This window comes from Loxodonta africana, chromosome 7, assembly GCF_030014295.1.
Source record: "Loxodonta africana isolate mLoxAfr1 chromosome 7, mLoxAfr1.hap2, whole genome shotgun sequence".
NCBI classification, from domain to species: domain Eukaryota; kingdom Metazoa; phylum Chordata; class Mammalia; order Proboscidea; family Elephantidae; genus Loxodonta; species Loxodonta africana.
In genome coordinates this window covers 16949180-17019648 of record NC_087348.1, presented here as the reverse complement: position 1 = coordinate 17019648, position 70469 = coordinate 16949180, and the positions used below count along the sequence as shown (strand labels likewise).

The 70469-nt window shown below is 46.5% G+C and overlaps 3 protein-coding genes and 1 long non-coding RNA gene across 10 annotated transcripts in view; 2 read left to right on the top strand and 2 right to left on the bottom strand.

Moving 5' to 3' along the window:
* Positions 1-8227, top strand: part of FAM111A (FAM111 trypsin like peptidase A) — a 17561-nt gene extending 9334 nt beyond the window's left edge. For 2 of the 3 annotated variants that reach the window (XM_023541939.2, XM_003422768.4), the window contains exon 4: positions 1-6857. This exon is cut by the window's left edge and continues 4450 nt beyond it. The gene's annotated coding sequence lies outside the window, so the exon portion shown is untranslated. The other variant, XM_064288025.1, reaches the window with a different exon arrangement.
* Positions 8228-10914: 2687 nt separating this feature from the next.
* On the top strand, positions 10915-56525 carry DTX4 (deltex E3 ubiquitin ligase 4). 4 transcript variants are annotated; one of them, XM_064288023.1, is made up of 9 exons: positions 10915-11103; positions 23232-23955; positions 35508-35569; positions 35913-36074; positions 39069-39130; positions 40029-40181; positions 44734-44895; positions 48998-49087; positions 50215-56525. In XM_064288023.1, exons 2-9 carry the CDS (start codon positions 23339-23341, stop codon positions 50446-50448), a joined length of 1542 nt encoding a protein of 513 aa, XP_064144093.1. In that variant the 5' UTR covers positions 10915-11103; positions 23232-23338; the 3' UTR covers positions 50449-56525. The 4 variants fall into 4 exon arrangements, with proteins under 4 accessions (XP_064144093.1, XP_064144092.1, XP_003422817.2 ...); XM_064288022.1 differs by lacking the exon at positions 10915-11103 and adding an exon at positions 11120-11313; XM_003422769.4 differs by lacking the exon at positions 10915-11103 and adding an exon at positions 11907-12129.
* On the bottom strand, positions 51578-58169 carry MPEG1 (macrophage expressed 1). 2 transcript variants are annotated; one of them, XM_064288021.1, is made up of 2 exons: positions 55917-58169; positions 51578-52672 (listed from the first exon to the last, which is right to left on the bottom strand). In XM_064288021.1, exon 1 carries the CDS (start codon positions 58167-58169, stop codon positions 56019-56021), a length of 2151 nt encoding a protein of 716 aa, XP_064144091.1. In that variant the 3' UTR covers positions 51578-52672; positions 55917-56018. The 2 variants fall into 2 exon arrangements, with proteins under 2 accessions (XP_064144091.1, XP_010600322.2); XM_010602020.3 differs by lacking the exon at positions 51578-52672 and adding an exon at positions 55460-55574.
* Positions 58170-58436: 267 nt separating this feature from the next.
* Positions 58437-68258, bottom strand: LOC135231636 (uncharacterized). The gene is made up of 3 exons (XR_010322432.1): positions 65023-68258; positions 60594-60672; positions 58437-59760 (listed from the first exon to the last, which is right to left on the bottom strand). It is a non-coding gene; the product is annotated as an uncharacterized LOC135231636 (long non-coding RNA).
* Positions 68259-70469: the final 2211 nt, after the last annotated feature.

The following is a 70469-nucleotide window of genomic DNA, read 5'->3' as shown; positions in this document are numbered from 1 at the left end:
GGCCTAAAGCACTGGAAAAGAGAAAGAAGGTGACTGGTTGTGGGGAAGCCTGAGAAGCTGCCATGTCTTGTCACCATGATGGTGAAGTACTAACATACAGAATGGTTACAGAGTCGCTGCTGTCATACGCTACCTACTATTACAAAGTCCTGTCTGACGGCCATGACCTTCCAGAAACCAATGATTACTGCTTCATTTCCACCTTCCAGATTTCTTATGAGTCTTTTCACTGGCAAACCCTAACCCAGAGCATACAAGAATTCTGGGAAAAATAGTTCCCAGTTTTATAAAGAAGTGGTGGCATTATAAAATTGACAGCAAATAATCAGTACACACCCACACATGCAATAGATACTCATATGTATACTCATGAGTTATCCCTATCGATCAGGTTGTAATGCAGTGAGTACCATAACATGTATCTCACAACTTTAATTGATTAAGATGTCAAGTCAGCTGTACTTTGACTTTGTCCTGCAAATAAATTGTGATATAAACAAATCCTGTCACCAGGCATTTTTGTTCACCTGCAGTGTTCTGCCATGTTTAATATCTGATGTCATCATAGAGAAATATCAGGTAAAAATCAGGCTAAAATTAGACACAGGTAGGAAGAAAAAAGTTTCTGTTTCCATTGATCTTTGATATAGCTCGCCTCTTTTCTGCCTTCACTGTTTTTGGCTTGGGAATCCCCAGTGAACTCACAAAAGCTTTAAACATGGCCTTTCTCTCATTTCTACCATTGTTTCTTTCCAAAAATATTCATTTCTTTATTTTCTTCTTTTCCATCTTTCACACTGAAACACAAACTCTTGCATTCTGTCACACCCTTTCCCTGGTCCCTTTGGAGCCAACCTGAAAGAATTTGAATTTTAGATTGTGAAAACTCAAGGTCCCAGTAGTATTCCCAGTATGCCTTGGGCAAGTTAACTAAACTTGAGCCTTGATTTCTCATCTGCAGTAATTTTTAGCATGTTTTAAGCACTGTTTTAACTATATATGCCCACTGAGGCATCACACTGGCCCTATGAAGTAGGTAATTTTATTATCCCTATTTTACTGATGAGGAGACAGGCACAGAGCAGTTAAGGAACCTGACCAAGGCTGTACAGCTAGTGAAAGCCAGAGTATGAACCCCAGGCAATCAAGATAAAACAACAACAACAAAAACAAACCCAAACCCGTTGCCATCGAGTCAGTTCCGACTCAGTGACCCTATAGGACGGAGTGGAACTGCCCCATAGAGTTTCCAAGGAGCGCCTGGTGGATTCAAACTGCCGACCTTTTGGTTAGCAGCCGTAGCTCTTAACCACTACACCACCGAGGTTTCCAGTCAAGATATAAGATGGAAATAATACTTCTTAGGAGGGTTGAATAAGGTACTCTCCATCCCCTTTTCCTTTTGTCCTTTTAACTCTTCAAGTTGTGGTTTTATGAATTATCTTGATTTGAGTTTGATTAGGAGATTTAAGGTTTGAAGAAGAACAGATCTAAAATGTTCAGATTTCTGCATGGGCATGAGAGAAAGTGAAGAAGGGAAATGAGATGGGAATTCTAAAGGTGGGAGAAAGGACAATTGTTCTATGAAAAGTCTGACCTCTGATCAAACCCCTTGGTGTTTTATCAACTTTTTCTACAGCCTCTTTTCATTTCTTAATATACATACAGAAAAATACGCGCTTTGGGGAGTGTACACTCCTGTGAGTTTTAACATGTGTATAGATTCTTGTAACCACCACCTGGTCACACCATCTTGTAAAAGGATACAGACAATTCCAACATGCCAAAGAATTCCCCCCATGCTTTGCAATCTGACTCTTCCCCCGCCCCTAATCCCTGACACCACTTGTTCTCTGTACTATAAAACTAAAAGCCAAACCAGTTGCCATAGAGTCGATTCCAACTCATGGCAGCCCCATGTGTGTCAGAGTAGAACAGCACCCTATAGAGTTTTCAACTTTTAGAAGTAGATTGCCGGGCATTTCTTCTGAAGCACCTTGAGTTGCCATCTTTTTGGTTAGTAGCCAAGTGCTTAACCATTTGTACTACCCAGGAACTCCTGCTCTGTTCTATAACCTATTGTTGTTGAGTCGATTCTGACTCATAGAGACCCCATGGAATGGAGTAGGACTGCCCCATAAGGTTTCCAAGGCTGTAAATTTTTAAAGAAGCAGACTGTCACATCTTTCAGACAGCCATAGTTTCAGCTTCCCTCTTGCCACTATCTGGATCATTCCATGATTGTTCTTTCTAGTGCTGACATCTCTCAGGGGTCTAAATCTGCAAATCAAACTGCTGGACACAGGCCCCTCAAACTCGTTAAAAACCAAAGCACTGTGACTCCCCAGAACCACCACCCAGATCTTACTCTTCCCTGCCCTCTCTGTTCTGCTCACAGCCCCACCAACCACACAGCTTTCCAAACTAAAATACCTGGAGACATTTTGTTTGCTCATTTCTCCTCATCCCCCCTGTGGAATCAGTGGTTTTCCTCAAATGTGACCCCTCTTCTCCAGTTTTTCATTTCTTTTCTTTCTCTCCCATCTTTTTCTTTCAATAGTGTTATTATCATTGTTGTTAGTTGCTGAAGAGTTGACTCTGACTCATGACAACCGCATATATAACAGAACAAAATGTTGACAGTCCTATGCAGGGCTTTGAATTGAGCCCCTTGCTGAAGGTGGAAATGCACATTCTAAGCAAGGGGTTGAACGCTAATGAACTGGTTCGGAGCCCTGGTCCTATGCCATTCTCATGATCATTGGTATGTTTGAGTCCAACTATGGTTATTATGGTAGCTAACTTTATCCCCCACTTTATCACCTGGATTTTGTTATTCCAGGGACTGTTCACCTTATCCTCTGATAGAAAATAGAGTGGGATCAGATCATCTCTACCCAGGCAGAGATTAAACTGATTTGAAACCGAGCTGCAGAATTTTAAGTCTGTCTACCTCTGGTGAGCTCTTCATGTAGAGTGTAGCTCTCCAAGGGGTCCCAATTGAGGGCTTGGGGTGTTTGCTAGTGTTCCCTCCCTTATCAAATCCTGAAAACCAACGTTATCTCCTGAGCACTGTAAGCCTACAGGAAACTCAGCTCCACTTTCATTGACTTATCGGTTAGTTCTTAGCCTCTTGCATTGTGCCGTTTAAGAGGAGAAAACAGCTCTGTATAGAGCTCATTTTTCTGCACCTCCCTTCTTTTTTGTGAATTTAAGCTTTGACTTCCTTGCCAGATATGAACACCAATTTCCAGCCCTAGGAGATTGCCAAAAGTTCTGGCTTTTCTGCCTCTTAGTCGTAGCCCTCTGCCTGGGCCCTTTACTCAGATTCTGCCATGCAAAGGGCCAGAGAGTATATCACTCACATGTGCTGGTGAAAGGGACACCAACATCGCTGAGCTCAGTGGTGGCTTCCTCCCAAACTCAGGGCTGGCAGTGGTACAGGCCGTTGCAGAACTAGGCTCATTGATAGCAACGGGGATGACAGAACATAAAACAGGAGCCAGGAGAGGTGCTGAGCCTTCAGAACAGGTGGATGCAATTATTGTAATGAGTGGCCAGGTTGAGTGGTAGTCAAGGGGGTCTGACCTACACAGAGTTATGGAGATGGCTATCAGAACACAGTGCTGTTGTTGTTGTTGTTAGGTGCCATGGAGTCAGTTCCGATTCATAGCGATACAATAGAATGAAACACTGCCTGGTCCTGTGCCATCCTTACAATCATTGTCATGTTTGAGCTCATTGTTGCAGCCACTGTGTCAGTCCACCTCATGGAGGGTCTTCCTCTTTTCCGCTGACCCTGTACTCTGCCAAGCATGATGTCCTTCTCTAGGGACTGATCCCGCCGCCCCCCCCCCCAACAAGTCCAAAGTATGTAAGAAGCAGTCTTGCCATCCTTGCTTCTAAGGAGCATTCTGGTTGTATTTCTTCCAAGACAAGCTCGTTCATTCTTCTGGCGGTCCGCAGTATATTCAATATTCTTCACCAACACCACAATTCAGTGGTGTCAATTCTTCGGTCTTCCTTATTCATTGTCTAGCTTTCTCATGCATATGAGGTGATTGAAAACACTGGCTTAGGTCAAGTGCACCTTAGTCTTGAAGGTGACACCTTTGCTTTTAAAAACTTTAAAGAGATCTTTTGCAGCAGATTTGCCCAGTGCAATGCATCTTTTGATTTCTTGCCACTGGGTCTAATCACCTGTTACTCATTTTGCTCAGTTCCCAGGACATAATTGGAGTCCCTGGGTGGCACAGACCGTTAAGCCCTTGGCTGCTAACTGAAAGGTTAGCAATTGGGGTCTACCCAGTGGTCTCTCAGAAGAAAGGCCTGACTACTTCAGGAAAATCAGCCATTGAAAACGCTATTGAACACAGTTCTACTTTGACACACGTGGGATCACCATGCGTCAGAGTTGACTCCACAGCAACTGTTTTTAAAATATATAATTAGAGCCCTTGAAGCCAAAAAGAATTAATGCATTTGAATTATGGTGTTGGAGAAGAATACTGAATATACCATGGATTTCCCGAAGAATGAAACACTCTGTCTTGGGAGAAGTACAAACAGAATGCGCCTAAGAAGTGAGGATGGCAAGACTACATCTCAAGTACTTTGGACATGTTATCAGGAGGGACCAGTCCCTGGAGAAGGACATCATACTTGGTAAAGTAGAGGATCAGTGAAGAAGAGGAAGACCCTTGATGGACTGGATTGACATAGTGGCTGCAACAATGGGCTCAAACATACCAGGACCAGGCAGCGTTTTGTTCTGTTCTACACAGGGTTGCTATGAGTTGGATCGGAATCAACTCAATGGCACCTAACAACAACAATAAGCCAAGATGGTAACTCAAAAACTATTGCATCCCAAGTTGGGGGAGGGGGAGATTAGTGCCAATATAAGGATCTAAAGGACACAAGAATGGTGGCCTCTGTCATATATGCATTTAATTCACCAGTCTGGCTCCTGCAGAAACCAAGTAACTTATGGACAAAGTCAATGGAGTACCACAAAGTCAACCAAGTGATAGACCCAACTTCAGCCCCCCGGTCCAGATGCAGTATCTTTGCTAGAGCAAATTAATACAGCCTCAGGTACATGGTATATGGCCATTGATTGGATGAGTGTGTTCTTTTTCTGTCACTCCCATGGGAAGGACAGTAGATTATATTTATAGTTTTACCCCAGGACCATATTAACGCTACCTCCTTCTCTCCTGATGTAGATAGGAGAGGTCTGGACTATCTGTACATCCTGCAGGGCATCACACTGAGGCTTCAGATGAGATCACAGCCTTGGCCAAAAAAAGTTTGCAATTTTGTAAGAGACCGTGAGACAGAGGCACCCAGCTAAGCTGCACATGCATTCCTGACCCACAGAAGCTGTAAGATAGTAAATGTCATCTTTCAAAGCCACTAAGTTTGGGGTAATTTGTTATGTAGCAATAGATAGCTAACACACAGATTAGGAATTAGCCTTATATAAAGTCTAGCTTTCACAAATATAAGGAATTAACTCCAAGGACCTCTACTAAACACTATTTTGTAAGTGTAGTTACAGCTACTCTGCTTTTTTTTTTTTAAACCACTAATCACATTTCTGGAAGTATGGTTTTTAACAATTGAACAGCTTTTGAAGGGTTCAGGCAGTCTTTATTCCAATCCATCTTAATTAGTGAGGTTTTATTATGGCCACCATATTGCCTAAATTACAAACTGGGACACATTGTTTGATCAAGAGGCAGTTTGGGAGATGTAGTTCGAATACTAAAATGGAATGTCTGGGATTTTCAGAGGTTTATGGTACAGATTATTTGAAATTAAGATTGTCTTGGAAAATCTAAGAAGTTTATATCTACGTAGATAAGTAATTATTATATTAAATGTATAATTACAAGTTATTGTCTTCAAATGGGTTGTGATGAATTATAAATTATCATAGCCAAGTGCTTATCAAAATAGTTTATAACCATAACTGATTACTAATGTCAAGTCATTGATATAGTCCCTTCCTCTTACAAATAAATCAGGCCATATACAAACCCTCTCATGTGTCATCAGGCATTTTGCTTTGCTTTAATACTCTGCCATGTTTGACATGTTTAACATGGCAGATACAAGAAGACCAGATACAAAATCAGGCTGGACATAGGTAGAAGCCAGTTTCTCCCTGCTTCCCATTCATCCTCCAGATGGCCTGGCTAGCATTTGTTAAGAGCCCTTTTATCTGGGTTAAGCTTTTTCCACTTGGGAATTCCTGGCTTAGCTGGTCATCTCTCCATGACTTCCAGCATCCTACTGAATCATTACTATTGGTTTCTAGATGCATACTTAACCCAGACCACAAGAAAGTCTCCCGAGTCTTCTTACTCTTGGGCTCATGATTGGGAGTAAAAGTAGTTCACTACAATTTTAGATCACCTCTTCTTCAATTCTACCTTTGTTTTTCTTCTAGAATATTCTATCCTTGTTTTCTCCCTTCTCTTCTTTCTCATGAGTCACTTTAACATTGCCACATATCTTGCCTCTTATATAAACTCACCATCTTTGTGTCATACAATGTATAATAGAATAGGCATAGTTTTTTGGGGCCAGCCAGAGGAATTTTTGAATATTGGTTCCCCCTCTGACTAGATGTGTAATCTTGGACAGACTGCTTAAATTCTCTAAGCCTTGTAATTTGTAATAATGGCTCTAACCAAAACAAAACTAAACCCATTGCCTTCGAGTTGATTCTGACCGACAGTGACCCTACAGGAGAGTAGGACTGACCCATAGGGTTTATAAGGCTATAAATCTTTGTGAAAGCAGACTGCCACATCTTTCTCCCATAGACATGAGCAGCTGGTGAGTTCAAATCATGACCTTTCAGTTAGCAGCTGAGCCTTTTAACCACTGCACCACAACCAGGGCTCCTTATAATAGCTCTAAACAAAAAAAAAAAAACCCGTTGCAGTTGAATCAAATCTGGCTCATAGCAGACCCTATAATAGCTCTGAGGTTATTGTTGTTAGGTGCCCTCAAGTCAGTTCCAACTCATAGTGACCCTATGCACAACAGAACAAAACACCGCCTGGTACTGCGCCATCTTCACAATCGTTTCTATGCTTGAGCCCATTGTTGCAGCCGTGGTGTCAATCCATTTTGTGGAGGGTTTTCCTCTTTTTCACTAGCGCTCTACTTTACCAAGCATGATGTCCTTCTCCAGGGGCTGATCCCTCCTGATAACATGACCAAAGTATGTGAGACGTAGTCTCAACATTCTTACTTCTAAGGAGCATTCTGTTTGTACTTACTCTAAGACAGATTTGTTCCTTCTTTTGGCAGTGCATGATATATTCAATATTCTTTGCACACACCACAAATCAAAGGCATCAATTCTTCTTTGGTCTTCCTTATTCATCGTCCAGCTTTCCCACGCATATGAGGTGACTGAAAACACCATGGCTTGAGTCAGGTGCACCTTAATCCACAAGGTGACATCTTTGGTTTTCAACACTTTAAAGAGGTTTCAGTTGAGCTTCCACACCAAGACAGATTAGGAAGAAGGACCTGTCCGTCTACTTCTGAAAAGAATTAGCCAGTGAAAACCTTATAAATAACAGTGGAACACTGTTTGATATAGTGCCTGAAGATTAGCCCTTTAGGTTGGAAGTCATTCAAAATATGACTGGGGAAGAGCTGCTTCCTCAAAGTAGAGTCAACCTTAATGATGTGGATGGAGTCAAGCTTTCAAGACCTTCATTTGCTGATGTGGCATGACTCAAAATGTGAAGAAACAGCTGCAAACATCCTTTAACAACCAGAAAGTGGAATGTGTGAAGTATGAATCTAGTAAAATTGGAAAATGTCAAAAATAAAATGGAACACATAAACATCCATATCCTAGGCATTGTTGTTGTTAGGTGCCATCGAGTCAGTTTTGACTCATAGCGACCCTATGTACAACAGAACGAAACACTGCCTGGCTCTACACCATCCTCACAATCGTTGTTATACTTGAGCCCATTGTAGCAGCGACTGTGTCAATCCATCTTGTTGAAGGTCTTCCTCTTTTTCGCTGGCCCTCTACTTTGCCAAGCAGATGTCCTTCTCCAGCGACTGATCCCTCCTGACAACATGTCCAAAGTATGTGAAATTTAGTCTTGCCATCTGACTTAGTCATCTAGTGCTGCTATAACAGAAACACCACAAGAGGATGGCTTTAACAAAGAGAAATTTATTCTCTCACAGTCCAGTAGGCTATAAGTCCAAATTCGGGGTGTTAGCTCCAGGAGCAGTCTTTCTCTGTCGGCTCTGGAGGAAGGTCCTTGTCATCAGTCTTTCCGTGATATGGCAGCATCTCAGCACAACAGGTCCAAAGGATGTGCTCTGCTCCCTGTGCTAATTTCTTGGTGGTATGAGGTTCTCAACTCTCTACTTGCTTCCCTTTCCTTTTATCTCTTGAGAGAAAAAAGGTGGTGCAGGCCACACCCCAAGGAAACTCCCTTCACGCTGGATCAGGGAAGTGGTCTGAGCAAAGGGTGTTACATCCCACCTTAATCCTTTTTAACCACAGGCAGAGATTATGATTTATAACTCATAGGAAAATCACAAAATGGAGGGGAATCACACATGGCCTAACCAGGTTAATACACACATTTTTGGGGGGACATAATTCAATCCATAATACCACCCTTGCTTCTAAGGAACATCCTGGTTGTACTTCTCCCAAGACAGATTTGTTCATTCTTTTGGCAGTCCATGGTATATTCAATATTCTTCACCAACACCATAATTCAAAAACGTCAATTCTTCTTTGATCTTCCTTATTCATGGTTCAGCTTTCACATGCGTGTGAGGGGATTGAAAACACCATTGCTTGGGTCAGGTGCACCTTAGTACATCTTTGCTTTTTAACACTTTAAAGAGGTCTTTTGCAGCAGATTTGCCCAGTGCAATGCATCTTTTGATTTCTTGACTGCTGCTTCCATGGGTGCTGATAATGTATCCAAGTGAAATGAAATCATTGACTACTTCAATCTTTTCTCCGTCTATCGTGATGTTGCTTATTGGTCCAGTTGTGAGGATTTTTCTTTTCTTTATGTTGAGGTGTTATCCATACTGAAGGCTGTGGTCTTTGATCTTCATCAGTAAGTGTCTCAAGTCCTCTTCACTTTCAGCAAGCAAGGTTGTCTTATCTGGATATCACAGGTTGTTAACAAATCTTTCTCCAATCCTGATGCCCCATTCTTCTTCATATAGTCCAGCTTCTGGGATTATTTGCTCAACATGGAGATTGAACACATATGGTGAAATGATACAACCCTGACACATACCTTTCCTGACTTTAAACCATGCAGTATCCCCTTATTCTGTTTGCAGTATTTCTCAAGCTGAAAGAACTGAAGAGGAAATTCAAGCCTTGAGTTGTAATACTGAAGAATTCTACGGGAAAATATTAAATGATGCAGGAAGCATCAAGAAAAGAGGGAAGGAATACACAGAGTCACCGTACCAAAAAGAATTGGTTGATGTTCAACCATTTCAGGTGGTAGCATATGATCAGGAGCTGATGGTACTGAAGGAAGAAATCCAAGCTGCACTGAAGGCACTGGCAAAAAACAAGGGTCCAGGAACTGATGGAATACTAATTGAGATGTTTCAACAAACAGGTGCAGCACTGGAAGTGCTCACCCATCCAGGCCAAGAAATTTGGAGGATAGATACCTAGCCAACCAACTAGAAGAGATCCATATTTATGCCTATTCCCAAGGAAGATGATCCAACAGAATGTGGAAATTTTAATAGCTCTAAGCAGGATTAATTAAGGTATCCTTAACTCCTTTTCCTTTTGACCATCAAACGCTGGTATTCAATGTTTTAATGAATCTTTAATGAGATTGGCCTTAGGGAGAGGCTGACTAGAGATTCTGGAGGTAGTTCTGGGAGTTTGCTGGACCAGATGTGACCAGCAAGAACAAAGCTGAGAGATATCTTTGAACCTGGTGCTTTTGGAGGCTAGGAGAAGAGCAGATCTGATACTTTCTTTTGTTTTGTGTCTTGAACTCTGGGGTTGGAGTTGGAAGGACAAGTGTAGAGGGATGAAAAAGGGATGGAAAATACTCAGGATGGGAGAATCTAAAAACGGAACCTGAACTCACTGCTCTCAAATCAATTCCGACTCATAGTGATCCTGTAGGACAGAGTAGAACTGCCCCATAGGATTTCCAAGGAGCACCCGGTAGATTCAAACTGCCAACCTTTTGATTAGCAGCCCAACTCTTTACCACTACACCATCAGGGTTTCCAATGGGAGAATGGACATCTGTAACAGAAGGAAGGGGGAGAAAGGAAAGGAAGGAGGGAGGGAGGGAAAGAGGGAGGGAGGGAGGGAGGTAGAAAGGGAGGGAGGAAAGGAAGGAAGGATGGAAGGAAGGAAGGAGGGAGGGAGAGAGGGAAGGAGGGAAGAAAGGAGTCCGACTTTCCAAAACATGAAAAAGATCACATAATATTTTGAAAGAAAATGCTTTTCTAAAAAATACTCATAATCTCACTTTCTAACACATAATCTATTTTTATTTTTCCATATTCTATCCTGGACTTTGTATGAATTCGGTGTTGTATATGGTTGAAAACTCAGCAAAACAAAATTTGGATTTCATGGCGAGATTAACCTATAATCCTGGTTTCAACCTGTCCTTTTAGTCAGAATTCACCCGCTGTAGACTAATGTCCGCGTTAACTATTAATGACTGAAACAGCCAAGTTTAACGTGTGTCTGCCTTGTCCCATTATTTTGGTCTTAGAAACGCTGCAGAATAAATCCCTTTGGCAAGTCTTTTTGACTCTAGCAGTGTTAAATTGGCCATAAAAATCATATTTTCTCTATTCATAGACAATATAAATCCATCATTCTCCAAATTGCTGCGTCCCTTTGTACTACTGGGTGTTGGAAGAGGTTGGAGTCCAGCAACAGTAACTAGTGTGCCACCATTCGCCTGCACACGAGTCGCTTTGGGCCAGCAGAGGGCGGACGAGCTCCAGATTCCGGGCCGGAGGAACCCGGGGGCGTGGCCTCTGCATCCTTGACGGACAGCTGAGAATGCCGACGAGGATGAGGTAATAGGAGTGGTGAGCGAAGGGACGTGAGGGTGTGCGCGCGTGTGTGAGACAGTGTGCGCGCCCGCCGGGGACACTGCGTGTCTTGGAGCTCGTGCTGTGGACCTTGATATCGCTACTGCATTAAAAAAAAGAAAATCCCATTTCGGGGAGGAAGGTGTAAAATTGCAGCCCGGCGGCAGCGCGGTCCTAGGGCCCAAATCATGGCAGGTGACTCCGCAGCAGCAAGGGACAGGGGAACCCCGACTGCACGCGGATTGGCCGTAGCGCCCCTCCCGGGAGGGCCGGTTCATTCTGGAAGCTACTGAGCAGAGCCTCAGGGAGGAGGAGCTCTCGCTCAGGCGGCGACAGCCTTTGGAGCAGCGAAGGGGTGGGGAGGGAGGGGAGCAAGGGGAGGGGACGGAGCGTGCCACTCCGAGAGCGGCCGTGCTGCGGATCCCACCCCGGCGTCTGCAGAGCCCGAGGCGCAACTGGTGCGAGGGCTCGTCCCCGCCCGCCGGCACCCAGCCCGCGCCGCCGGGAGCTTTGCACGGCGGGGCCTTTTTGCCGCGAGCCGGGCATTTGCATGAAGCGCCGGGACTCCTCGGAGCAGCAGCAACAGGGGCGGCGGCGGCTGGACCCCGGTGGATGCGCGGTGGCATTAGCGACGCGGATGGGCCAGAGCTGAGGCTGCCCGGGTCGGCAGGTCACGGGGTGGGGGGCGCGGTCGAGGCCCGCAGGCGGCGGCGCCGGAGGAGGCGGAGGAGGGCGGGCGCGCTGGGTCCGGGAGGCGGGCAGCGCCGCGCCGCCGCCGTCGCCGCAGCCCGGGGCTCGCCATGCTCCTGGCCTCGGCCGTGGTGGTCTGGGAATGGCTGAACGAGCACGGCCGCTGGCGGCCCTACAGCCCGGCAGTAAGCCACCACATCGAGGCGGTGGTGCGCGCTGGCCCCCGCGCCGGGGGCAGCGTGGTGCTGGGTCAGGTGGACAGCCGTCTGGCGCCCTACATCATCGACCTGCAGTCCATGAACCAGTTCCGCCAGGACACCGGTGAGCTGTCGCCCCTGTTCCCGTGAGCCCACCTTCCTCCCTGACCCGGATTTCCAGCCTCAGCTGCCCGCCGGCCACCCAGTCGGCACCCTGTTGCAGTGGGGTTACTAAAAGGTGGCAGGGGGCCGCTTGGTTCTTCTTAAGTAACCCCCCCACCCCGTAAACGTACAACCACGTAGTATTAGTGTTCAACCCAGCTTCAATCTAGTCCCTCAACACCCCGTTCCACGCCCCCTTTGCTGCGCCTGCGGGCTGGAAGTCCGCCTGTGTAGACATTCCGGGCCACACCAGCGCACCAGCCATACCAGCTACTCTCAAAGGCACTCATCCAGCACTCCTGGGCTGACCCCACTTTGCCTCAGGCCTGTCATATATGCCCCCCGTCCCCCCCCCCCCCACTGCCTTTGCCGCTCCCTGTCGAATGTGGGGAAAGAAGTGATTCCCCAGGGGGTTCTAGCCATAGACGAGTTTGGGAAGGGCCGGGGCCTTCCCGGAAGGAGAGGCTGGCTTTCGCGGGATTCGGGGGATGGAATACCCTACCCTTGGTGTGGCTGCCCGTGCACTCTGAGTGCTGAAGCAACAGGCCAGAGATGGAGAGAGGAAGAGGAGGAGGGGGCTTGGGAATGCCAGGCGGTGAAGCAGCTCTCTTTGTCCAGGAGGAGGCAGCGGATTCCTAAGGAGAAGCTATCCCTGGGCTTCCTCCTGAAACCGTGTCCTCTGAGGGAAAGACATGCTAGCTTCCCAGAAAGCTAAACTCTCTTTTTATGAGAATCAGGTTGCTGCTGTGGCCACCGCAGCCCTGCCTATGAGCTGACCAGCCTTTCCAGGTCAGGGGGAGGAAAGGAGCGTACAGGATGCGGTCAGGGTGGCAGGGGGCCACTGGAGGGGCGAGCAGGGCAAAGCTGGATCACTTTGTTTGATTGACCCAGTATATAGAGGCTTCGATGACTACCCAGAACAACTGCTCTCTCTCTCCCTAGGCATCTCTTCAGTGAGCCAGGCAGGCAGGGTGGGGGAGGATTCTAGAATTCTGCCTGGGCTTTCTGCAGAGGCACAGTGTAACCAGGGAGCCTGGAGAGGCAGGTGTGGTGGGGAGGGAGCAGAGAGATAACTGGGAGAGTCCCAGAGGGTCAGAGAACAGCTGTTTGAGCGTCTCAGCCTCTTCAGAAAGCCCCTACATCCTGTGTGCTAATTGGGATTGTCATGGGAAAAAGGCATCCTTCCACCCTTGGTCTCCATCCTTTAGTCATAACTCTCAGCAACCCCTCTGCCAAGGACTTTGCAGACACTGTCCGCTTGAGTAAGGCTTTCTGGAGAAAGGCTTTCTGGGAAACGCTTCTCAGAAGTGTTAGCATCTGGAGGGGCTTAAGCCTTGGTGGGAAAGGAAGGGATGGGGCTGAGGGAGACTGTGGGGAGGAAGGAGGAATGTGGGGAGATTGAGAAAGAGGATTAAGTGTGGCTGAGGGAGAGGGAGTGAATGTGAATTGTGCAATTTGGATAGAGGTTGGAGGTGAAGGTGGAGGCGTCAGATGGGGGCGGAGATGTGTGTGTATGTGTATGCATGGGCACACATGTGCTTGTGCCTGTGTGTGAGCTGGGAAGCTGAGGTGAGGAGGTGGGACCAAGGAGACCAGCAGTTCAGACACCTGACAGGGAATTCCAGTCCTGCTCAAAAGAGACCAGCAGGTGTTAGCTTTTCTATTTCAGACCAAATCTCTGCAGCAAATGGAGAACCACCCTGGGGACATAAAGGCCCCAGTCCCTCGCCAATATTTGGGAAGGATGAAGGCTTAATCTGTGTTTGGGGGGAAATTAAAAGGGTCATGGAGTCCCTGGGAGGGGCAAACAGTTAGGTGCTTGGCTACTAACCTAAAGATTGGAGGTCCAAGTCCACCCAGAGGTGCCTCAGAAGAGAGGCCTGGCGATATATTTCCCGAAAAAAATCAGCCATTAAAAACCCTCTGGAGCACAGTTTTCTTTTGACACACGTGGGGGCGCCATGAGTCAGAATCAATTCGACAGTAACTGATTTTTTTCGAAGGGTGGTGATACGCAGGAAGGGTCATGGTATGAAGGACTCTTTTGGCAACAAGCGAAGTTCTAGAGAAAATCGGGCCGAAGGACAGATGCTACTTCCCCCAGGTCTGACTGCTGTTACGTGAGGAGCGGGCTGACTGACCATGGCTTGCGGTCAGCAGTTTAGTCAGAGGCTGAGGCTTCTCAGATTTTAAAACAGAGGCAGAAAACTGGCCCTGAGATCATTTTAAAGACACCCTCAGGGTGTTTTTTACATTCTTGTTTTTCTTTGAGATACACTTGATATGTGCTTATCTTTCTTTGGGTGCTTTCGTTTCATCTACTCATTCCTGTGGCCTGTCAGTCAGCACGTACTGATCACCTCCCCCACTCTGTGCCAGGTCCTGTGCTGGGCGCTTAAGGCCCTGGGCTTAGTTCCCAGGAATGCTGGTCTGTTGGGGAGCTTGTCCAGTTAGAATAGGCCTATCTTCCGGGTGCTGGGCTCTGAACCCCTCCTCTCCCTTCTCCTCCAGCATACACACAGCTCCTCTGAATATAGCTCATTGACGAGGCTGTGACAGGGTCGGAACTTTAAACCACCAGTTCCCAGACAAACTCAGCCAAGCCCTGGCAATGTTTAATTAAATTACCCACCGACTCCAAGCCACAATTTAAAGTTGGGAACCAGAAATGTCCAGGAAACAAAGCAGAGCTGAAGTCCCCTGCCCAGAGGCAATTCCTCTCCGTTTTTGTTGCCTTTGGTATGTGGAGACATTTCCTGACACGGGAGCTTTGTCTTCTTAGAAGTTGCCTCCTTGCTGCCCAGTCCTGGTCTCTCTACTCCCCTGGGCACGTGACCTCATCTAGCCCGTCTCCAGGGAGATGGCTGAGATGGCTTTAGACACTGACCTCCTGCCAGTGCCTGCCCTTGGGCCTCTCCTTCCCCTGGCCTCCTCAGAGTCTGGGTTCATTTGCATTCTATGCTTGTCTCCTCTAGGCATTTGAGGCTAGAAAATCCGGAAGAAGGGAAGGGATGGGCATGGGCTGCTTTGAAAGCCTTGGTTGGGGGTCCTTTCTACCAGCCTTCATCTTCAGCATCACTTTCCCCTGTTTCTTCCAACACACCTGATTGCTGCCATTGCCAGGGTCCCAGCAGGCTGGAAGTGGAGACGTGACCTGGCCTCTGACCCTGGACTCACTGGCTTACTAGGTGACCTTGAGCAAGTTCCTTGGTTGCTGAGGCCTCATTTTCTCTGTGGAATGAAGAATACCCTTAAGATTCCTTTCAGTCCTTTTCTCCTGTCATGCCAGTGAGCAGGTAAATGGGTTTGGCCCCAACCCCAGTGATGTTGCTAATAAGAATCAGCATGGCATGACGGCAGGGTTCTTTCCAGCTCAGAGTTTCTGTGCAAGTTTTGCTTCCTTTATGGAGTCCCTGGGTAATGCAAATAGTTGAGCACTCAACTACTAGGTGACCACTCAGAGACACCTCGGAAGACAGGCCTGGCAATCTGCTTCTGAAAAGTCACAGCCTTAAAAATCCTATGGAGCAGTTCTACTCTGCAAGCATGGGGTGGCCACGAGTCAGCATTGACTCAACGGCAACTAACAACAACAAAACAACAGCAACAACATGTCTTTTGCATAGTGAGAAGGGTCAGATGGAGAGAGAGTGGGTCTGATTAAAGAGTTTGACAGCAGCGCCCGCCCCCATACTCTGCCCCACTCTGTGTGAGCACAGGAGTGGAGGGGCAGGTATCATGATGATAACAAGACAGTTACAGGGTCGAGGGTCAGCACGTGCCTGCATTGTGCCAAGCACACTGCACACATTATCTTGTTTAATGCTCAAACAACCTTATGAAGAACCTATTGTCACTTGCATTTTATAGAAAAGGAAACAAGTTAGAAGAGATGAAGTTGTCCAAGGTTTAACGCTAGTAAATGGCAGAGCTTCATTCTATAAACAGCCACCCAACACCCGCCTGTTCGAGAGTTATAGCAGTAACAAATCATCCACATCTTTGCCCTCATGGAACATTCTAGCAGGGGGAGGGAGGTGCCCCTGAGAGCGACCTGGGGTTTCCTGACAGTGAAAGCTGTAGCAATGGTGCGTCACTTGAGCAGATGTGGGCAAAATGTCCCAGAGACCTCAGGTTGTGCCTAGAAGGTGTTGCTTCCCATTTTCCAGGAACTAGAACACCCTCGATGTTTTGGGGTGTGGGTGTCAGAGTTGCTAGGAAAAAACAACATTCTTTCTCTTTGTTCCTGTGAACATCCTGTATGCCCATCCTATTAAGAGACTTTTGGGTCACTGCGCCTTAGGACCAGATGGAATTTCCTCAGATCATTTGGTTCATGGTCCTGCTTCTAGAAGGGTCTGTGACTAGCTCATTCCAAACAGGCTGGTCTCTGAAAATAATTAGAGAATGAACGAAACCCCACCATCTCTCTTGTCTCAAAGTTCGGTTCTGAGGTCTTCTTGCTATCTCTACCTTCCTGCCTTGTGGGCCTGCTCCAGCTCCTCTCAGGCTGAACTTAACTCTAGAACATTACCTCCAAAAAAGCAGCTCTTACCCTTGACACCCCACTGTCTGTTCGCAGTTGCTTGTGGTCAAAGCCTCAGAATTCTTTGTCTCATTCTGTCATTCAGAGTCTTATTTGGGTGTCTAGCTACAGAGGAGCCCTGGTGGCACAGTGGTTAAGAGCTTGGCTGCTAAACAGAAAGTCAGCAGCTTGGCAGTTCGAATCCACCAGTCAGTCACTCCTTGGAAACCCCAAGGGGCAGTTCTCTGTCCTATATGGTTGCTGTGAGTCAGAATCGACTCAATGGCAATGGGTTTTGTTATTGTTTTTTTGGTTTACTAGCTACAGGTGCATAGACCGTGTGGGCCAGCAGCTCAAACTTTAGCATGCATGATGAAAACCCAGGACAGCTGTTCACATGCAGATTCCCCGGTCCAGGCCCTGGAGAAGCTGGCCCATAGGTGTAGAATGCATTGCTGATCTGTACCCCAGGAGATTCTAAAGCAGGTGATCCTTGAACTTCACTTTGGAAGCATCAGCTACTCATTGTTAGGCCTTACCCATTTCCTCTCAGAAGGGTCCCTCCAGTCTGTCACCTCATTTTCATGTTTACTGCCAGCACCCTCATTACTTCTCACCTGGTTGTGTCACTTCTCTGCTTAACAAACTTTGCTGGCTGCTCACTGCCTACAAATTAAACCCACCACAGCCTGGCATTTCACACTGGTGGTTTAGTGATAGAATTTTCACTTTCCATGCCAGAGACCCAGGTTCAAGTCCCAGCCAGTGCTTCTCATGTGTGCCACTACCCATCTGTCAGTGAAGGCTTACATGTTGCTATGTGCTGAACAGGCTTCATTGAAGCTTCCAGACTAAAATGGACTAGGCATCAAGGCCTGGTGATCTACTTCCAAAAATCAGCCAATGAAAACCTATGGATGATAACAGTCCAATCCTCAACCCCTCATGGGGATGGAGGAGGACTAGGCAGCGTTTCCCCCATCGTGCATGGGGTTGCCATGAGTCCTGGGCTCACTCAACAGCAGCTAACGACAACTTGCCCTTGCTCTAGCATACCTTTCTGGCTTTATTTTCCTCTACTCCTGCCAAACAGATGACCCTTTTGGCCTCATGCATTCCCTCGTAGTTCTCTGACCCCTTCCCTCACTATCCACCAGGTCCCTTCTGAAACACTGTCCTGTGTCGTTTTTGCCTATTGAAATTCTTATTCTTCAAGTCCTGTGCCGTTTGTCAACCATTTCTTGGAATGTTCTCCAAACCCTCCTTACTTCATTTATTCAGTTGATATTTATTGAACCCCTGGGGCACAGCAGGTGCTCCGGATATAGCACTGAGCAAAAACCTTGATGTCCATTCTCATGAGACTGTTAGTGAGGGAGACAGACATTGATCAAATTAGCCACGCAAATACGTGTGTAATTGCACATTAAGATAAGCGCAGTAAGGAGTAGCAAAAATTCAGAATCAGTTAAGGGTGATAGTTGAAAAACATACCAAAAAGAAAGAAAATCCCGTTGCTGTCAAGTTGATTCTGACCCTGTAGGACAGCATAGAACTGCTCCCTAGTGTTTCCAAGGAGCAACTAGTGGATTTGAACTGCCAACCTTCTGATTAGCAGCTGAGCTCTTAACCAGTGAGCCACCAGGCCTCCTGAACAACATGAAGAACGTAATTAATGTCACTGAACTATACATGTGAAGACTTGAAATGGCAGACATTTTGTTACCTATGTATTTGTTGTTGGGTGCTGTCCAGTCGATTTTCAATTCATAGCAACCCCATGGGAGAGAATAGAACTGCTCCCATGAGTTTTCTTGGCTATAATCTTTATAGAAGCAGATCACCAAGTCTCTCCCTTTCAGTTAGCAGCTGAGTGCCTAACCATCGCACCACTAGGGCTCCTTATCTATATAATTGCCACAATAATAATAAAAGAATAGGAGCTAGAATTTGACTGCTCACGGCAGCCCAAAGAGTCTTCCTTGAGAATGAGCCAATATCTGAAGGAAGGATGAGAGGGAAGAAGAAGCCAGTAGGTTTGTGGGGAGGGACCAGCTTTGTGAAAAGCCCCAGAATTGGAGAAGCTTGGTGAGGGTGAGAGACTGAAGAAGGTCCTTGTGGCAGAAACGTGGGCAGAGTGTGTTGAGATGTGAGGAGGGAGGGTGATGCAAGATAAGGGGGTTGCAGGGGTTGGTGGATGATCGGGACTTTGGCCCTTACCTAAGGGGAAGTTAGGGAAGGTATTTATAAGCAGGGAGGGGATATGGTCAGATTTCCTGCCAACATGGTGTTTTGTTGGTACTCTTTTTGGTGCATATTCTGTCTCATAAATAGTCATTTGCACTCTTGGTTTCTGGCTCCTGTTTTAGACTGCGAGCTACTTGAGGAGGGCCTGAATCTCCGCTTTCCTGCCAGCAGCTGGTGGGTGCTCAGCAATGTGTGACAAATGACGAAATGCCAAATAGCTGGAAGTCTTTAATCCATCCCAGTTTATGGAGCTCTCTAAGTCTCTAGCTGTCACAAGTAGTTTGCGCTTGACTACTAACCTAAAGGTTGGTGATTTGAACCCACCCAGTGTCACCACGGAAGAAAGGCCTAGTGACCTGCTTCCATAAAGATTGTTGTTGTTAGTTGCTGTCCAGTCAATTCTGACTCATGACGACCCCGTGTGTTACAGAGTAGAACCGTTGCATAGGGTTTTCTTGTCTATAATCTACAGTTGGCGCCTGACTGCTAACCAAAAGGTTGGCAGTTTGAACCCACCCAGCAGTATCACAGAAGAAAAGGCCTGGCGATCTGCTTCCGTTAAGATTACAGCCAAGGAAACCCTATGATTTTCCTCATGGGGTCACCATGAGTTGGAATTGACTTGATCGCAACAAGTTTTTTGGTCATTACTGCCAGGCCTGGGCTAGGCACTATAACAGAAAGAGCCACACAGTGGTACCCCTGTCATTTAGGACATTGAATGAGAAGTGCAGAAACACTGGCTCAGAGGGGCTACTTAGATCAGGAAATAGCAAGATACGCACCCTGGATTTCCTGAATTCCATCTCCTGAGGGTGGGGCCTGAATTTGGAGGCCATTTCAAGAAATGGATGACAAATGGCAGAGAAAGGGAATGATAAGGAGAATTTTAATGGGGAAAAATGGCCAAGGAGGACATTTTAATAGAAGAGTTCTAGTGAATGGTGGAGGGTGGGGTCAGAGAACTATGAGGGAATGTATGAGGGCAAAAGTGTCCTCTGTTTGGCAGAAACCCCCCCCACCCCCCACCCGCCCCGAAAAAACCCACTGCCCTTGAGTCGATTCTGGCTCATAGCGACCCTATAGGACAGAGTAGAACTGCCTTTGGCAGAAGTAGAAGAAAATATAGGGTATAGAGAAAGCTAAACCTAGAAAGGCATGCTGAAGCCCGGGCATCCCCAGGACTGACAACCTTATTGTGAAAAATGCTTTTTAATCATATTTGTGAGAATTGGTCAAGCGCATGGTCCCTGCTACCCTGAAGGGAATTTACAGTAGTGCCATTGAAGCTCCCAAACCAAATTTCCTCATCTCTAAAAGAAGTTTCATAGGGTAGCCGGGAAGATCAGATGGGATGGGCCATGTAAAGGTCCTTTCTAAGTCATGAAGATTGTGCAAAATGTGAGTTAGATGAACATACACACACACACACACCACATCCCTGAGGTAAACTTTCCCCACACGCCTCAATCCTGCCTGGACCTAGAATAAAAAATAGAATAATAATCACCAACTTTTAATGAGCGTTTGCCATGAGGCAGGTGCCATTTTAGCTCTTTGTATTCATTCTTTCCCTTTAACCCTCAAATCCACCCTGGAAATAGCTATCAGGGATCCAAATTTTGCATATGAGGAAACTGAGGCTTCATCGCATGACTGGAAGAGGGGAAACCACATGAGTGGAGCCAAAGCCTATACTCTCTGTTCCTCAGCAAGCTGGCTACTTAGAGAGGAGATGGAGGGAAGTCTTGCCTCCCCCTTCTCCCCTCCTCTGCTGCCCCCATGTACCCCTGCAGAGGTCCTGGTGCTGAATAGGGGATTGTTCTGCTTTCCCCTCCAAGTCTCTGAATGTTGATGTTTTGGGTCATTAAGGGGCTTGGAAATGGAGTGGGGAGCGGGTTACGACCCCAGCAAAGGCCTGAATAGCCATTGTTCCCTTTCTTCCCCCTTTGAATGGGATTCTGTCCCCATTCTGAGTGTCTCCCTCTGGGTTGGAGGAGGGGGTGGGTCAGAGGCCGGCAAGGGAGAGCCTTTTCCCACCACTTTGATCAATGGAGTTTAATCCAACAGTTACAGAGACACAGCATCCTCAGAGCCCTCCCCAGCTATCCCACCCTCTCTTGAGCCAGGCATCCTGAGCCTTGATGTTGATACCCATGAAGTGAGCCCTTCTTGGGGTGGGTCTGAATTTGGCTTTTGGGTGGGCTGGAGAGAAAGAGGCAACAGTTACAGGCTTATTCCCTTCTGTTCTGCTGGTTCCTTTCTGCATACCCTGGATAATCAATTATTCCTGTTTCCCATGGCCTCCTCTGTGGGGGACACCTGTGATAACCCTAACCTCTTCGCTGCCCCTTATGAGACTGTAGAAATTAAGACAATCCTATCTTTAGGAGAATTATTATTATTGTTTTTTCTACCACACCAATTGAGTCTGCTCAGTTGCCACCACCTCTGGGAAGTCTTCCAGGATGGAGGCAGAGTCTTCGCTTCTGTTCTCTAGGCTTTTCCTCCAAGGCCTTGGTTTGGGGGAGGTGCAATTTAGAGGAGGCAGGGAGAAGGGATATGGTATTTATGAGCACCTATGAGTCAGAATTGACTCCACAGCAGTGGGTTTGGTTTTGGTTGACTATGTGTCAGGAGCCCTGGTGGCACGATAGTTAAGCACGCGGATTCTAACCGAAAGGTTGGCAATTGAAACACACCAGCTGCTCTGTGGGAGAAAAGATCTGGCAGCCTGCTTCTGTAAAGATTACAGTCTTGGAAACCCTATGGGGCAGTTCTACTGTGTCATACAGGGTCACTGTGAGTTGGAATCGACTGGATGGCACACCACAACTATGTGTCCAGGGCTTTATATGCCTCAGTGCAGATAACAGGGCACACGTGAGATCCTGCACCTGGCATCTACAGACCTCTCAGTACATATTTGTTGAACGGATAAGTGACGTATTTAATCTTCACGAAAACCCGGTGAAGTAGCTACTATTCTCTTTCCCACCACGGAAAAAGAGGGTTCTATATTAGCTAGTGGAAACCCTGGTGGCATAGTGGTTAAGATCTATGGCTGCTAACCAAAAGATCGGCACTTTGAATACACCAGGCACTCTTTGGAAACCCTATGGGGCAGTTTACTGTGTCTGTAGGGTCACTATGACTCAGAATCAACTCGACAGCAATGTTTTTTTTTTTTAATATTAGCTAATGGAGTCCCTGGGTGTTGCAAATGTTTAACACACTTGGCTGCTAACTGAAAAGTTGGAGGTTTGAGCCCACTCAGAGGCACCTTGGAAGAAAGACCTGGTGATCTACTTTAGTAAGATTGTTGTTAGTTGGTGTCGAGTTGATTTTGACTCATGGCAACCCCGTGTGTGCAGAGTAGAACTGCTCCATAGGGTTTTCAAGACTGGGACCTATTGGAAGCAGATTGTCAGGCCCGTTTTCAGAGGTGCCTTTGGGTGAGTTTGAACTGCCAGCCTTTCTCAGCTAGGAGTTGAGCGCTTAGCCATTTGCACCACCCAGGACTTCTCCCATAAAGATTATAGCCAAGAATACCCTACGGAGTGCAGTTCTGCTCTGACACACATGGAGTCGCCATAAGGCAGGACTGACTTAACGGCAACAGGTTTAGTTGAGTTTTTTCTTCAGTAAGTGAGCAAACTTGGCGACAAATCAAGGTCTCTTGACTCAAAACTGGAAGATGCTGTTTCTAGTGCCTCGCACTGCCTCCCACATCCTTCATGTGTAACTGGTCGGCTCCACCCTTGTTTGACTGTAGACTCCTTGAAGACAGGAATGAGTCTCACTCAGAGCTGATAGTCCAACAGGCAGCGTTGTGCCTGACTTGCACTAAACCAAAAAACCAAACCCATTGCTGTCAAGTCCATTTCGACTCATAGCGACCCTATAGGACAGGGTGGAACTGCCCTCTAGGGTTTCCAATGAGCAGTTGGTAGATTTGAGCTGTCAATCTTTTGGTTAGCAGCCATAGTACTTAACCACTGTGCCACCAGGGCTCCACTAAAACCCCAAAACCAAACCCGTTGTCATTGAGTCAATCCCGACTCATAGCAACCCTATAGGACAGAGTAGAACTGCCCCATAGAGTTTCTAGGAAGTGCCTGGTGGATTCAAATTGCTGACCTTTTGGTTAGCAGGTGCAGCACTTAACCACACCACCACCAGGGTTTCCCCAGGGTTCCACTAGGACTTGTTTAATGTTTGCCTGTTAGTGTAACACAATCAAGTGTCATTGCATGCTATCTCTGACCCTCTACTCTGTCCCACTCTGGCAGGGACCCTCCGTCCAGTTCGCCGCAACTACTACGACCCATCCTCGGCCCCTGGGAAGGGCGTGGTGTGGGAGTGGGAGAACGACAATGGTTCTTGGACGCCCTATGACATGGAAGTGGGCATCACCATCCAGCACGCCTATGAGAAGCAGCACCCCTGGATCGACCTCACCTCCATCGGCTTTAGCTACGTCATTGACTTCAACACCATGGGCCAGATCAACCGGCAGACCCAGCGCCAGCGCCGTGTCCGGCGACGTCTGGACCTCATCTACCCCATGGTCACAGGCGCCTTGCCCAAGACCCAGTCCTGGCCGGCCAGCACTGGCTCAGCCGCTTTGCCCCCCACCCTACCTTGCTCCTGCCCACAGTGTGTCCTGGTGATGAGTGTTAAGGCAGCCATGGTCAATGGGAGCACTGGGCCCCTGCAGCCCCCAGCAGCCCGCAAGAACGTGCCCCCATCTGGAGCAGTCAAGCTGCCCCCACCGCCAGGCCCTGGGGCCAAACCACTGGATGGCTCAGGCACCATCCGGGGCCCCGTGAAAACCGTCCCATCCCAGGTGAGCCGGCGACAAGCCTCTAGCACACAAGCTGGGATGACTGCGGGCTCTCCTACCAGCCCCCCAGGAGCCAACGGCAAGACCGGAAGAGTGGCCCTGGCAACTTTGAATCGTACCAACTTGCAGCGGCTGGCCATCGCCCAGTCCCGGGTCCTAATCGCCTCTGGGTAAGTGCTGGAGGGCTGCCCCTGAGCATTGCCTCATTGTGGACTTGTTAGTTGCTGTAGAGTCTAGCCCAGGTAGTGGCGACCCGTGTGTGCACAGTAGAACTGCTCCACAGGGTTTTCAAGGCTGTGACCTTTCGGAAGCAGATCACCAGGCCTGTCTTCCAAGGTGCCTCTGAGTGGGTTTGAACTGCCAACCTTTTGATTAGTAGTTCAGTGCATAGCCATTTGTGCCACCCAGGGACTCCATCACTGCAGACATACGGCATGTCTGATCTTCTAGGTTAGAGTTTAAGGAGAGTGGAACAGGAGTTAAGCTCTTTGTCTTGTGCAGCTCTGCTCTGACACCCATGGGGTCACCATGCGTTGGAATCGACTAAATGGCAACAGGTCTTGTCCTGAACTCCTGGCCACAGGTGAGAGAAGATGGCATGGTGTGCTGGATGAGGAAGGGTTTGATCTTTGGGGTCCAACCCCAAACCAGTTGCCATGGAGTCAGTTTCGATTCACGGTGACCCCATGTGTGTCAGAGTAGAGCTGTGCTCCATAGGGTTTTCAGTGGCTGATTTTTTGGAAGTCGATCTCCAGGCCTTTCTTCAGAGACACCTCTGGGTGAACTTGAACCACAGACTTTTCAGTTAGTCACCAAGTGCTTTAACCATTTGCACTACCCAGGGAACTCCTTGGGGTCCAACAGATCTGAGTTCTAATTGAGGCTTTGCCTATTACTAGCCATGTGATTTTGGGCAAAATCTTTAACACCATAGAGTCCTAACTTCCCCATTTGTAAAAATGTTGGCAATAATATGCGCGTTAGGGTTACTATGGGAATTAAAGATTATGCATACAAAGTAATAATTAAAAAAAAAAAAGAAAAAAACCAAACCCACTGTCATTAAGTCGATTGTGACTCATAGCAACCCTAAAGGAAACTCCTATAGGGTTTCTAAGGCTGTAATCTTTATGGAAGCAGACTGCCACATCTTTCTCCCGAGGAGTTGCTGGTGGTTTGAACCATCGATCTTGCAGTTAGCAGTCGAGCACTTTAACCACTGTGCCACCAGGGCTCCTTAAGTAATAATAAAAAAAAGATGTTAATTGAGTTCCCACTGTATTCTAGTCCCTGAACTTTGCCTCTCCTTTCGACGTCTCTATGAAGTAGGCTTTGTTGTTGTTAGGAGCCGTCGAGTCGGTTCCGACTCACAGCAAACCTGTGCACAACAGAACGAAACACTGCCCGGTCCTGCGCCATCCTTACAATCGTTGTTACGCTTGAGCTCATTGTTGCAGCCATTGTGTCAATCCACCTCGTTGAGGGTCTTCCTCTTCTCCGCTGACCCTGTACTCTGCCAAGCATGATGTCCTTCTCCAGGGACTCATCCCTCCTGACAACATGTCCCAAGTATGTAAGACGCAGTCTCGCCACCCTTGCCTCTAAGGAGCATTCTGGCCCCACTTCTTCTAAGACAGATTTGTTCGTTCTTTTGGCAGTCCATGGTATATTCAGTATTCTTCGCCAACACCGCAATTCAAAGGCGTCAACTCTTCTTCGGTCTTCCTTATTCATTGTCCAGCTTTCACATACATATGATGCAATTGAAAATATCATGGCTTGAACCAGGCGCACGTTAGTCCTCAGGGTGACATCTTTGCTCTTCAACACTTTGAAGAGGTCCTTTGCAGCAGATTCGCCCAATGCAATGCGTCTTTTGATTTCTTGACTGCTGCTTCCATGGCTATTGATTGTGGATCCAAGTAAAATGAAATCCTTGACAACTTCAAACTTTTCTCCGTTTATCATGATGTTGCTCATTGGTCCAGTTGTGAGGATTTTTGTTTTCTTTATGTTTTGAGGTGTAATCCATACTGAAGGCTGTGGTCTTTGATCTTCATTAGTAAGTGCTTCAAGTCCTCTTCACTTCCAGCAAGCAAGGTTGTGTCATCTGCGTAATGCAGGTTGTTAATGAATCTTCCTCCAATCCTGATGCCCCGTTCTTCTTCATATAGTCCAGCTTCTCGTATTATTTGTTCAGCATAGAGATTAAATAGGTATGGTAAAAGAATACAACCCTGACACACACCTTTCCTGACTTTAAACCAATCATCATCCCCTTGTTCTGTTTGAACAACTGCCTCCTGATCCATGTAAAGGTTCCTCACGAGCACAATTAAGTGTTCTGGAATTCCCATTCTTCACAGTGTTATCCATAGTTTGTTATGATCCACACAGTCGAATGCCTTTGCATAGTCAATAAAACACAGGTAAACATCCTTCTGGTATTCTCTACTTTCAGCCAGGATCCATCTGACATCAGCAAAGATATCTCTGGTTCCACGTCCTCTCCTGAAGTTCTGGCAGTTCCCTGTTGATATACTGCTGCAGCCGTTTCTGAATGATCTTCAGCAAAATTTTCCTCATGTGTGATATTAATGATATTGTTCTATAATTTCAACATTCGGTTGGATCACCTTTCTTGGGAATAGGCATAAATATGGATCTCCTCCAGTCAGTTGGCCAGGTAGCTGTCTTCCATATTTCTTGGCATAGACGAGTGAGCACCTCCAGTGCTGCAACTGTTTGTTGAAACATCTCAATTGATATTCCATCAATTCCTGGAGCCTTGTTTTTCGCCAATGCCTTCAGAGCAGCTTGGACTTCTTCCTTCAGTACCATCGGTTCCTGATCATATGCCACCTCTTGAAATGGTTGAATATCGACTAATCCTTTTTGGTATAATGACTCTGTGTATTCCTTCCATCTTCTTTTGATGCTTCCTGTGTCATTTAATATTTTCCCCATGGAATCCTTCGCTATTGCAACTCGAGGCTGGAATTTTTTCTTCAGTTCTTTCAGCTTGAGAAACGACAAGCGTGTTCTTCCCTTTTGGTTTCCCATCTCCAGCTCTTTGCACATGTCATTATAATACTTTACTTTGTCTTCTTGAGAGGCCCTTTGAACTCTTCTATTCAGTTCTTTTACTTCATGAATTCTTCGTTTTGCTTTAGCTGCTCGATGCTCAAGAGCAAGTTTCAGAGTCTCCTCTGACATCCATCTTGGTCTTTTCTTTCTTTCCTGTCTTTTCAGTGACCTCTTGCTTTCTTCACGGATGATGTCCTTGATGTTGTTCCACAACTCGTCTGGCCTGTGGTCACTAGTGTCCAATGCGTCAAATCTATTCTTCAGATGGTCTCTAAATTCAGGTGGGATATACTCAAGCTCTTGTGGACTTGCTCTGATTTTCTTCAGTTTCAGCTTGAACTTGCATATGAGCAATTGATGGTCTGTTCCGCAGTCGGCCTCTGCCCTTGTTCTGACTGATGATATTGAGCTTTTCCATCGTCTCTTTCCACGGATGTAGTCAATATGATTTCTGTGTGTTCCATCTGGCGAGGTCCATGCGTATAGTCGCCGTTTATGTTGGTGAAAGAAGGTATTTGCAATGAAGAAGTGGTTGGTCTTGCAAAATTCTATCATTTGATCTCCAGCATTGTTTCTATCACCAAGGCCATATTTTCCAACTACTGATCCTTCTCCTTTGTTTCCAACTTTCGCATTCCAATCGCCAGTAATTATCAATGCATCTTGATTGCATGTTCGATCAATTTCAGACTGCAGCAGCTGATAAAAATCTTCTTTTTCTTCATCTTTGGCCCTAGCGGTTGGTGCGTAAATTTGAATAATAGTTGTATTAACTTTTTTCCTCGTCAGCAGATAGATATTATCCTATCTCTGACAGTGTTGTACTTCAGGACAGATTTTGAAACATGCTTTTTGACGATGAATGCAACACCATTCCTCTTCAAGTTGTCATTCCCAGTATAGTAGACTATATGATTGTCCGATTCAAAATGGCCAATACCAGTCCATTTCAGCTCACTAATGCCTAGGACATCGATGTTTATGCGTTCCATTTCATTTTTGACGATTTCCAATTTTCCTAGATTCATACTTCATACATTCCAGGTTCTGATTATTAATGGATGTTTGCAGCTGTTTCTTCTTGTTTCATCAGCAAATGGCGGTCCCGAAAGCTTTACTCTATCCGCATCATTAAGGTCGACTCTACTTTGAGGAGGCAGCTCTTCCCCACTCATCTTTGGAGTGCCTTCCAACCTGCGGGGCTCATCTTCCAGCACTATATCAGACAATGTTCCGCTGCTATTCATAAGGTTTTCACTGGCTGATCCTTTTCAGAAGTAGACTGCTGGGTCCTTCTTCCTGGTCTGTCTTGGCCTGGAAGCTCAGCTGAAACCTGTCCTCCATGGGTGACCCTGCTGGCATCTGAATACTGGTGGCATAGCTTCTAGCATCACAGCAACACACAAGCCCCAACAGTACGACAAAGTGACAGACATGGGGGAAGTAGGCATTATTATCCCATTTTATAGATGATGCAAATAGAGGTTTACTTACTCAAAGACATACAGTTGATCACTGGGGAGACTAGAATTCAAACATTAGGAAGTCTGACACCAGAACCCAGACTTTCTCACTCAGCCATGCTGCTTCCCCTCCAAGTACATGCCACGGTGCCCAGGATACCAAAAAATTAAAAACAAAACTGAAACAGTTGCTGTCGAGTTGATTCCAACTCGTGGCAACCTCATACGTGCAGAGTAAAACTGCTTCATGAGATTTTCAAGGCTGTGACCTTTTGGAAGCAGTTTGCTAGGCCTTTCTTCCATGGAACCACTGGGTGGGAACTGAAACAGTTGCTGTCGAGTTGATTCCAACTCGTGGCAACCTCATACGTGCAGAGTAAAACTGCTTCATGAGATTTTCAAGGCTGTGACCTTTTGGAAGCAGTTTGCTAGGCCTTTCTTCCATGGAACCACTGGGTGAGTTTGAACCACCAACTGTTAGGCTAGTAGTCGAGCTCGCAGCCATTTGCACTAGGGACTCCACTCAGCATACAGTAGATGACAAATGAGGTTTAGTCCCCTTGCTCTGGTCTCTCCTCTGGAAGCGGGAGGTGTGACTCCAGACTGGAACGAGACCCTGTATTTAGTGAGCACTTGCTTCGTGCTGGGGACTTTCCATGCATTGTCTTGGCTATGACAACCTGGTGATATAACCAGTAACCAGTTGCCATTGAGCCAGTTCCAGTGTGTGGCGACCCCATGTGTCAGAGTAGAACTGTGCTACATCGATGATGTAGGTTCTGCTATTATGGTACTTTCTGGTCTTCTTGATCATAAAAGGGAGAAGCCAGGTTCAAGCAGTGCCTGCGTATCTATCTCCCTTTGTCTGCTGGCCCCTGATTCCTTATCTGCCTCTCACAGCCGCCCAATCTTCCCTTTCTCTCGAGGGCCCTGGCCCTGCCCATGGCCCTTGAGCCTCTGGTGGTCAGGATGGTTTTAGGATTAGGCAGGTGCCTGCATCTGAAAACCCACACTGCCCAGAGGAGACACTAAGGAGACTTGGTTGGATCTCAGCACACAGAGGTTTGGAGCTGGGAGTCGAGAGGAAAGAGTGGATACTGCAGTGCAGGGGCCGAGGTGAGTGGGGAAAGCGCTGGACTGGGAGTCCGGGGGCCTGGCTTCTAGTCCTGCCTCTCCTGCTTGGGTAAGCCACAGAGTCTTTGCATTTCCAGTTTCCTCCTGTGTGACGTGGAGATCATCGTACTTGGCTTACTCACCCCATGGAGTCATTTTGAAAGCTCCATTAAGAGAAGTCATTCCTTGGCAATGAGCAGATTTGCTCCTGGCTCATCCCATCACCTGGCCCTGTGAGGTCAGTTTTACATATGAGCTCTCAAACTCAAAGTTAACTTCCCAAGGAAGGCCACATAGCTTGTGTGTGTGTGACAGTGTTGGGTGGGAACCCAAGTTTTGGTCCTGTCTGCTGTTCTTACTATGAGTTGGAATTGACTCGATGACAGTGGGGTTTGGCTGCTCTTTTGGCGAAAGCCCAAGTCCTCCTCATATGTGCAGTCAACTTACACATGGTAAATGCTACTCAGGTGCGTGGGATTTCGTGTCACCTCATCTGGGCTGGCTGAAGTATTTGGAAGAGGCGAATGGGCACCTCAACTCTGCCATTGCTCAATTTCTCACGCTGCCACACACAGCACTGGGGCACCTCCAACAGAGGCCGAGGGTGATTGTGGGCACGGATGAGAAAGGCTCAGATAGTGGATAAAAACACAGCCTCCAGAACCTGGCTGCCTGGGCTTGGGTCCAAGTTCCTGGCTGTACAGCATGGGGCAAGTTTTACCACCTTTGTTCTCAGTTTCCCCATCTACAAAATGAAGATGGTCATAGTACCCTCACTGCAGGGTTGTTGTGAGGATTAAATAAGATATTCAGTGTATAGGCTTAGGCCACTGCTTGCCTTATAATATGACCACTACCAGTTGCCGTTGAGTTGTTCTGACTTCATGGAGGCCCCATGTGTGTCAGAGTGGAACTGCACTCTGTAGGGTTTTCAATGGCTGGTATTTCAGAAGTAGATTGCCAGGCCTTATCTTTGAGACACCCATGGGTGGACTTGAACCTTCAACCTTTTGGTTAACAGCTGAGCTCATAAACCATTTGTACCACCCAGGGACTCCTTAGTCGATATTAAAAAAAAAAAAAACAAAAATGAAACCCATTGCCCTTGAGTTGATCTGGACTCATAGCGGCCCTATGGGACAGAGTAGAGCTGCCCCATAGGTTTTCCAAGGAGCAGCTGGCAATACAAACTGCTGACCTTTTGGTTAGGAGCAGAACAGGTACCTATTGCTTATGCCCAATGGAGTCATTGAGTTGAAGTCAAAGCTGAGCAGGGTCTGGCACCCCACCTCGTTTCTGGCGCCCTTGGCAAATGCCAAGTGACCTCATGCCATAATTGAGGCAGAGGCTTCCCAGATCCCTTTGAATCTCAATAAGGGAGCCGGCAGCTCTTTATCTCTCCTCTTTATTCCCTCTGCTGGCCAATACCACTGAGCTAGAGAATAAGGTGGAGGTCTGGGCAATGCAGTTTCAAAAGGGCTATAGAAACAAGTTGTTTTTTTCTCTGCCTGTTTTGCCTGACAAGGGAGGCCCCTCCCGACTCCTCTCCATCTTCCAGCCCTTTCCTTTTCACCTCTTATGCCTCCCTCACTTCCACTACCATCTTCCCCTCCAGCCTTTCTTGGCCATTTAATTAGCGTGTTTATTCCCTTTGTCTGGCACTGCCATCGACCTTCTGTTGTTGCCTGTCCCCGTGCCCCCTCCTCTCTCTGCCCATGACCTCTTCAGGCAGCTTTCCCACGGAAAAAAGGAAGACCAGAGCGGGCAGTTGAAGTGGGATGAAGAGAAAGGCTTGGGGGGGAACAAAAGAGCCTGTGAATTATTCAGAGACACGAGAAGGGGGGTTCTAAAGGGAGGGAACAGTGAGGGTATGAGTCTCCCCTCTGCCCCTCTCCTCTGGAATTGGGGCTTGTCTGTCTCCAGCTAGGCCTCAGTTACCCTAGAGACAAGACCATTGTCCTCCCTGACTGAGGATTCCTGGGTTGGCGGGAAACTCCTGGAGAAAAACACTGCTTCTCACCATGGTGTCTACAGAGATATTCTCCTCTGCCTCCCCTCGCCTGCCACCTTGCCAACTCTTCTCTTTCTTAGTTTTATATTTTAGGGGCGGAAACTAAAACTTGGCCCCTTCATAACTGGGAACAGCCTAACAGAATGGGGGTGGGGGGTTGTCTTCTGGTTAGGTCAGACGGCTTTGGCTGAGTTGAGTTGCCCAGAGGGTATGAGAAGCATGCCTATTACTTGGTTGCTGTCTCCTAGAAAGAGAGCTCAGGCACGTATATCTGGGCAGCCCAAAGACCCAGAGAAAGTCTGTGGCTGAGCTGGGACTAGAATGCAGGTTTCAGGGCTCCCTGTGCGGTTGCTCCTTCCACTGTCCCTGAAAACTCGATGCCGTCCAGTCAATTCCAACTCATGGCGACCCTACAAGACAGAGTAGAACTGCCCCATAGAGTTTCCAAGGAGCGGCTGGTGGATTCAAACTGCTTACCTTTGGGTAAGCAGCTGAGCTCTTAACCACTGCACCACCAGGGCTCCTTCCACTATACCCTTCTGTATTTCTTAAGTCAATAGTTCCCTTCCTCCCCAAGCCTTACTGCTGCCCAGAGCCTAGTGACAAGCTGGTCCACCATGTTGTCCCTTTCCTGACATGGCAGAGACGTGCACCTCTCCCACGTGTGGGCACCACAGTGTTCACGTGTGCCCAGGAGCCCATATACAGACCCCCCCCCGCCCCCCCCCCGACCTTGCCCCCGAGCTCTGCTGCCTGGAATGTGTGCTCTGGGGATTGGGTTATTTCCTGGTTGACCAGATTGGGTGTGGAAACCTGCCAGTCTAGTTTGTGGGAACAAAGGTGGCTTTTGTCGGCCAAATCACAGCTACTTATCAGCTGCAGTGGGGGTCTTGGAGATGGTAAGGGGGAAGGCAGGTGCAGGACTGGCCAGTGTGTGCTGCCCCCTGGTGGAGAGCAGGGGAACAGGTCACAGGAGGAGCAATCCTCCACTGCAGCCTCTTTGTAGAGCTGGGTGAGGAGGAGAAGCTGTGCTCAGCAGGGGACCCAGGAGCTCGCTTACCACCTTGTTCTTAGATACCTGGATGGGGGATCCTCAAAAAGTCTCCTTGGCGCCTTCTAATCCAGGACCCACACAGCTTTAAAGATAAGGGAATGGAAGCTCAGAAAAGTTAACATTATTGAGGAGTTCGGGGCAGGGCTAGGACTCTGAACTTGTTTTTCGGGACTCCCTGTCCACCTGTACCATGCCCGGCCCTGTGGGGCAGGACACAGACTCACAGAGTCCAGAATCAAGTTGGACCTCCTTTTCCTGGCCCAATTTCTCTGGGTTTGAATTCAGTTTTCCCATCCCCCATCTGCGTTTGATTGATCCTGAAGAAAAGTAGCCTCTGTGGCCTGTTGAGACACAAAAACTCTGGCATCTGTTATTTCGTATCCTCCTCACAGCCTGTCACCGGTATCATCCTGAATGAGGAGACATAGGTGGGGAAGCACCAATCCTATGGGTGTGTGAGTGACAGTGAGGCCTCTCGCCTCAGCCTCAAGGTCCCACGGGCCTTGGCGTGGAGTCAGGCCCATATGGGTTCCCGTTCCGGCTCTCCTCTTTGCTACTTGTGAATTTATTTGAAACACTCCCTGAGCTTCATGGTTTGCAGCATGGGGTGTCACATGGATTGCGTGAGACGTAAGCACGCCAGGATCGTGAGAGGTGAAGACATGGATTGCGGAACCACGTTGTCTGGGTTTAAATCCTTAGCTGTGTGACCTTGGTCAAGTTTGCTTAATCTCTCTGTGCCTCAGCTTCCTCATCAGTAAAATAGGGTTAATGACAGTGCCTGTTGCATAGATTGTTGGTGGGATTTAATGAGTTTTGAAGATATCATCTCTATTGTGAGCAGTTAGAATTGTGGCTGGTAGGAGCGAGCTCTGTTTATGTTAAGGATTATAACGTACAAATTCCCAACTCATGGCAAGCCCTCCGAGGCCATGGGCTGTGTGTCTTGTTAACCATTGTGTCCCTAGCACCTAGCATAGTGCCCAGCACAAAGTCAGGCTCAATAAACATTTCCTGACTGGACCAATAAGCAAATAATAAACAAAACAAATATTTTCCACAGCACCATGTTACACCTATAGCCGAACTTCTGCCTTCTCAGGCTGTGTGGCTCCCGGAGCCATGAGTGACTTTGGCCTTTCCACGCTCACCTCCACTCTCCAAGCCCAGCTGTGGAAGCTGGGTGGCACAGGGAATGCAGCAAGATCCATCCCCAGGGCTCCCCATGTTTTTATAGTCACTCTGTAGGAGGCCTTGCCTTTCCCAGGCAGCTGTGCCAATGGCTCCCTCCAGCCAGGTTCCAGTTGCTGGGGAGAGGGCAGAAAGGAGAGGAGGCCCCTCCTGATATTTACATTTCTCATGGAAAAGGAGAAGTAACAGCTGTTAGAGCAATGGTTTCCAAATGTTGGACAGGGGACCAGCTACGTCAGCATCCTCTCCGGAGACTCCTGGGTCCCACCAGTGGAGGTTCTGACTTGGGCTGGGCTCTCTTTCAAAGCTCCTTAGGTGGCTCTTATGTGCACCAGGTTTGAACCTGCTTCTTATTTTTTTCCTTTACTCAACAAGCATTTATTGAATGCCTTCTAGTGCTGCTCTGAACAAAACAAAGATATCTGCCCTTGTAGAGCTTTAATTCTAGAAGGGAAGATAATAAGCAACACCTTAAGTTAGGAGAGCATAAGTCCCATGAAGAAAAGACAAAAATAGAGTAGGGTAAGAGGGCTTGGGAGTCCCAGGGTGGCCAGAACTGTAGCCATCAGGTCGATTCCTACTCATGGCAACCCCATGTGTTGCAAAGAACTGCACTCCATAGGGTTCTCATGGCTGTGACCTTTTGGAAGCAGATTATTGGGCCTTTCTTCTGAGGTGCCTTTGGCTGGGTTGGAACCACCAACTTTTGGTTAGTAGTCAAGTGCTTAACTGTTTGCACCACCCAGGGACTCCCCAAGTGGGGGATAGCAGGACTAAATAAGGTGGTCGGAGAAAGTATCCCTGGGAAGGTAAGTTTTGAGCCAAGTCTGAAGGAGTTGAGGGAAGAAGCCAAACAGAAATCTGGTGGAAGGGCATTCCAGGCAAAGGGAACAGCATATGCAAAGGCTCCGAGGCAGGGGCGTGTCTGGCATGTAGGAGGAAGAGCTAGAGGAGGGTGAAGAGGTGATCGATATGAGAGGAAGCCAGAGGGATGAGGGGATGAGGTTGGATGTCATGGAATGAATTATGTCCCCCCAAAAATGTGTATCAACTTGGTTAGGACGTGTGTGGTTGTCCTCCATTTTGCGATTGTAATTTTTTGCTAAAGAGTATGACAGTGGGATTGTAACACCACCCTTACTCAGGTCACCTTGCTGATCCAAGGTAAAGGGAGTTTCCCTGGGCTGAGGCCTGCACCACCTTTTATCTCTCAAGAGATAAAAGGAAAGGGAAGCAAGCAGAGAGTTGGGGACCTCATACCACCAAGAATGCAGCACCGGGAGGGGAGCAGAGCATGTCCTTTGGACACGGGATCCCTGTGCTTGAGAAGTTCCTCAACCAGGGGAAGATTGAGGACAAGGACCTTTCTCCAGAGCCTACAGAGAGAGAAAGCCTTCCCCTGGAGCTGTCGTCCTGAATTTGGACTTGTAACCTACTAGACTGTGAGAAAATAAATTTCTCTTTGTTAAAGCCATCTGCTTGTGGTATTTCTGTTATGGCAGCACTAGATTACTAAGACAGTGGATGTTAGCAGATCATGTAAGGCCGTGCAAGCCTTGCAAGGACTTTGAATGAACTGGGGAGCCATTGCAGGGTTCTGAGTGGAGGAGTGACATGGTCCAGTTTAGGTTTTGAATAATCACCTGTGGCTGCTGTGTTAAGAACTTACTGCTTCCTTAGCAGTGATAAGTAGTTTCTGTAAGAAAGGGCAAACCCTCAATGGGTGCAATTTTGGGGCCCCATCGCTGGCCCATTTTGTCCTGCTTGTCAAAACCGTAATGTATCTGCTCATTCCTACCATAGGGTCCCCACCGTCCCGGTCAAGAACTTGAATGGGTCTAGTCCTGTCAACCCTGCCTTGGCAGGTAAGAGAAACCAAACCATGGGTCGGACTAATTTATGGGAGAAAAATTAAAGTAATGAAATAAATGAACAAAATACTGAGAATTTATGAAGGTGAGAGAATTGGGTTTCGCGAGTCCCCTTGGGAGGGCAGGAGGAATTTGGGGAGAACTGATGGCTTAAAGCACAGCACACTGTTGAAGATGAGTGACTGAATGCATTTCTGGGAACAGTAGAGGAGAGAAAATCAATGAAATAGGAGCACCCTCTGCTGGAAAGGAGAGCGGGTTTCTTGGGAAGGAAGGAGTTTGGGGAGGGTTGGGCTCTAACCCTTCAGCCCTTGCTCACTGTGCCCTGCTCTTCCAGGAATCACTGGGATCCTCATGAGTGCAGCGGGGCTGCCTGTGTGTCTCACCAGGCCACCAAAGCTGGTCCTACACCCACCCCCCGTCAGCAAGAGTGAAATAAAATCCATCCCAGGGGTTTCCAACACAAGCCGCAAGACCACCAAAAAACAAGCCAAGAAAGGTACCAGCTTCCTTATCTTACGGGGTACTGGGAGTCTGAAGACTTGGGTCCCAGCCCGGGCACCACCTCTACCACCAATTGTCTTCCCTATGGCACAACCGTTTGGGCCTTAACTTCTGCATCTGCTGAGTGGGCTTAATGCCTGTTCTGTTGATTATACCAAAGTGTATTTCACTTTGAAAAATAAAAATATGCAAAGAGAAAGAAACAAAAATATAAAGTGTTGCACACATAAAATGTGTTAAGATCATGATCACTTTGGGGGTGGAGCCAAAACAGCTTGGATTCAAATGCCAACTTTGTCACAAGTCACATGACCACATGGAGCCTCAGTTTTCTTGTCTTTACAATGGGGTAAAAACCCTCCCAATCAGTATCCATCAGACACACCCTGGAATGCGTACGTTATAGCTGGGAAATAGCCAAGGTCTCGTGTCCTCCTAAAGCCCTCGGATGCCTTGGCCACTCTGTCCTTCTTTCAGGAACCCCTTCGTATCTCCCCACAACACAACAACTACAAGATCACTACCTGTATCTCCCCTGGCACCGTAGGGCCCTGCCGCAGCACTGCGGTTGGCCGATTGCTGGTAAAAATAAAACAAAACAAACCCACTGCGATTGGGTCGATTTCCATGTGCTACAGAGTAGAACTGCTCTCCATGGGGTTTTCTTGGCTGTAATTTTTGTGGAAGGAAATTGCCAGGCCTTTCTTCCATGGCACTGTTGGGTGGGTTCAAACCACCAACCTTTAGGTTAGTAACTGAGGGCTGTGCAATTCTGTTTGCTGGTATTGGTTGTTAAGTGGTTTGACGCGTGAAAACCCATTGCCGTTGAGTCGATTCCAACTCCGAGTGACCTGCTGGGACAAAGTAGAATTGCTCCATAGGGTTTCGAAGGAGTACCTGGTGGCTTCAAACTGCTGACCTTAGCCCTTAACCAGTACACCACCGGGGTTTCCAGTGGTTTGACCATTGCCCTTAAATGCCCAACCTTGCAAGGTTATTGTGAACTTGAAATTGGACGAGGTGCATAATATACTTTTAGCCCAGGATTTGGCAAGTATTAGGCTCTCAATTATTAGAAGCTTGATGTTTATCAGAGAAATGGGACAGTGGGAGGGAAGGACTCGCATCCCAGCTTTGGCTGCTGCGCGATCCAGTTCCCCAACTGCTTGTCCTATTTTTCCAGGCTATCAGAATGTCCCTGCTTAAATGAACTTAATGCAGTTGTCTTGCTCATAGGCTGATAGGACATGACAGGAGCTTATACGTTCCCACTCTTGTTATTATTATTATTATCACGCATGGGCGCTTACCTGGCACAGCGCTAAATTCAATCAGTTAATTATTGAATTAGCACAGCACTTCTTTAAAGTAGGTGCTATTGCTGTTCCCCAATTCACAGGTAAGAAAATGGAAGTGTAGAGGGGTTGAGAGTGGTCCAGGGTGGTACTAGTCTTTTTGTCCTTCTGTACCTCCTTGAAGCCCCTGGGGGGCACAGACAGGCTGGTAATTGAAATGTTGTTGGTCCGAACCCACCCAGTGACACCATGGAAGAATACCTGTTGCCATCGAGTCGATTCTGACTCATAGGGACCCTATAGGACAGAGTCGAACTGCCCCATGGGGTTTCCAAGGAGCGGTGGGTAGATTCAGACTGCTGACCTTTTGGTTAGCAGCCGACCTCTTTAACACTGTGCCACCAGGGTACCACCATGGAAGAAAGGCCTGGCGATCTGCTTCTGTGAAAATTACAGCCAAGAAAACACTATGGGGCAGTTCTACTCTAAAACATATGGGTCACCGTGAGTCAGAATTAGCTCAGCGGCATAGGGTTTGGTTTGGTTTGGTGCCTCTTTGGAAGGCTGGGTCATCCCATCCTGTACCTCTAGGCTGGCCTGCCTCCTAAGGCTCCAGTCCCCAAAGAAATTGCAAAAGCATTGCAGCCTAGTAGGATGCTTCCCAGCCTGCTCACCTTTCCCTGCTGTGGGCTGTGTCCACTGGCCGTGAGAGCACTGTCAACAGCCAAGGGAGACTGTCCTGAAGCTGCAGATTATGGCTTCCTGATTTCCCATTAAAAAAAAAAAATCTTATTTCAATACCACATTATAGAGTGAGACAGTGCCTAGGATTTTGTTAAATGAATACAGTAAGAATATCTACTATGTATTTAACGTTTAACAGTTTACAAGGTGCTTTCATCTCTGTTAACCTAAAGGTTGGCAGTTGGAACCCACACAGCTGACACCATGGAAGAAAGGCCTGGTGACCTGTTTCCATAAAGATTACAGCCAAGAAAACCCTATGGAGCTCAGTTCTGCTCTGTATCCTATGGGGTTGCCATGAGTTGGAATTAACTCAACAGCAATGGGTTTGGGTTTTTTTGGGTTCATTTCTTTTATCTCATTGGATCCTTTGGGCTAGTTCAGGCTCTTCGATTAAAAGGAAGAGAAACCCACTCTAACTATCTCAGTTAAAAAGCGGGCTTGTTGAATATAGGCAGGAGGATATCAGGAAAGCACTTGGAGGAGGTAAAAGCAGGCGTGAACACCTACGACCTCCTCAGACCACCTTTCTTGCTCTCCTGCCTTCTGTATTTCTTTAAAAAATTTAAGTCCAATTGTAGAACGAATTCCTAGGGGTTTTCATATTCTGGATTCCCCCTTCTTCTGCTTTGAACTTGGCTAATAACTTCCCTCTATGACATGTCTGGAGTCTGTGGGTTATACAAACGGTTAACACTTGGCTGCTAACCCAAAGGTTGGAAGTTCAAGTCCACCCAGAGGTGCCTTGGAAGAAAGGCCTGGCTATCTGCTTCCAAAAAATCAGCCATTGAAAACTCTATGGAGCACAGCTTTACTCGGACACACATGAGGTCTCCAGGAGTTGGAATTGACTCCACAGCCACTGGACTGGTTATGGCATGCTCGCTTGGCAAGGCTGTTTGGTCCCTTATCTTTGCATCAGTGGCCCACAGATTCTCTTGTTCCCTCAGGTAAAACCCCAGAGGAAGTGCTGAAGAAGTATTTGCAGAAAGTCCGGCACCCACCAGATGAGGTGAGTGTGGGGGAGGTAGGTGAGTTCACCTCCATCATCCGCGAGCGTTGCCTCTGCTGTAATTTCCTGCAGGATACAGTGGGGAGGAGGTGCCTTCTAAGTCCAGACTAGCACAAAGCTGGTCAGAGCCTCCAGGGCTCTTAGTCCAGAGCCACGGCTGCAGGTCACCCTTACCCACTTGCTGTTTCAGCATAGCGTAGCGGAACGACTGGAAGCAGACTGAAAGTCAGTATGATAAGCCACAGGGACTCACTGTAAAATGGGTTTTGATATCAAGCAGTGGTTCGCAGCTGCGGACAAGTTTGCCCCCCAGGGAGACATTTTTGGATGCCACAGCTCGGGCATGGGGGAATGCTACCAGCATCTCATGAGTAGAGGCCAAGGATCCTGCTAAGCACCCCACAATGCATAGGACAGCCCCTGCGCCTCCCCCCACCACAGCAAAGAATTTTCCAGCCCAGAATGTCAATAGTGCTGAGCTTGAGAAACCTTGACCTGGATTTGTGTAAATAGCTGTCCCTCTGGTACACTTGGGCAACAGTTCCCTTTTCAGAAGTTCACTTTAAATATAACTTGCTAGTGGTCTGTCAGCAAGCCTTTGTTCCCCCCATAAGTGATTGGAGGCCACAAAGGAAGGACAATGCACGGTTATAGCCCAAGTTAATGTGCACATCTGCCAGGAATGATTTCAGGAATTTCTTTTGTGTAAATAGACAAAACTGTATTTAGATACCCAAGGACACATATACCCCAGCTTATGGGCTTTCTAGATGAGGAGGGATAATATAATAGGACATCTGACCCCTGAGATCATGGCGGAACTGTCATGGAGAATCCTCATCCTCCCAGGCCAGGTGACATCTGAGGACTTCTCTGCTCTGTTCCCTCCCGCCCCCAGGACTGCACCATCTGTATGGAGCGCCTCACAGCCCCTTCGGGCTACAAGGGCCCGCAGCCGACAGTCAAGCCTGACTTGGTGGGCAAGCTGTCTAGATGTGGCCACATCTACCACATCTACTGCCTGGTCGCCATGTACAACAATGGGAACAAGGTTAGTGCCAGCCTGTGGGAAACCTTATGTGCACTCCTTGGAAACCTTATGGGACATTTCCACTCTGTCCTACAGGGTCACAATGAATCAGAATTGACTGGACGGCATCGGGTTTGGTTTTTTTTGGGGGGGGGCTAAAAGTCTAAATTAGGGTCTCAGCTATGTCATTAATTCCTTCTGTGAGCCTCTTTCTAGCTTCTAGTGTCTGCCTTCCCCAGTGTGTATCTCTGTGTCTATTATGATCTTTTTCTAACTCAGAAGTGATTAGGTTTAGGATCCATCCTACACTGGTATGGACTCAACTGATTGATTAGATTGCATTATGGAAGGGGATTATATTACTTTGCAGTAGATGACGTTATGGTAGATAGTTTGCTCTACCCAAGGCCAACTGATTTAATCACGTGTTTTTTTTTTTTTTTAACTACTCTATGACATCAACTAGACTAGTGGCCAAACCCCTGGGAAGCATAGCCTAGCCAAATTGATGCATAAAATGAACCATCACATTCTCTGCTTACAATGTATGAGCTTTTTCTAAGTTGTTAACTGTACCCATGGTCTTTCCTATGCCTGGAATACTCATCACACCCCCCTTTCCATGAGTTCAAATCCTACTCGCTTCTGCAGGTCCAGCTTGGATTCCATCAGAGTCTGAGATTTCCCTGACATTTTTCCATCTGTGTTGTTGTTGTTGTTGTTAGGTGCCGTCGAGTTGGTTGCGACTCATGGCAACTCTGTGCACAACAGAACAAAACACAGCCCAGTCCTGCACCATCCTCACCATTGTTGCTATGCTTGAGCCCATTGTTGCAGCCGCTGTGTCAATCCATCTCGTTGAGGGTCTTCCTCTTTTTTTTTGCTGACCCTGTTTTACCAAGCCCCCGTCTCTAACCCATCCAAAAACTGTCTGGATTTCCAAAACTGTTCTGTTCTCCTCTTAAGTAATGGGAAAGTGTAGAGGCAAGAGAGATGGCAGACCCAGGCTTATCAGCTGAATGACCTTGGGCAAGTTTTTTGATCTTCTCTGTGATCTCATTTTCCACCAGAAAAATGGATGTAAAATAATACCTACTTTACAGAGTATTGTTACTGTTATTATTCAAACTGATTTCTGATTTGCATTATGGCTATAATTTTTTCTCTTCATCTTTAGCCCATTTGGCCGAAGTTTCCAAAGTGTGGACCTTGGGATTTTTCTCAGTAACTCAGAGAGACTTGCGTATGGCGGTCCTCGATATCCAATGGTTGATGCCAGTCTGAATCCTGTACTCACTGTCCTAACCCTAGGCTAAAAGAGTCCATTGGGACCTGCATTTCAAGAGGTTGTTTTGAGTTTAAAGGGGGTTCTTAGCATGTTGTTTCCATTTTGATGCCTGTGTTCCAGATTATTTTAGTATCTCTTTGCATTTACTGTAAAAACTTGCTTTAAAAATGTTACTCAGTACACTCTTTGTTCTCTTTTCCACTAATACTTCGAAGTATGCATTTTTATTTCCTCTGCACGGAGGAGGAAGGGATAAAGGGCTCAGAGAGACACTGAGTGATTCACCCAAGGTCAAGAAGCAAGTTCAATTCAGGCCATAGCTGGGAGTGCCCCCCGCCTTCCCTTTTCTGATGCTGAACCTTGTGTTCGCATTCTTCGATCACCGAGAATAACCTTCTCTTTTGCCCTGGATCTGAGCTTTTTATTTCAAGCTTGAATTGACATGTCTCTGAATAGCTCTGCAGAGGATCCTGGTCTTCCCCTAGGAGATGCTGCTGATGTCATGGGGAGCTTTGATTCCAGCTGTGTGATGGCGCTTTTTACACACATTGCTCCATCCACACTTGCCTGTCCTCACCGCCTTTCTTTCTAGGATCCTGGGAGGAGGATTTGCTTTCCAGGCTCTCCTCCTGTCCCTCTAGGGAAGACCTCACCAGGCCCTACTGCATGGTCACAGCCCCTACATCCGTGCACCCAAAGCCTCCCACCAACAGGCCCTGCTGTGTAACCACAGCCCCTACATCCCTGCACCCAGAGCCTCCCCACCAACAGGTCCTGCTGTGCAACCATAGCACCTCCATCCCTGCACCCAGAGCCTCCCAGCCACAGGCCCTGCTGTGCAACCACAGCCCCTACATCCCTGCACCCAGAGCCTCCCACCAACAGGCCCTGCTGTGCAACCACAGCCCCTACATCCCTGCACCCAGAGCCTCCCACCAACAGGCTCTGCTGTGCAACCACAGCCCCTCCATCCCTGCACCCAGAGCCTCCCCACCAACAGGCCCTGCTGTGTAACCACAGCCCCTACATCCCTGCACCCAGAGCCTCCCACCCACAGGCCCTGCTGTGCAACCACAGCCCCTCCATCCCTGCACCCAGAGCCTCCCACCAACAGGCCCTGCTGTGCAACCACAGCCCCTACATCCCTGCACCCAGAGCCTCCCACCCACAGGCCCTGCTGTGCAACCACAGCCCCTACATCCCTGCACCCAGGGCCTCCCCACCAACAGGCCCTGCTGTGCAACCACAGCCCCTACATCCCTGCACCCAGAGCCTCCCAGCCACAGGCCCTGCTGTGCAACCACAGCCCCTACATCCCTGCACCCAGAGCCTCCCCACCAATAGGCCCTGCTGTGCAACCATAGCACCTCCATCCCTGCACCCAGAGCCTCCCCACCAACAGGCCCTGCTGTGCAACCACAGCCCCTACATCCCTGCACCCAGAGCCTCCCAGCCACAGGCCCTGCTGTGCAACCACACCCCCTACATCCCTGCACCCAGAGCCTCCCACCAACAGGCCCTGCTGTGTAACCACAGCCCCTACATCCCTGCACCCAGAGCCTCCCCACCAACAGGCCCTGCTGTGTAACCACAGCCCCTCCATCCCTGCACCCAGAGCCTCCCCACCAACAGGCCCTGCTGTGTAACCACAGCCCCTACATCCCTGCACCCAGAGCCTCCCACCAACAGGCCCTGCTGTGCAACCACAGCCCCTCCATCCCTGCACCCAGAGCCTCCCACCAACAGGCCCTGCTGTGTAACCACAGCCCCTCCATCCCTGCACCCAGAGCCTCCCCACCAACAGGCCCTGCTGTGTAACCACAGCCCCTCCATCCCTGCACCCAGAGCCTCCCACCAACAGGCCCTGCTGTGCAACCACAGCCCCTCCATCCCTGCACCCAGAGCCTCCCACCAACAGGCCCTGCTGTGCAACCACAGCCCCTACATCCCCGCAGCACCCAGAGCCTCCCACCAACAGGCCCTGCTGTGTAACCACAGCCCCTCCATCCCTGCACCCAGAGCCTCCCCACCAACAGCCATGGGATATAGACGGACCTTTAATCTCGCTGTGCTTCAGATTTAAAATATTTTAATGATATTCTTCCCTCCTCTAGTTATTTATGCAGACCTTATCCCCCATTCTTCTAAGCCAAATCATATCTACTCTTCCAGGATCATTTTCTGAAAGTCGCCCCATTTATTGCAGCACATGTGGTAGTTATGTGCCTTGGAGTGGATTTGACTCTTAGCAGCCCTATAGGACAGAGCAGAACTGCCCCATAGGGTTTCCTAGGCTTTAATCTTTATGAGAGTAGACCACCAGGTCTTCTCGCAGGAAGTGAAGTGGCTGGTTAGTTCAAGCCACCGACTTTTCAGTTACCAGCCAAGCAGGATCCAGTCTACAGAAGATAGCACGTAGGTCAATTAGGGTTGAATTGTCGAATGCACTTAACCATTGTACGACAAGGCTCCTTTCTTTAGCCCATAGTATCCAGTTTCTCTTTTTAATAGTTCAATTCTTCTTTATCCCGTATGGTCACTATGGGTCAGAATCAACTCTACAGCAAAGAGTTTACGGGGTTTCCAAACTTAGACTCACAGAAACCATGAAAATACTGATGACATTTAGATACGCCACATGCTAACCACTTCCCATGGATTCTCTCACTGAATCCTCCCAACAACCAAGTGAGACAGATTCCATTATTTCCCTTGTTCGATGAATAAAGAAACTGAGACTCAGAGGTTAATTAATTCATTTGATCAAGGTCACACAGTGGGTAGGTGGCAGAGCTGGGAATCGAATTCAAACAGTTTGACTTCAGAGTTCACACTCTTAACCACTACAGTCTGCAGCCTCCCAGTTCTGATTCAGTGGGGTTGCTGTGGGGTCCAGGCATCTTTATTTTAATGACCTACTTCGGTGATTCTGGTGGTCAGCGACATTAGGCGTCACTTCTCTATACTGCTTGCCGCCTGTTCCACTCATTTGGTAGTTGGTGGTTAAATAATGATTTTCGGTGTATGCCTTCTGCCCCCTCCTCAAGGACAAGGGCCTGTCTTACATCCCCTTTAGTGTGGACCATCGGGCTGTTTTGTAAATCTAACTCTTGTTACTTTGGAAAAAGCAGAAACAGGCTAGGTAGCCTGATGGGGAAACTAAGGTCTGTTACTCATTTGGGTTCATTCTGGGCCTTTGACCCTTTATTCTGGGTACCTTTTGGGTTGGAGAGATCATCACCAAAGCTGTTTCCCAATCCAGCTCTTCTGGCCTTGTCTCCTCAGGATGGGAGTTTGCAGTGTCCGACCTGTAAGACCATTTACGGGGTGAAGACAGGCACTCAGCCTCCAGGGAAGATGGAGTACCACCTCATCCCCCACTCCCTGCCGGGCCACCCGGACTGTAAAACCATCCGCATCATCTACAGCATCCCTCCTGGCATTCAGGTGAGCCCACTGCAGCCCTCCAAAACAAAAAGAAAAAACCCAGACCCATTGTGGTTGAGTTGATTCCGCCTCATAGCAGCCCCATAAGACAGCGTAGAACTGCACCATAGGGTTTCCAGGTAGTGGCTAGTGGATTTGAACTGCTGACCTTCTGGTTAGCAGCCAAGCTCTTAATCGCTGTGCCACCAGGGCTCCACATCAAAAAAAAAAAAAAAAGCCGGTTCTAAATGTCTGACTTCTAGGGCGCTTACTGGATTCACTTATTTCACCAATATTTATTAGTTCACTTCCCTCCCTCCTTCTTTCCTTCTTCCCTTTTGTCTGTTTTGAACAAACATTTGAGCGTGGATTATGATCCAGGCATTTTCCAGGTGCTGGAGAGATGGTGGTGAACCAAACAGACAAGGTCCTTGCCCCCCGAGAGTCCCCATACAACTGGGAGGAGGAAGAAAATAAACAAATAAATAAATAAGGCAATTCCAAATAGTGATAAGTGCTGTGGAGGAAATAAAACAGGGAGGTGCGATAGCCTGTAAAAGAATTGAATAAAACATGATCATTCCTCCAAGAGTTACCAATCAGCCAAGGAAAAATAAATATACCTCATTTACTAAGCTATATGATTGTTGTTAGTCGCTGTTTAGTCAGCTCCATCTTATGATGACCCCATGTACAACAGAATGAAATGTTGCCTGGTCCTGCGCCGCCATGTTCTTGATTGCGGCTGCTTTTGAGTCCATTACTTAGGCTACTGTCAGTATATCTCAGTGAGGGCCTCCTTCACCATTGCTGACCTTCCACTACACCAACCATGATGTCCTTTTCTAGTGATTGGTCTTCCCTGATGACGTGTCCAAAGTAAGCAAGCCAAAGTCTCACCATCCTCACTTCTGAGAAATATTCTGGATGTATTTCTTCTAAGACTGATTTGTCCCTTCTTATGGCATTCCATGGTATATTCAATAGTCCTCCCCAGCATCACAGTTCAAATGCAGTTGGGACCTAGGACTTGCAGAAAGTGGGGAGAAAGGATATGAAGGAGATAGAAGACCAAGAATGAAGAAGGGTTGCCGCCAGGAGGTGGAGGGCCTTGAATGCTAGGGCAGGGAGCATAGACTTTGCTTGTCAGCCTGTGGGGAGTCCCTGAGGGTTGTTGGGTGTGTAAACAGGATCATGGAGAATGTATGATTAGGATTATCCTTTAGGAATGCCAGATGGCAACAGAGTATAGCAAAATCAGAGGAAAGGAGACCAATGAAGAGACCACTGCCAAGTCCAGGCTCAAGTAACAGAATCTGAATGAGGGAAGAGCCTGAATGAGGCAGGGACCAGAGGCAAAGGAGAGAGAGGTTTAGCTGGATGTAGGGGCAGATGAGATATCTGGAGTGATTCTGGGTCAGCCAGTTGAGGTGACAGGAACATGAATGAAAATATGGGAGTCAGGAGGAAGAGATGGTAGCTTTGGTGGGAAGTGTATCTTTCAACAGTGTTCAAACTGAAAAGGATGATTTTATATATATATATACAGGTATATGTATATATGTATGTGTATATATATACACAAATACATATATGTGTGTGTGTGTGTATATATATATATCCCAGGTGGCCCAAATGGTTAAGCACTTGACTTCTAACCAGAAGGTTCGTGGTTTGAACCCATTCAGAGATACCTTGGAAGAAAGGCCTGATCTACTTCCAGAAGGTCACAGCCATTGAAAACCTTACGGAGTCTAGTTCTACTTGAAACACATGTGGTCGCCATGAGTAGGAATCAACTCGAGGGCAACTAATTTGGTTTTGGTTTTAGAACAGACTGAAGTGACAAAGATCAGGGCAGCCAGTTCTGAGAGGCTGTATGTTTTCCAGCCTCCAGGATTAAGGAGCAGGCTGCGGCAGGGGATAGAGGTACCACAGGCTGCCTTGGCACATGCTCCAGCTCCTCCAGGAAGCCTCACGTTCTCATTAAGGGGTGCAGCTCTCAGTCATTAGCACAGCCACTCTGTGGAACCCCCTCTGGGAGCCAGTAGCAGAATGCTCAGAGCTACCTGCCTCAAGACTCCAAGGACCACAAGGACTGGGGCTCTCCTGATGAGTTGAAACCTTTAAGCTCTGCTCTCATTGCTGAGCCTGACTCCTTGGGGAGAAAGCCTAGCTGGGTTGAGGCAGAGTCGTGACTGCCGTGCTCAGGCACAGGCTTGGGAGCACACAGCCCTGCTGGGGCAGTGCCAAGCCACGTCTGAGCTGACCACAAAACCAGCCAGCCCCAGGCAGAGAGGAGCAATAGAGCCATGGTTGGACTTGGGCTTTCAGCCTGGAAGCCTGTCTTACAACAGCCATGGTCTTGGGAATGTCGTGCTTTTTGTACTGATTTCACATGAATATAAAATTTAGAACTGTCAAGCAGACATTGTTACTCCCTCCTAGCTCACAATGGTCTTTCCCTTCTCTGAGACCTTTATCATGCCATTCAGTTTGCCCAATCATAAGCTATGCCGGACGGTGCTTTTTTTTTCTTTCTTTAACAAAGAATTTTTAATCATTTTGGAACCATTGGCCATAACGAGAGAAAATGAAAAACTTGTATTCTCTTGCAGTTTTGTCATTCATTCATTCACTCATTCATTTAATCAGCCAGGACATATTTATTGATATCTAGAGCGCTTGTGCCAGGAGCTGCATGGAGTTATCAGTACTGTTGTTGTTGTTAGGTGCCATCAAGTTGGTTCCAACTCATAACGACCGTATGTGCAACAGAACAAAACACTGCCGGGTTCTGCGCCATCCTCATCATTGTTATGCTTGAGCCCATTGTTGCAGCCACTGTGTCAATCAATCCTGGAGAGGAAAAAGCCCAAATTCCCTGTTTTGTTTGTGGTGTGCCATCGAGTCGATTCTGATTCCTAGTGACTTTTTCGATGACCCTCTACTTTACCAAGCATGATTTTCTTCTCCAGAGACTGGTCCTTCCTGATAACATGTCCAAAGTATGTGAGATGAAGTCTCGCCATCCTTGCTTTTATGGAGCATTCTGGCTGTACTTCTTCCAAGACAGATTTGTTTGTTCTTTTGGCAGTCCATGGTATATTCGATATTTTCCGCCAACACCACAATTTAAAGGCATCAATTCTTCTTCACTGCTGGATTGGTTTTATCTAGAGGTGGTTTTTTAACAGGCTTCTACAGACTCTGAGGGGGTCACAGATGTTCAAAATTGTAGGCAAATGTTTGCGTGTGTAGAAACATATGTGCATTTTTAATGGAAGAAACTCTTTGGCTTTTGAGCTTCTCAGTGGAGGCTGTGAACCCACTCTGAGCCCTGACTAGGAAGCAGGGTTCTGGCTAAATTCAGCTTCAGTTTCTGTCCCACCCAGTAGCCTGAGACTGCTTGCTTCATAGGGGCATTAGCTGATACTAGCTTACATGTTTTGGGGAGATTTTTACTCATGAAAATTCCAATCCATATTGTTGAACAAGAAAATAAGCAACAACCTAGAACAAAAGAGACAATGCACAGGAATCATTCAGAAAATTCTGATTGCGTAGCTCACAGCTCAGTGGTACCTTGTTTTATTCTAGGTATTTTAGAGGTAAATAGTTTGGTGTAAGCTTGAGACATCTGGGCTTAAGTTCTGGCAAAGGTGCTAACATTATGGAAGTCATTTAACCTGTCTGGGCTGCAACTTTCCTTTTTAAAAAAACAAAACAAAAACAACCAGGATAAATGAGGGTGGTGATGATGATGATGAACATGTACTGAGCACATACCGTGCACGAGGCACCATTCTCATTTAGCATTCATAATAGCCGCGTGTGGTGACTATTCCACACCACTCCCATTTAACAGGTGGGAAAGGAAAGTCCCAAGAGAAGGCTCTGGTGGACACAGTTGCAAGGTGGACACAGTTGCAAGGTGGCAGCTCTGGGCCCAAACCTGAGCACATGTGTTCAGTCAGTACACACACTGCAATTTGGACCTGTTCTCGGTCTAGACTCTCTGGCCATTGTTATTATCATTGTTGTCAGAATGAGCCACGGGCTACACCCCTCTGATCAGAAACATTTTGAAAAATGCCCTTTGCTTGCTTTCTTTCTCTCTCAGGGCCCAGAACACCCAAATCCCGGGAAGAGTTTCAGCGCTCGTGGCTTCCCACGTCACTGTTACCTTCCGGACAGCGAGAAAGGAAGAAAAGTAAGAGGAGGCTTCAGGGTGGGGCTGGGGAATTTGGTTTCTATCTTATGGCCCCAAGTTTTGCTTCCTACAATGCGCCAGCCAAAGAGAATAGGTCTTCTGTAACTGTGAATGCACATGCTAACAAGGTCATATTGGGTCAACTGTAGGTGAAGGTGGATACGATTAGAATTTTTTTTGAGCGGAACGGAGGGAATTTTAAGGAGTCTTGGTGGAACGATGATTAAGCACTCAACTGCTAACCAAAAGGTCGATGGTTCTAACCCACCAGTGGCTCTGTGAGTGAAAAGACCTCGAGATCTGCTCCTCTAAAAATTACGGCCTAGGAAACCCCATGGGACAGTTCTACTCCATCATGTAAAGTCACTAGGAATCAGAATCGACTCGATGGCACACCACAAACAAAACAGGGAATTTGGGCTTTTTCCTCTCCAGGATATTATTGGCAATAATTCCTCTATTTCAGAATCCTTTCCTTAGAGGCCTGCTGCTTACCCGCTAACCCACTGCCGTCGAGTTGGTTCTGACTCGTAGTGACCCTATAGGACATAGTAGTACTGCCCCATGGAGTTTCCAAAGAGCACCTGGTGGATTCGAACTGCTGACCTCTTGGTTAGCTGCCGTAGCACTTAACCACTACATCAGGGTTTCCTCCTGCTGCTTAAAAAAAAAAGCTTAGAGACTGGCAATCTACTTCTGAAAAACCAGCCACTGAAAACCCTGTGGAGCACAGTTCTACACTGGCACACATGGGGTCACCATGAGTGGCAATCTAACATTTATTGAATTGTGTGTGCCAGGCAGTGCCTTGAAAGTGCTTTTCATGAGGTGCCTCATAAAATGCTTACAACCTATAGAGGCAGACTATACCTTCGCCATTTTATGAAGAAGGAAATTAAAGCTCAGAGAGGTGAAATAATTTTCCCAAGGTGACACAGTTAGTTGGTGACAGACCCGGGGTTCAACCTGTTGGTCTCTGACTTCAAGTCCAGGGTTCTTTCTGTTCCACTGTGCTGTTAGGGATCACGACTCAGGAAGGGATGGGCGCCTTGGGAAGACTAGCATCTAAAGGGTAGTTTGGCCAACACTGCAAGTCTATCTTTGGTCTCTTGCCTTGGCTCTTCTAGGTTCTGAAGCTGCTGCTGGTGGCCTGGGACCGCCGCCTCATCTTTGCCATTGGTACTTCCAGTACCACGGGCGAGTCAGACACAGTCATCTGGAACGAGGTCCACCATAAGACAGAGTTTGGCTCTAATCTCACTGGCCATGGCTACCCAGATGCCAATTACCTGGATAACGTGTTGGCTGAACTGGCTGCCCAGGGCATCTCTGAAGACAGTGCTGCCCAGGAGAAGGACTGAGGCTGGAGGGCTTTGGGGTGGGATGGACCCATGGGGACCACAAGGCAGGAAGTGGGGAGAGTCAAGGTAGAAGTTGGTGCCGTGCCCTCCCAACTCCCTCATCTCCCCTCCTGTTCTGTCTCCATCCCTCCTGTTCCTCCCAGCTACAGTGGGGAGCCAGATTGAATAAGGCCACATCATTCATAAACCTCATCCAACACAAAGGGGACATGGGATGAGGGCCATCCTCAATCTGTTCCCATGGAGTTTTCGGTGCTGGGTAGGCAAGAACTCCCCTCACCCCCAAGTTAGGGGGCTTGGTCAGCACACTTGGGGTATGGGTGGTGCATGAGCACTCCATACCCTGGCCTTGTGAAGCCTGAGGTTCGTGGCCTCTGCTGGCTTCTTGCTGCTTCCACTCTGCTTTGAGAGTGGAGTTTCCGCTTTTCTCTCCTCCGCTGGAGGCAGGGAGCTCTCACTGTGCAAGGTCGGGGGGCAAAGGAATGTACCGCCAAACTGCTGTGACGTCAGAAATCAGATGGCTCAGAGTATGGCAAGTTCTTGCTGGGAGGGTCAAGGAAGCCAGGGTTTCAGGGAGCATGTTCTGCTCTCATAATAATAGCCCGTGGCTTCTCTGGGCCCTCACCTCCTCCTCACACCTTTGACCTGTCCAAAGAGGAGTCTGGTCCTGTTATGTGGATGGATGGACTCTGGATTCCTCTTGGGGGTTGTATCCATGCTGATTCCACCCCCTCTCTGATCAGACCAGAGCCCACATCCCACTGAGCTTCTGAACCGTCCTCAGGGAGAGGAGTCCAGAGCCTTCTTCCAACTCATCCCAGACCAGCTCAAAGATTCCATGAATTTCATCAAGTCACTGTGAATAGAGCCAACAGTAGGCTCTGTGGCACCTGTGTATGTGCATGTGTGTGTGTGCGTGCGTGCGTGTGTGTGCGCACCATTGGGCAAGGTTGGTGGGGAGTCCCATGCTCCTGCACTCTGTCTCACAAGATGTTAAACCCCGGTTCTGATGGGGATCAGACAGCCAGGCTCTGGTCCCTTGGTGTTCCTCACGTTTTGCCAGCCCATCCCAGAGGAAATTGGATCCTGATGGAGACGGAACTTTGCTTGGGGAGATGTGATGAGGTGAGGTGTGCTGACCTCTTTTTTTTTTTTTTTAGCTCTTTCAAGATTGGATCAGATCCAATCTGCATTGATCTTTGTTTCTATGAGGGCTTCGATCTGTCTCCGTGTAAACTGGCGAATCAGCGCCCAGAGGTGGTGCCGGCCCCCTCATCTCCCTCATCTATTACAGATTCACCTAGCTCATTTCTGACAGGGTTGGGACCACATTATGGTCTGGTCCAACCTGCATCTGGGTTGTGTCACAAGAACCGGTCCATCCCCCCCTAAATATTCCTCTTGCCTTTGGCTTCCATTAAGTAATGAACTGGTGGTCAGGGAAGAGAGAAGGGTGATCAGGAAGGGAAGCCCAGTTTCCCCTTTGAGAGTGGGTTCATTGAACTGTGTGTTTGGGGGTAGTTCCTCTGGATACTAATTTGAATTTATATACCTCATGTTTTGGGGATTTGATGTATATATATGCATATATATTTCATAATATTTGGAAGGTTTTTGATGCTAGAAAAATTGAAACAAAAGAACCTTCAAAAAATGGTACTTAAGTTAGAACCGGAAGCCAAGCTTTCATGAGAGCCTGCCCCATAGCTCCTTGCTGTTAGGGTTGCAGCCATTTTGGCATTGGTATGGCCAGCGGATTCACCTGATGATTATCACCCAGTTCCTTGGGACATGCTGGTGCTGAGCCTTTCTTCACTTTCCAGATGGCTATGGGGATGTGAATCTGCTCCAGCAGAGGGAGCCCTGAAAGGGGAAGTTATTCCTGCCATTTTAGTTCCAGTTCTCCTATTAGCCAGCGGCCATTTATCTCACCAGCAGACCAAGAAGGAGGTTGATCCTGAGCTCCCAGCACCATGGGGTAGTTTTCTGCCAGCGTCGGGAAGGAAACATCTGAATTCAATGAAAGAGACATCCCTATGGCATTTAATGTCACACCCCATGCCTTTACCATGTGCCAGGGAGCCAGGAGATTCCTTGAGTCCTTTGAGATTCATTGTAGACCTTGGACTATCTCTGCCTTTGGCATTCTTGTCGAGTATCTGCTGGGCTTCTCGCCCACAGGGGCAAGGGGACAGACTGAGGATCACTGGACTGAAAAACACAACTGAGGCAGTAGGAGGTGGAGAAGGAAAGACGACAGGCTTTAACAACTGGAAATGGGTGGTGGGGGGCAGAGTGATTTCCCTGTATCAGAAAGAGGACTCAGAATGTATCAGGGAGTCTGTATACCAGGGGTAATACCATTTTTGAGAATTAGTCTTCATACCTTCAAGCCTTTCCCCTTTGGGTTTTGATTGGTACTATGCCCCTTTTCTCCTCCTCTAGAAGGCTGTTGAGTTGGGGCTACCTCCCCCTCACACTGCTCTTCTTGTGGGACTTTCTGGACAGAAGGGACATAGAATTTCCCTTCTAATACTGTGCCTGGCAACGTGGGGGGCATTCCTTTGCCCTTGTACCAACCTGGAACGGTGCAGTCTCGGGTTCTGTGAGGACCCGGCCAGTAGAGGCCCTGTGTACCCACTACTATGACACTGGGGACATTTGCCCCACCAGATACCCTGCCATGTCCCCCTGGCCCTGGCAGGGAATTCTATGCCTTTCTGCCCATCATCTTAGCACCAGCAGCCTAGTTTCTCCCTTCCAGAGTCTCTAGGGATGACAAATGGGATTGGAGACCAACCTTGTCAGAAGCTCATCCCTTAAAAGGTGAATTGTGTCCATGTGGTTGCCTGTGCCTTTGTGTTTTCATTCTTCTCCCCATTTTGTAAAATTTGGACTTCTGTGTGGTTTTATATTTGGTTAAGGGTACTTGTCCTGGTTTGCACTGACATGCGCATGAGAGGGTTGGGGGAAGGCCTGTGGATACAAGAAAGGGCCCCTGCTCCCTTTCCTTGTGTCTGGTCCCTGGCATTTGAGTGGGAGGGTTGGGGGAGAGGGCAGGTGAATGTCCTAATGTAAATCCTGTTTGTAACTGGTGAGTTTTGAAGTCCTTGGTGTTGCTCTGTGAGAGGACATCGCCACCTGGTGCTCCTGAGGTGTATGTGCAGAACAATAAATGGCAAATGAACAACCACAAATTTGTGTTGTAGGTGTTAACCTTCTGCTTTTTGTAGATCAGTACATCTCTGAGGCACTGGGGTTGTCTCCCTGGGTCTGTAAGCAACCACAAGTTCTTGCGCGTCTTGGGGGAAAATCCCTTTTCTTTCTCTTTTTTCACATCTTTTGCACCCACAGATTTGACCAAAGCACCTAACTTGACTCTTTGTTCCGCTGAAGAAACAGACCACATGGCACTTAAGGGAACTCTGGGGGAAAGATTACCTTCAAAATAGTGTGTGCTTACTTCTTAAAGGCCCCTTCGCCTGACTACAATACAGTATGTGTTTCACTGGATTACAGGCTGTCGTTTTCAAATACTTGTTTAGCATTAATCATCCCAACACTAACGAGAACACCACACCAAACCCGTTGCCATCAAGTCGATTCTGACTCGTGGCGACCCCATGTGTCACAGAGTAGAACTGTTTTCTTGGCTATAATCTTTATGGAGGAGCCCTGGTGGCCCAGTGGTTAAGGTTTGTGCTGCTACCCAAAAGGTTGGCAATTCGAATCCACCAGCTGCTCTTTGGAAACCCTATGGGACAGTTCTACTCTGTCCTGTAGGGTCGCTATGGGTCAGAATTGAATCGACCACAGTGGGTTTGCAAATGCAAAGCCACCCTTGGCACTCATATCTTTCTGTATTTCTCATTCACGGAGTGTGGTTTTCTCAAAAGTCAGAATTAGTTTGTCCAGAGACACTGCCCCATCCCCCCACCCCCCGCCGAAATCACAAGTTAGGAAAGCAGTGGAACTCAGAGCTCCCCCACTGGGGTTCTGGCTCCATAAAATGACTTGATGCCCGGAAACTGCAAACTCCCACCTTTGATTTCATATGCAGGAGCAGCCAGACAGAGCAGTCCTTAAGCACATATTTTAATGCATATTTATATACGATTCTGTTAGTAGAAATAGAAGTTCATGGGTAGCCTTTCATTTCAACGGGCAGTTGGTGCCTTAAAAGTCTGGGAGCCTTTGGCTGTCATTTGTCTTCCTGACTTAGGGATCTTCAAAGACTTCTTGGGAAACTTGGAATTTGCAGAAAAATGGTCAGTTTGGCTGAAGCATACCCACAAAACACCCAGAGGTTTAGAACATTTTAATGGCTTTCTCAAAAGCTCTAGAAGAGGCAGGGTTAAGTAAAGAGGTTGTAGAAATCACATAGCTTTTGGCTGGGAAGTCAGGAGGGCAGGGCTCAAATTCACTTCTCTCTGGATGCCAGTCGGAGATGAATGAGCACCCTTGAAACCATCTTCTCACAGGCTGGGATACTTCAAATTTCCCAGGAAGCTTGTGTGTGTATGTGTGTGTGTATGCATGTAGGGTTATGTGTTAGCGTGTGTGTGCAAGTTTGGTGTATGTGTGTGTATGTTTGTGTGGTGGGAGGGGATGAAGGGCAAGGATCATGGAAGAGGAAGGGATTGCGCTTCGGTAACAAAGAATGTGAAACTGTAATGCTCGATCTACCCAAATCTATGGCTCCTCTTAGGTGCCCTATTTATGATGATTTAAGAAGAAACCAGATAGTTGATTGTGGGTAAGAGTTTCCATTTCCTCTGAACGTCAGAATTTGTTCAGTTTTTACCCTTTCTTCGCTTACTCCTTGTCTCTAAACTTTCCCTCCCCCACTACCCCGACCTCCTAACAGAAGTTTATAAGTTTATATTTTCTGAGACTGGTCAGAAGTCTAAGAATGGCCTGATGTAAGTAATTGTGGTCTTAATTGTGAGGGAGTTGGAGAATGTGGGATTGCTATAGGCAGCGTCTTTCTTTTCAAAGGCCCTGAGATGACCCAGAGGAGATGACATGTTCCATCAACGTGAAACCCTCAAAGCTAAAAAAGCAGTGGCCAGACAGGATTTTCCATGTCTTTGAGGGACTCTGTCAGCCTCCAGGAACATGAAATCCTAAAACAAAACAATGGGAAGGTAATCCTTACAGGCAGAAATTCTCATAACTCGTGAATTGGAAACCACTGCAGACCTCAGATTAAACGAATAGTCTCCATTTTTTTTCTCCAAATTAAAATGTCTGCATTCTCCCTCCACTCCTTTTTTACACATATGTATACATTCATGTAAAGATAATTTACAATGCATGCAGGAAAAGACACCACCTTGTGTTTTAGTACCCAGGATAGCTTTTGCTTAAAAAGTCACAACTGCTCCCTCAGCCCTCCCAACCTTATCCATGTAGCTCCACTAATATCCTGGCCTAGATGTTCTAAAGAAGAAGTCACAAAGTTATACCTGATCTTTGCTGTCCTTGTCACTTTGATCATGGGGAAGGCAGAAGTAGAGAGGGGAGGAACGAGAGGCATGCTTGCAACCCCCGTGAGAGACGAGGAAGATTTAAACTGGATTCTGCTCCGGCTCTTGGTGAGGGGCGTCTTCAGTCACTGCAGGGCCTTGGGTCAAACTCTGTTTCTCATCCTCAATTGCCTGGTATTGCCTTTTCTTGTACTTCCTCGTGCCATAGATGGCCAGGGCGATGGCAGCTACCAGGGCAGTGATGACCCCTAATATGACCCCAGCTGTTTGTCCTCCCGACAGACCACCCTCATCCTCATGAATGACCTTCAGGGCCTTGCGCAGCTCTAGCGGCTCTCCCAGCCTCCACTGGTGGGTCTCGTAGTCTTTAATCCAGGAGCTCGAGGTCTCAGTATTGGTCACCATGACGGTATTGGTGGCAGCCTGACTCATGAGGGGTGGTCGGGTGTACGGTGGGAGCCTGACAGGAGGCAGGGACCCTTCTGTGAAGATTCCAGACTTGACACAGTAGGACACTTGACACCCATCGCTGATGAGGGCTAGGTGTTGGCTGAAGCCCCCAGGACACTTTTTCAGAGAAGGTGCCCCTGAATCTCTTACAGCAGAATCTGCCAAGGGGTTTCCAACTGCACAACTGAAGAACCCACCAAAGGGGATGGAAAACTTGTAGCCCAACTCATAGTCCTGAGAGGCACATACCTTAAGGCTTTCGAAGAGTCTCAGTGGGATATAGCCGGCGGGGCAGGACTGTGCATTTGTCAAAGGATTTATGCTCTTACTGCTGAAGAGGCCCCCAAAAAGTAGTCCTGAGTGTTCGGGGACTTGGCTATGAGCCACACACCAAAAAGCCCTAAACTCGGCCTTTGCCACCCGGAACACATCTTCACACACCTTCTTGCAGAAGACCAAGAGGGTGCACTTTGACTGGCATTCCAGGTAATTGTAACCCTCCTCGTGGATCTGGGATAGAAGGTGGATTGGCGAGTAGCCAGAGGGGCAGGAAAAGTCTCCAGTGAGTGGGTTCTTCTGCTCTAGGTTTTGGCAGAGGAGGACTGCCTCACTCCCTGAGAGCTGGGTACATTCCTGATAAACCCCTCCGAAGGTGAAGTTGGTCACTTTCCCTTCGCAGGAGCCATCATCTGTGTTGGCCTGAAAATTGAAGTTAGGTGAATTGAAATTTGTGCATCCAGGGTAGGTGTTGAAAGCATAATACCGTCTCACAGCCATTTCCACTGTCCTAGACAACTTCTTCACAAAGGGACCGGGCAAACCAGGCAGCATTTCAGGGTTGATGAAGAAATGCAGAGGCAGGCCAGTACGGTCTAGAGCCACCAGGTGGTTGGCAATGCCCTGCTGCCAGGTCTGAAGGGTGATCCCTGGGTAAAAAGGAATTCCTCCAATGCTTTGTACCCTGGAGTTCGTTCGGTTGGAGATGTAGCTTTTGGTGAGGGCATTCTGCGAGACGTAGTTCTCCTCAAATTTGAAGTTAATGATATTTTGGAAGGCAATTCCAGCGGAGGTAGTCACTGCACTGTGGCTGCTCTGGCTGTCTTGTAGGAAGGATGTTCTGATGTGGTCCTCCTGGATAAGGGCAGCCCCAGCATCCACACTGGTGATGACGTGGGTGCCATAGTTGAGGACCAGGAGTTCTGCCAGGTAGGTGGCCATACGGGTCTGGTTGTTCTCTAGATGGTTAGAGATGTCCATGAGGTCTTTGAGAAACCCCTGGCTCAGTTCTAAAGTTGGGTTGATTTTGACTGTGTAGACCAGGTTTCGCACCTGAACCCGAGTAGTGACAGATTGGTCCTTTACCTGAAGGGTCTTCATTCTCTGGAACTCGGGAGAAAACTTGCCATTGACTTTGGAGAAAAGGCCAAGCTCCATGTTGATGGAATAGGAGGTGCTGCTCTGGTAATTCACCCAGGATTCCAGGATTTCTGAGTTCATCTCCAGATTGCTCAGTTTCTGGGGAACCGTGAAGATTTCATTAGGAATGATGTACTGTCCGTCCTCTGTGGTTCTGCAGTTGGTGTAAGCCAGGTTCATCACTCGTCCCATGTCCACATTCCGCAGATTATCCCAGCCCCCTCCAGGTAAAACTTCCAGAACAGGTAGGTTCAAGGCGTTCTTGCATTTCTGAAATCCAGCCATATCTGTCTCTCCCAGGGGCTTATCTCCTTTAGCCCATGCTGCCACTACCCAGAAGAAGAGGGCAACCCTGAAGATGTTCATGGCTCAGACGGCTCAGGCCACACACTAGCCCTAAGCAGCAGCCAGAGAGCTTAGTGTAAACTGACCAATGGGAAAGAAAGCAGCAGCTGAAACAGAAAATTCACCAGTTCTTCTAAAGCCACCAGTTCCTCTTTGTAGACTAGTAGTCTAATTGCACAATGCGGAAATGAGAGTCGGTTGGAATAGTAAGTTCCTTCAGGACCTGGAAGAAATAATGCTCTACTCGATACACAAACACAGCCTATACCCTAATTGCTCTAACTGCCTTTCTCCCCACCCTCTCCCACCCCCTCACTCTGCAGCAGTAGTAAGCACTCAAAAAAACTGCTCCCAAGTACCTTACTGCTTTTTCCATGAAACTCTCTAGCTTCCCCCAGCTAAACCAACCTTTCTTTGTGGGTCCTGTACCCTTGTACTCTGCTTTTGCTGTTTGTTGACCCTCTTGGACTTGAAGTTCAAATTTTCCCTACTCTCTCTTCTGGGACTCAGGTATCAGTTCTCTTTTACTGGAAATGCAAAGCTGAATAGCAACATCACCCTTGTCAAGGGACTGCTGTCTCTGCCATACCCACACCAGCTGTAGGTCAAGGCCAAAGCCCTGGACTTCCTAGTCACCTGACAGTGAAGGTTGTTCACATGTAAAAAAGCAGTGAAAATCTTTGCTGGAGTCTTGTGGGATTTCACTGTTATAACACCTAATAGCTGTGACTTTAGAGATTGCATTATCTGGGGCAGAGCTGAAGGGGTCTGAAGAGGATTCTGTTTGCTATACCTCAGGAAACCTCAGCCTGCCTTGTCCTAACATTCAAAGTGAGGGCAGTGGGGGGCCCTCACTGTGTCTCTGTTTCCTTTCAGAAATGCTCAGGCAAAGAGAAAATCCACACAATAATCTAGATTTTGATTTATCAAAAGCAGACAGTAGACAAGAATCAAAGGTAATACGTACACATGTGTATACGCACTTACATATCCTGTTTGTGTGTGTAAGCCTGCACATCCTGCGTGGGTGTGTATATGTGTGTACATGTCACATGTAGCAGGCAACAGATACCTTGGTATGTACTATTATACCTTTAGTTATTCATTCCATTGTTAAGTGGCTCTTCGTTGCTTATTTTTTTGAAAAGCGACAATTCATTTGCTCTGTCTTTGTTGTTATTGTTAGTTGCCGTGGAGTTGGCTCTGACTCCTGGCAACCTTATGTATAACAGCAAAATGTTGTCTGGTCTTGTGCCATCTTCATGATCCTAGATATGTCTGAGCCCATTGTTGTGGCTGTTGTGTCAATCCAGGGCATTGAGGGTTTCCGTCATTTTTGCTGACCCTCTGCTTTACCAGACGTAGTATCTTTTTCTAGGGGTTGGTCTTTCCTGATGACTTGTCCAAATTAAGCAAGCCAAAGTCATTCATCCTTGCTTCTTAGGAGCACCATTCAGGTTGTATTTCTTCTGAGACTTACTTGTTCATTCTTCTGGCATTCTTCTGGCAGTCCATGATAAATTCAATATTCTTTGCCAACATCACAGTTCAAATGCATCGATTCTTCTTCTGTCTTCTTTTTTCATTGTGCAGCTTTCACATGCGTATGAGGCTATTGAAAAGGGCATGGCTTGGGTTAGGCGCACCTTAGTCATCAAAATGACATCATTAGGACAGCATAATTTTCATGAATTTCCTTTTGTATGCAGATGCCATAGTTTAGGACAGTGCTTCCAGGTCCGTTAATCTACTGCCAGGATTAACTGAAGCTCAGCTCTGTTAACTCTTTGGGATAACTAGGGTATGTTTAGTGGTAGCCAGGGAATTCAGAGGAGTTAATGAAGCTTCCGGATGTACCCCAACACCTCCCCAAATCATGTCATGAATCAGTTACAGTGATGAGCCTTTAAAAAACAAAAACATGTTTCATTTCACAGGTATCACTACACTACCCTGGGTACATCCTAGAAAGTTCCAATGAATTGAATTACCCCAGATTGTCACTGATGCAGCTAAGAAGTGTTACTAGGAAGAATGAGAGCTGTTACCTAGCTTTCCAGGCTGAGCTTTGCTAGTTAACATTAAAACCTTGATGGTGTTCTGTAAACCCAGACATACAAATTTGTCCATTCATGTCACAGTGATCATGCTTCAGGGAACTGACTTATACCCACCATCTACCCAAGAGGGATTAATTTATGAAACTGTCCAATTTATTCACAAAGGAAGGCCTACTTAGCTAGAGAACCTAACCTCTGCACAGGATGTTCTGATTAATTTATCAATCAGTTAGTTATGAATTCATGGTTCAGTAGAATGAGCCAAAAGTTAGAAAAATTGGAATTGAATCTCCTTGAGTACTTCCAGTAAGCCTATTGAAATATTCACACACTTCTCTTCAAACTGATTCAGGGAGGGTTCATCAGAATCAGAACACTCTCTTACCTGTACTGTGCTGGGGACATGCTGGAAATTTCTTAACCTTTGTTTTCCCTTCATTAGAATCTGTTGAGACCTCACAATTCTGCAAAGAGAATACAAGCGAGATGAAAATACATGATGTGATGTTCCTATAGCTCTAAACACCTAAACATTGTCTTCTTGATTTTTTTTTTTGCTATAGCCTTCATCTTCATTTTTAACAGAGCAAAAATTTGAAAATAGTTCAAGAGACAACAATAGTGAAATAATATTGTATCCACCACTCATCTGTCAGTTTGTCACACTGTGGTGGTTTGTGTGTTCCTATGATGCTAGAAGTTATGCCACTGGTATTTCAAATACCAGCAAGGTCATTCATGGTGGAAAGGTTTCAGTGGAGCTTCTAGACTAGGACTAGGAAGAAGGACCTGACCATCTACTTCTAAAAAAAATTAGCCAGTGAAAACCTCATAAATAGCAGCAGAACATTGTCTGATACAGTGCTGGAAGATGAAACCCTCAGTATGGAAGGCACTCAAAATGTGACTGGGGAAGAGCTGCCAAGGTAGAGTCTACCTTAATAATGTAGATGGGGTAAAGCTTTTGGGACCTTCATTTGCCAATGTGCACAACTCAAAATGAAAAGAAACAGCTGGAAACATTCATTAATAATCAGAACATGGAATGCATGAAGGATGGCTCTACGAAAATTGGAAGTTGTCAAACATGAAGTGGAATGCTTGAAGATAGATATCCTAGGCATTAGTGAGCTGAAATGGATTGGTATTGGCCATTTTGAATCAGACAATCATATGGTCTATTATGCTGGGAACAACAAACTGAAAAGGAACGGAGTCACATTCATTGACAAAAACAACATTTCAAGATCTATCCTGAAGTACAACACTGTCAGTGATAATATACATATGCATACAAAGAAAACCAGTTAATACAACTATTATTCAAATTTATGCACCAAAAACCAATGCCAAAGAAACTGAAGACTTTTATCAACTTCTGTATTTTTGTTTTTGTAGTCTGAAACTGATCAAACATGCAATGAGGATGCATTGATAATTACCAGTGATTGGAATATGAAAGTTGGAAACAAAGAGGAAGAATCAGTAGTTGGAAAATATAGCCTTGGTGATTGAAACAACACTGGAGGTTACATGATAGAATTTTATAAGACCAACCACTTATTCATTGGAAATATCTTTTTCAACAATATAAACAGTGACTACACATGGACCATGCTAGATGGAATACACAGGAATCAAATCAACTATTTTTGTAAAAGAGAAGATGGAGAAGCTCAATATCATTAGAACAAAGCCATGGGCAGACTGCAGAACAGACCATTAATTGCTCACATATAAGTTCAAGGTGAAGCTGAAGAGAATTAGAACAAGTCCATAAAAGCCGAAGTGTGGCCGTTAGTATAGTCCACCTGAATCTAGAGACCATCTCAAGAACAGCTTGACACATTGAACACTAATGACTGACAACCAGACAAGTTGTGGGATGACATCAAGGACATCATACATGAAGAAGGCAAAAGGTCATTAAAAAGACAGGAAAGAAAGAAAAGACTAAAATGGATGTCAGAAGAGACTCTGAAGCTTGCTCTTGAAAGTAAAGTAGCTAAAGCAAATGGAAGAGATGATGAAATAAAAGAGCTGAAGATTTCAAAAGGCGACTTGAGAAGATACAGTGAAATATTATAATGAAATATGCGAAGCCTAGAGTTAGAAAACCAAAAGGGAAGAACACACTCAACATTTTTCAAGCTGAAAGACTTGAAGAAAAAATTCAAGCTTCAAGTTGCAATATTGAAGGATTCTTTTGGCAAAATATTGAATGATGCAGGAAGCATCAAAAGAAGATGGAAGGAATACAAAGAGTTATTGTAATAAAAAAAAAATTGTGGACTGTCAACCATTTCAGGAGGTAGCATATGATCAAGAACCAGTAATACTGAAGGAAGAAGTCCAAGATTCACTGAAGGGATTGGCGAAAAACCAAAGCTCTAGGAATTGACGGAATACCAATTGAGATGTTTCAACTAATGAATTCAGCTCCTGAAGTGCCCACTCTGTCTATGCCAAGAAATTTGGAAGACAGCTACCCCACCAACCAAATGGAGAGATTCATATTTGTGCCCATTTCAAAGAAAGGTGATTCAACAGAATGTGGAAATTATTGAACAATATTATTAACATCACATGCAAGTAAAATTTTGCTGAAGATAATTCAGAAATGGTTGCAGCAGTACATTGACAGGGAATGGTCAGAAATTTAAGCTGGATTCAGAAGAGGATGTAGAATAAGGGATATGGTTGCTGATGTCAGATGAACCTTGGCTGAAAACGGAGAATACCAGAAAGATGTTTACCTGCATTTTACTGATTATACAAAGGCATTTGATTATGTGAGTCATAACAAATTATGAATAACATTGTGAAGAATGGGAATTCCAGAACACTTAACTGTGTTCTTGGGGAACCTGTACATAGACCAAGAGGCAGCCATTTGAACAGAACAAGGGGATACTGTGTGGTTTAAAATCAGGGAAGGTGTGAGTCAAGGTTGTATCCTTTCACCATACTTATTCAATCTGTATGCTGAGCAATTCCAGAAGAAGACGGTGGCACCAGAATTGGAGGAAGACTCATTAACAACCTGTGATATGCAGATAACGCAACATTTCTTGCTGAAAGTGAGGAGGTATTAAAGCACTTACTGAAGAAGATCAAAGACTACGGCCTTCAGTATGAATTATAATTCAACATAAAGAGAACAAAAATCTTCACAACTTGATCAATAAACAACATCATGATAATGGAAGAATATATTGAAGTTGTCAAGAATTTCATTTTACTTGGATCCACAATCAAGGCTCATGGAAGCAGCAGTCAAGAAATCAAACAACATATTGCATTGAGTAAATCTGTTACAAAAGACATCTTTAAAGTGTTCAAAATGAAGATATCACTGTGAAAACTAAGATGCACCTGACCCAAGCCATGGTATTTTTAATTGCCTCATATGCAGTGAAAGCTAGACAAGGAATAAGGAAGACGAAAGAAGAATTGATACATTTGAATTATGGTGTTGGTAAAGAATATTGAATAAATCATGAACTACCAAAAGAAAAAGGAGCTCTGGTAGCACAGTGGTTTAATAAGCTTGGCTGCTAACCAAAACGTTTGAAGCCTCTGCAGGAGAAAGATGTGGCAGTCTGCTTCCGTAAAGATTTATATACCCTTGGAAGCCCTGTGAGGCATTCAACTCTGTCCTATGGGGTCACTATGTGTTGGAATCAGCCCCACAGCAGTGGGTTTGGTCTCTTGGTTGCCCAGAAGTATAAAAGGATCTGTCTTGGAAGAAGCTCAACCAGAATGCTCCATGGAAGCAAGGATGGCAAGACTTCATCTCACATACTTCAGACATGTTGTCAGGTGGGACCAGTCCCTGGAGAGGGACATCACATCGCTTGGTAAGGTAGAGGGTCAGTGAAAAAGAAGACGACTCTTGACCCCGGGTGTATTGACACAGTGACTGTAACAATGGGCTCAAACATAGCAACAATTGTGAGGATGGTGCAAGATGGGTGGTGTTTTGTTTTACTGTACATTAGGGCCACTATGAGTGGGAACCAACTCGACAGCACCTAACAACAACATCCGGAAAAATATTTTTCAGGCTGGCTGCCCTGAAAAACCATCTTATATTGTTCCCATGTCGGGCTCCCTGCTGGCTGCAGCCACCTCTGCTGTGCACATTCTCCGCTGGCACGGACTCTGGCAGCCTTCTTGCCAGAGTCCCCGAACTCATGCTTTCTTTGGGTCGGCTGCATTGGATCACCTGTGTGCCCCACCAAGTCAGATGTGGCTGTGGACACCAGCTCCAGATCAACACCAAGGACTTAAAAGAGAAAAATGTGGTAGTGGAGGAGGCAGAGAATGGAAGAGATGCACCCCCTAAATGGGAACGCTGAAGAGCAAAATGGGGAACAGAGGAGGCTGACAAAGAGGTAGGCAAAGAAGAGAAAGAGGAGGAGGAAGAAGGTAATGGTGAGGAATAGGATGGAGATGAAGATGAGGAGACTCAGGCAGCTATGGGCAAATGGGAAGCTGAAGATGATGAGGATGATGATGTTGACACCAAGAAGCAGAAGGTGGATGGGGATGGCTAGACAGCAAAAATGAAAAGTTAAACTGAAAAAAAAAAAGGCCACAGTAACCTATTCACCTTCCACTTCCTGTCTTAGAGTCTAAATGTGGTCACTTTTGAGCAGCCCCACCCAAGGTGAATGAGCTCTCCACCACCCAACCAAAACCACAACGTGAATTTGCAACAGGGGAAGAAAAAAGAACCCAAACTTTCGAGGTCTTGCTTCGTTCCTTAAAAGTACTTTAAAAAGGAAAATTAGTTTGTAATTTTTATTTACATTTTATATTTTTGTATATATCATTGGGGTCAGCCATTTTTAATGATTTCGGATGACCAAACCAGCCTTCATAGTGTTCTTTGGCCTTCTCTGAATTTACTTGTGGTGTGACCTTGTTCGTTATAATCTTAAAGGAGAGAAAAAAAAGAAAAACCTGTAAAAGAAAAGCAAAGACAACGACAAAATACAATCTTATTCTCAGCACTCCAATAGCTTCTGTTGTGTATGTTGTTTGCACTCAGCTATACTATAAGTAGTTGGTTTGTTTGAGATGGTTAAAAAGACCAAAGATAAAAGGTTTCCCTTTTTTTCCTTTTTTTGTCTATGAAGTTACTGTTTATTTATTTATTTATTGGCCTGTTCGATGATGTACGTATGAAACAATGTTGTCCAACAATAAACTGGAATTTAATTTTGCTGCGTTGTTCTAACAAAAAAAAATTTTTTTTCAGCCAATACAATTATATTTTCAGTATAATTTTCAAGATACTTTTAATAACATGAGAAGTTCTCAAGTCATGGTGTTAAGTGAAAAAAGCAAGATGTACAAACAGCACATTCTAAGGTATGTACAAACGTATATAGCTGGGGAGATGACACCAGCATATTGACAGTGATTATACCTGAGGAGGAAACCCTGGTGGCATAGTGGTTAACTGCTATGGCTGCTAACCGAAAGGTCGGTCGTTCAAATCCACCAGGTGCTCCTTAGAAACTCTATGTGGCAGTTCTACTCTGTCCTGTAGGGTCACTATGAGTCGGAATCGACTCGATGGCAGTGGGTTTGGTTTTTTGGTTATACCTGGGTGTTAGATTTTTTTTTAGTTGCTGTAAAAATACAGATAACACAACATTTTTCACGCAGACAATTCAGTGAGATCAGAGACATCAGTCATGTTGTGCAACCATCACCAATATCCTTTGCCAAATTTTCCATCCCCGTAAGCAAAAACTCAACGCCCAACGGTGTCTAATAATTTTCCCGTTCCTCCCTCCCTTCCAGCCCTGGTAACTCCTATTAAACTCTGGTCTCTTTATATTTGTCTATTCCAGGTTCTTCGTATTAGTGAGATCGTACAATATTTGTCTTTTTGTGTTTGACTTAGATTTTATAAATTATTTTAATTTTTCTTCTTACTTTCCTGCATTTGCAACAATGAGCATGCCTTTATTCATTTAACACATTTTTATTGGGACCCTGTTGTTGTTAGTTGCCGTCAAGTTCATTCCAATTCATGGTGACCCTGTATGTGCAGAGTAGAACTGCTCCATAGGGTTTTCAGGGCACTAAGTATCAAACATGGGGGTGGGTACTAGATAATCATGACTTTTGAGCTCAGAAGAATAAACTAGCAAAAGCTCATCTGAAATACAAAAATAGTAAAGCAAATGATTCCTGTAATTTTTACCCAATAAACAAGGTAAGCATGGGTTTACTTGTGCTTATTTACTTATCTGTAGTGAACAATTTCACCACTCACGTGGTGAAAAACGTGTGAAATTGTTCACTGTAGGTTAGTAAATATGCACTAGTAAGGCCGTCCTTACCTTGCTTACTGGGTAATCCACCCCCGCTAATGGACTCTGAGTTGACTGTGTCCAAGGAACTTCTCTTTTCAATCAATGGGCAGACAATGAAAGGAGAAGCCCAAGCAATGGGAATTTTGGCTCGCCTTAAATTTGCATGCCATGAGCAGGAAGGGCTGCCCATAATGGTCATATGTGAAGAAGTGGTGGCCAGAACTTGGCCAGTGTTTTTTTGCCCAGACATTTTCTGCTTCACTGTGCTCACCAGCCATTTGCTTTACTTTTTTCCCATACAGAAATGCTTATGAAATTGCATAAGCTCCTCAGAAGGCCAAAGTCCACAAGTCATGGGCTGAGTCTAACATTAAACTTTGGTCTCCAAAAGAAAAAGGCAACTCTTCGACTAAATGTATGCAACTGCCTTGCAAAAGAGCGATTTCACTTCCTCAAATAAGAGGCCAGAGGGAAGTCCCGCATCTGCTTTCTTTCTCAGTTTGAGCACGTGTAACCTTCTCACACTACCTCATGAGGAGCCAAACTATGATTCATGTCTTAAATTAAGGTCTGTGTGGGCTTGAGGCTGGCCCAGGTGTTTCCTACTTCTGCCTTTCTGTTGCGGGGTCATTCTCTTTCTTGTATTTTAACAGGAATCTAGGAGACGGGCTAGGTGTTTGACAATTCATGAAAGGTTGGTGGTTCGAACCCACCCAGAGGCACCTTGGAGCAAAGGCCTGGCCATCTGCTTCTGAAAGGTCACAGCCTTGAAAGCCCTATGGAGTGTAGTTCTCCTCTGAAATACATGGGATTGCCATGAGTTGGTATCGACTTGATGGCAACTGTTTTGGTTTGGTTTAGGAGATGGGTGTGAAAACTGACAACCAACAAATGGATCAGAAAACTATGACTTCTACAGACTCTGGAACAAATTTTATTCTGGACAGTCTGGAAGGCATCAGTTCTTAAAGAGATAGTATGCTCTTTTCTGAACTCTTGATTCCTAACCTAATGTTTTGAGAGTTGCTTTGTCAGCTTCTTTCCCTCAGAGACAGTTCTTCCTATCAGGAATATCTGTGAATTGCACACAGAAATAAGGACATGGTGGTGTCTTGATTCCTTTTAATATTGAAGGTAAAAACAGAAGATACACATGAATATCTATGTGTTCCCATTAAAAGCTAAGTCAGAATTTGGCAGCATAAGCCATTTTATTTCTCTGCCCTTGTAGCACTCTTGTCTTTGCTCTCTTCATCCCAATTTTCCCCGTTTTTTTCTCCTCATCAACTATTCATTTTTGCTCTCTCTTTTTTTACTTGTTGCCATTTTCCTATTTAGGTTTCCAAGACAGAGACACAAGCCTCTTAATTTAAGGTGGCGCTTTTCCTGTAGCAAAGAAGAAAGAAACTCCAATGTAGGAAAGACTTAGTACTTAGGCTCTCACTCTCCCATTCCACATCATGGCAGACATCACTAATCAATCACACCATTGATTTTCACTTAGCTCTGAGGCTGCTTCAGTGTCATTCTCAACACAGTTCTCCAGGCCATTTTCATTGAAGTTTACTTCATCAGTCCATTGTGGTGCAAATGGTTAAGTGCTCAGCTACTAACTGAAAGGTTGCCAGTTTGAATTTACCCAGAGGCACCTGCGAAGAAAGCCCTGGCAAACTACTTCGAAAAGGTCATAGTCATTGAAAACACTATGGAGTGTAGTTCTACTCTGAAACACATGAGCTGGGATTGACTGGACAGCGGTGGTACAGCAACTATTATTTGCTGGGCACTGATGTAGTTGCCATCCTTGGAGTAGAATTTTTAAATTTAGTGCCATTTCAAGAGATTTTGGGAAACAAAGTGGAACCTTCAGGCTGCCCCTCCCTTCCTACCTACTCTCCAAACTAAGCTCCAGGGGACTAGGCAGTTAGGAATGTGAAACAGAGGTCTTAGAATTGAGATATAGGAGACATCTTGGCTCCATGTGTGACTCTGGGCAAGTTCCGGAGCCTCTCTAAGCCTCCATTTCCTCAACTGTCACACAAGCAGAAGCATCTACCTCTGTCTACAATCCTGCATGTAAAGCTCTGTGTGATACAGGTTGGATCTCAGTGTATCTCAGCTTTGCTGAGCTTATGGCCACAGTGTTCAGGTTGACTCTGTAGTTCAATCCTTTCAGAATAGGAAAGGGTAGAAAGGGCAAGCTAGAGCATCTCAAGAGCTTGTCTTTCCCCCGGTCATCCATTTGGCAGCATGGAAGCCATATTGACTCAGAGAGACCTGCTGAATGTTATTTACTAATATCCTAAAGAAAGGCATGCATCTTTTTAAGCAAAACAATCAGGTAGCAATACTATCTGGGTTAATGACACAGGTAAATTAAGAGTGATTTCTTTATCAAATAATTTATCCTTTACAAAGGGGTCAACAAACTTTTTCTGTAAATAGCCAGTTAGTTAATATTTTAGGCTCTGCAATCAAATGGTTTCTGTCATGACTACTCAACTCTGCCATCATTATACAAAAATAGATGATACATAAATGAATGGAAGTGGCTGAGTTCCAATAAAATTTTTTAAAAAAAAATAATCAGGGGCTGGATTTGGCTTGAGGGGTGTAATTTGCTGACCCCCAGTCTAGAATTCTGCAAGTATAGAAATCCGTGATTTGAAAAGTTCAACCCTCCCAGCAGTGTTTGAGCCTCCTTCAATGCAGTCTCACAAAATGGTCATACTACCGGTCATACAAACTATTTGGATGCCTCCAGTGATGGGTGATTTTCTATCTCCTGCCTGTTGACGGTTCTGATTCCTAGAAAATTCTTGCTTTCAGCTGAGCCCAAATTGTCTGTTTGATCCTCTGGTGCCTGATAGCACTTTTCTCTGTATAGCCATCTTGACAGTGATGCTGCATACCAGATCCAAGCAAGAGAATATGGTTGGCTTAAATGTTCATCAGAGTGGAAATCCTGTGAAGATGTGACTATGTCTGTCTTGTTCACTGACTAATTGAAATGACTGACGCCATGGTGCAAAGTAGGGTCCTACCAGCTTCTTGCTGGTCAATTTAACTCTTTACTACTGGATTGTGAAGAGATCCAGCAGTTTCCAGGGCAGGGGTCAATGTAGATAGGGGACTTGGTAGACTTCTGGAAGCATCTGTGAACCTACAAGAAGAAAATGTTTTAATATTTTAACAACTTATGCACATGCTAGAACATACTAGCTGAATACCAGCCTTCTCTGGCAGAGAGCCTGGCACATAACAGGTGATCAGTGAATATTTGTTGGAAAGATTAAGTGACTGAATGAATGTAAAAACCCTGCGATATTAAGAACTCTATTAATGAGACCCTAGAGTAGCTGATGGCAGAGACCTAGAGGCCCCAAGACGATGGCAGCAAAAAGACAAGACCTTCCATTTAGGTGGGGCATTCAGTTTATGTTTGAAGCTGATAAAAGTCCACATGCCAGAAATCATTTTATGCTGGCATTCTCAGGCCTCTCAAATTTGGGGCTAGGTTCATTTGATTGTAATGAGATGGGAATTGTGAGAGTCAAGGAGACAGGGACCTGTCAGGAGAATTAGGTCTTCCTTTATTCTCTATTAAATGTAATCCCAAGTGATGTTAACATTTCCCTTCTCAAGTTCTCTGCATCTTCTCCAGCCCTTTGCCTAGAATGGGCTCCTTTAATTGCTTGAATGGTGCAGGGCCCCAGAGTGGCTGGGATTCCCTGGCCACCCAGCTAGAGTTGTTGAGTTTCAGCAGGGATACCTGGGCAGACACCCAAGAAGACAGAGCGACATCGTTGATTACTTCCTTGGAATAGGAATTGTGGCCCTTTGTGACATCCAATCACAATTCTGTCACCCCTTTGGTGACATGGAGGGACAAATTCTCCTATTTTTAACAGGCATTTTGAGGAGGA

Bases quoted from the DNA above. Each gene is read 5' to 3' on its own strand.
- DTX4 (XM_003422769.4), top strand. From the start codon at position 11,919: ATGCTCCTGGCCTCGGCCGTGGTGGTCTGGGAATGGCTGAACGAGCAC. The intron at 39,131-40,028 runs GTGAGTGTGGGG...TCCCGCCCCCAG, and splicing joins TCCGGCACCCACCAGATGAG to GACTGCACCATCTGTATGGA. The intron at 44,896-48,997 runs GTGAGCCCACTG...TTTCTCTCTCAG, and splicing joins GCATCCCTCCTGGCATTCAG to GGCCCAGAACACCCAAATCC.
- MPEG1 (XM_064288021.1), bottom strand. From the start codon at position 58,169: ATGAACATCTTCAGGGTTGCCCTCTTCTTCTGGGTAGTGGCAGCATGG.